Source organism: Eretmochelys imbricata, chromosome 1 (genome assembly GCF_965152235.1).
Source record: "Eretmochelys imbricata isolate rEreImb1 chromosome 1, rEreImb1.hap1, whole genome shotgun sequence".
In the NCBI taxonomy this organism is placed as follows: Eukaryota; Metazoa; Chordata; order Testudines; family Cheloniidae; genus Eretmochelys; species Eretmochelys imbricata.
Genome location: NC_135572.1, coordinates 225378182 through 225449552, shown reverse-complemented (window position 1 = coordinate 225449552; position 71371 = coordinate 225378182). Strand labels below are relative to the sequence as shown.

At 46.2% G+C, this 71371-nt stretch overlaps 2 protein-coding genes across 3 annotated transcripts; both read left to right on the top strand.

Annotated features, from left to right (window-relative positions):
• The first annotated feature begins 37098 nt into the window (after positions 1-37098).
• LOC144269147 (C->U-editing enzyme APOBEC-1-like) lies at positions 37099-44942 on the top strand. Its single transcript, XM_077824649.1, has 5 exons — positions 37099-37324; positions 39192-39219; positions 39515-39915; positions 40951-41072; positions 44077-44942. The coding sequence occupies exons 1-5, from the start codon at positions 37303-37305 to the stop codon at positions 44185-44187; spliced, it is 684 nt and encodes a 227-aa protein (XP_077680775.1). The 5' UTR covers positions 37099-37302; the 3' UTR covers positions 44188-44942.
• A 12097-nt stretch (positions 44943-57039) lies between these two features.
• Positions 57040-64433, top strand: LOC144269132 (C->U-editing enzyme APOBEC-1-like). 2 transcript variants are annotated; one of them, XM_077824639.1, is made up of 5 exons: positions 57040-57104; positions 59020-59047; positions 59349-59749; positions 60776-60897; positions 63798-64433. In XM_077824639.1, exons 1-5 carry the CDS (start codon positions 57083-57085, stop codon positions 63906-63908), a joined length of 684 nt encoding a protein of 227 aa, XP_077680765.1. In that variant the 5' UTR covers positions 57040-57082; the 3' UTR covers positions 63909-64433. The 2 variants fall into 2 exon arrangements, with proteins under 2 accessions (XP_077680765.1, XP_077680759.1); XM_077824633.1 differs by lacking the exon at positions 57040-57104 and having other exon boundaries at positions 59020-59112.
• The last annotated feature ends 6938 nt before the right edge of the window (positions 64434-71371 follow it).

Sequence of the window (71371 nt, the reverse complement as noted above, 5' to 3'; positions counted from 1 at the left end):
GGTGGTTTCTGGTACTGGGCTCACCAGGCTCGCCTCCTTTTACTGAGCTAGGTGGGTGAGCCCTTGTTTGCAAGGGAAGATGGATTTTACCTCAGGGACTCTTCATACTGCAGAGGTGGAGAGGCTGGTGCAGGGCGTCTGAGCTCGCCAGGCCCCTGTTCTCTATGGGGTATCTCCGGAGCGAGCGACTGGCTGGGGCAAGGGGACACGACGCAGAGGGGTTGGTCCTGGGAGTGAGGGGCTGGCCAGGAACAATAGGGCCCGGGCTGGCTAGGGTGCCGATACGTCCAATTTTAGCCAGGGCAGCCCCTTTTTTCAGTCCTGTCCCAGCCATCCCTACTTTTTTGCCAAAATTAGCCATTTGTCCTGGCTGCAAGGCAGAGCAGAGAGAGGCGGTTGCAGCCTGGGGGTCAGCTGAAGGCAGCAGGAAAGTGGAGAAATAGTGCTGGTTTCACAGCTGACCCCAGGGCAGGGCAGAGCTGGGGCGGGGATCAGCCTCAGCCGGGGTGGGGGGGAAGGCACAGAATTTGGGAGTGGCGGTCAGCCCCAGCCCTAGGCAGCATGGGGAAGGGGCTAGGGGTCAGCCTCAGCCTCGGGCCGCACAGGACTGGGAGACAGCACTGTGGGCAGTGCGGAGCTCGGAGTTGGGGGGCAGCCCCAGGAGCCAAGGGGAGGGCGGCTCTGGCGAGCCCTGCAAGCGAGGCTGTGGGGAGAGGGGGGGTCCAGTGATGCCCAGGGCATCCTGTTTTACTTTAAAAACACCAGGATGAGACCCAGGTTACTGTCTCTCTCCTCATCTCTTCCCGCCCTCTGGTGGCGGCGTGCGTTACTCTGCCTGATCGGACCGGTTCTCCGGAGCAGCTCACGTTTCCCTCCCGCCCCGAGGGTCTGCGATTAATGTGTGTTAAAAAACACTATTGCGTTCATTGTGCCGTGTATTAATCGCAGTTAATTGACAGCCCTCATACAATGGTGATATGAACAAAATGTCAGTTTCTTGTCTGGGTTTTTATAGACCTGTCGGCACCTCTAAATATAGTTATTAGAATGATAGAGCAAAAATGTCAAAACATAACACTATGTAAGTATGCCTGGTTATGTTGCAAAATGTTAAAGCTCGCAGAACAATTTCAACATGTAGCTTATAGGGCTGGCTTGCCTTCATTATTTTCATTTGTAGTGCAAGGAACCTAACGGCCTGTATCCTGAAAGACAGTGCTTTAAGCAAGCTAATATAAGTATAGTCAAGTAGAGTTGTAAGCTTGTGACCTTTGGCATAGATAAATGGCCTGGATTTCACCAAGTCAGTGCCAAATGATAGAATAAACCACCAGTTTGGGGTGTATCTGCCTCATATCATACATCATGCATCTGAAGAAGTGGGGTTTTTTACCCACAAAAGCTTATGCCCAAGTAAGTCTGTAGGTCTTTAAGGTGCCACCAGACTTCTTGTTGTTTTTGTGGATACAGACTAACACGGCTACCTCGCTGATACCCATACAGCCTGTCCTGATTCTGGCATTCTCAGCTGTGACCCACTTAGGCATGGTTACACCCTCCTCATCAGGTTCATCTGACAGCCTGCAAGGACACACACTGTGGAATATTCTTCAATCCATAATCCCAAAATGTCAAAATGGCTGGAAAACAGAAGACAGTTATTCCTCCCTGGAGAAGGAAGATCCTTGATGAATGCTGCTGGGTACCAGGAAATACCAATGGATACTGAGTGCTTGTAGAGCCTACATCTGGGGCAAGCCTACCTTATGGGCTCCAGCCGGGGCCAGCCCACAATATTTTGGCACCTGAGGCTGGGAGCTCAAATGATGCCCCCATGCCACCTCACTTGGGCCAAAACTTCGAAAGGTCTCAATTCTGCCTTCTTCCTATTCTACTCCTCTCATGGTACTGCTCTGCTACCTACCCCAATAAAGGAGAACTAACAACTTAAAATGCCTCGTTCAAAAATTTTAAGTAACACTTAACTCTAAAACGCCTGAACAGCAAATGTAACTTTTCTTGTCTGCATAGTAAACACTGGCGTTTTTATCTGTTTGAATAATCAAAGTGGCGCTTTCCGTGCCTTCTTGGTTGCAAAGATTTGAACTGCTTCCTGAAGGTCCACAGTCTGGGCCAGCTCATGCTCTATTGAGATGATTGCAAGGCCAACCAGCCTCTCCTGTGTCATTGTGGAGTGTAGATGTGTTTTTATTAACTTCAGCTTGGAGAAGCTGCGTTCCCCATTGGCAGCTGTTACTGGAAGTGTTAGAAGTATGCGCAGAGCAACAAAAGCTTTTGGAAAGAGGGTGCATCCAATGAAGTGAGCTGTAGCTCACGAAAGCTTATGCTCAGATAAATTGGTTAGTCTCTAAGGTGCCACAAGTACTCCTTTTCTTTTTGCAAAGAGGGTGGTCATCTTATTTGTGCACATATATTCCAGAACAGCCTTGCTGAAATGTATCTTGAAAGGGCTTTCAGTTCATCACCTAAATCACTATCACGCATGTCACCATGTGTCAACACTGTCTCAGGTGCCCTGCATTGCTGGTGTAGGTCTTCTTCAGGTATAGTGAGGAGTTTTGGAATATCATACAACATCCCAAATATACTGCTATGTTCCTTGAGCTGCGTGAAACGTTCTTCAGCTGACTGTATTGCACAATCTAGCACTTGGTTAAAGAATTCAACTTTGAATTGTTGTTTGGGGTCTCTTAGGGGATTATCCCGTGCCTCGTAATCAAAATGTCTTCTTCTTCGGTGACTCTTGTATTCTTGAATCGGTGGGAAAATACCTTCAGTGTGAAGTTCCTCTGCCAACATTCATGCACTCTTCAGAACGTTTTGAAATCCCTCATCTGACCAGTAAGGCTGTAGGTATGACTTTGCTTTGTCCAGTTGTTCCATCACTCCAGCTATATCAAGGTCAACACCTTGGAGTCTCTTGTTTACAACATTTATTTCAAACAGTACGTCATGCCACAACACTAAGCCACACAGAAATTTGAAGTTATGTATGTTTCTGGTGATTCCATTTCCCTCTGCCACTGTTCTCCCACGAACAGTTCCTGTCATAGCATTATCCTCCATAATGGCAACTATGGCATCATCTATCTTCCCAGTTTGGTGTTTGATAGGCTTTATTGCCTCACTCGACTGTCCCATCATGTGGCACTCAGTAGTTTCAGTGTCAGAGAGGATGTTCCCAGATGTTGCTTCAAAATTTGCCGTTGATGCAGAGAAAAATACATAGATGCTTTGAATTACATTAAAAAGTTCAGCAGCCTCACAAGAAGCTGATGCTGCATCACTGACAATCAAGTTCAATGAATGAGAACTGCATGGGACAAAAAAAGCTCGAAGGTTTAACTCTCGGATCCGTGTCTGTACTCCTCTGTTCTTTCCTCTCATGTTGGAACCATTATCGTAGACCTGACCTCTCATGTCAGCTATCGCAATTCCTGTATCTTCCAGCTTTTTAAGAAGCACATTTGTCATACCAGCTCCTGTAGTATCATCAATGTCAATAAATTCTAGAAAATGTTCTCTGACAGTCACCATTGCAGGGACATTTTCAGTAGGTTCTGTTGTTGTTACAAAACGCACCATTAAAGTAATTTGTTCCATATGGCTGATGTCAGGTGTGCAGTCCAGGATAACAGAGTCATATCTTGCTGACTTCAGATCTGCCACAATCTTCTGTTTGACTTTTGTTGCCAGTAACTGTATGATCTCATTTTGAATTGTTTTTCCAAGGTAGTGGTGTGTGTACATTTCTTGGGTGGTGACTCTTCTTCGATGCTCCTGGAGTACAGCATCAAACTCAGCCATCAGCTCCACAATTGTAAGGAAGTTTCCATTGTTTGGCACATACAGCTGATCTGAAGTGCCACGCAGTGCTAGGTTTTGGGTAGCAAATATTCTCACAATGGCAATGAGCCTTTTCAGAATATTTTGCCAGTAAAAAGACTCTGATGCAATCTTCTCTTGATGCTGATCATCTATGGTGGCCTTTAACCTTAGTCTCATCTCAAGCTCTTTCCACCTGTGGAATGCTCTCTGGTGATTTGCTGCCTTCTCATGGCATGCCAGATTTCTAGCCAGATTTTTCCAGTCCTTTATTCCTGTAGAACCCAATGTGGCTGGAACATTAGACTGGAAGAGTTTGTAACAAAAACAGTATGCAGCATTCTGGGTTTTTGAGTACATAAGCCATGGCCTCTCCACTTTGTCACTATTGAGGATTTCACACTTGTAATGTGTTGGATGGAAACTTCTATTTTCATTAGGGTGAATAGACAGCAAGTGTGAAAAATCAGGAAGGGCATGGGGATAATAGGAGCCTATAGAAGAAAAAGATTCAAAAATGAGGACTGTCCCTATAAAATCAGGACATCTGGTCACCCTAATAATCATTGTCTTTGGGGAACATGAAGTTTTTCACTTGCTGTGGCCCATGCAGTACAAGGAAGACTCTCAGGTTACTGCTCAAGTGGGTCCACAGTCCTGGATCATCTAGACTTAAGGAACTAAACTCAGCAGCAGCTGTTTCTTGCGCCTCCAACATACTCTTCTTTGACCTACACTTTTCTTCATGAATGTGCATGGTTACATCCATTTGAGATGGAGATATGGATGCTGCAGTAGCTGCCAGGTCATCTGCACTTGGGCTAACTGGAAGATCAGGCATTTCCTCACCACACACATCCTCACTGGGACCGGAAGGCTCACCATGAACATATCTGTCTATGTATCTCAGGAGAGTTCCTTCCTGCTTAGATAGAAAAGCTTCCTTTGCTTTCTTTCTTTTTCTGAATGCTGCCCCAGAGGGGCGTTTTCTTCTTTCACTCATGACTGCTGTTCTGTGCCAGCTTTCAACACTCAGTTGAAGGGGACAAATAAGCAGGCTGGTAGCAGGACCTGAGTGAGGGAAGATATCAGCGTCTTAAGGGCCTACCTGGCTCCTACTACTTCAGTTGGCTGCCTGTTCTCCTCAAGTGGGTTCAGGGAAGCAGCAGGAAACAGGAAGCTCCCTGAGAAGCTAGTGTTAATCAGTCCAGGCTCCTGGGGGTGCTAGAGAGGTACATAAGAGGCTCCTCCTCCTCTCTCTCCCTGCAGCTCCTGCTGCTTTCTGTTAGTCCCTCTCCCCTTTTCTCCTGCCTGCCTGTTATGTCTCTTGTGCCCTCCTTCCTCCAGCACAGCACTCCACCATCTCTGTGCATCTAGAGCAGAGAGAATACATACGGACCAGTAGCGGACACAATTTTCTACACTCTGGGTCCTAGTGGCGCCCCCCACAGTCTGGCACCTGAGGCGGCCGCCTCAGTTCACCTCATGGTAAGGCCAAAGTACAGACTAAGGCCATCCAGGGAATGTCTTCTAAACTGAAGTGTGAAGGCTGTGGAGTTGCATCCTCAAACCAGAGTTGCAGAGATAAATCGCCCTGAGCAGGTGGTCCCTCAGGTGAAGGTGACATTTGAAGAGAGTGGAAATGAGCTGCAGGTGACAAGGAGGGAGAAGGGAGAACAAGTTTCTCTTCTTGGGAAAGACATGATAGGAAATTGCGGTGCTCCAAGGGCTGATTCCTGCACAGGTGGCTAACTTAAGGACATTGCCAGAGAAGCATCAGGATGTCTTTTCTAAGGATGAGGTAACCAATTTGGATGACTGGGTCAAAGATCACCATGACAGGCTGAAGACAGCCTGTGAAGTTGGTCTCAGTACAACTAAAGACACAGTCCAAATTAGGAAAAGGACTTATGATTGCAAGTCCAACGGGGCTCTAATCAGACCTGGTTCATAACCAGTTCATAACCATAGACATCAAGGATGTCAAATCCCCACATTGTGGTCACTCACAACAATCTCGAACTGCTGGTTTACACTATCCAGTCTGAACGAGGAGGTCCTGAGAGAGTGGTACATAGGGACCAGATAAAACATTGGACTTTTAGTCTGATCAGGGCCCATAGGAGGCATAGACCAGCATGCCCTGAGGAGACTGAAACCAACTGGGGTATGGTTCCAGCCCCAGAAACTGAATACCAAGGGGCAAACCCAAACCCTGACAAAAATTGCCAGATCCCTCAAATTGACCTGGTGTTACTCGGGGACAGGGGAATGGAAAATATGAATTTATATATACATATGTGGCTGTCGATTAATTGCAGTTAACTCACGTGATTAACTCAAAAAAATTAATCGCAATTAAACGCAGTTTTAATTGCACTGTTAATAAAATACCAATTGAAATGTATTAAATATTTTGAATGTTTTTCTACATTTTAATATATATTGTATTCTGTGTTGTAATTAAAATTGAAATGAAAGTGTAAATTATTTTTATTACAAATATTTGCACTGTAAAAAGGATAAGCAAAGGAAATAGTATTTTTCAATTCAAATGCTGTAGTGCAATCTCTTTGTCCCTAAAGTGCAATTTACAAATGTAGATTTTTTGTTACATAACTGCACTCAAAAACAAAACAAAGTCCACTCAGTCCTACTTCTCATTTAGCCAATCGCTAAGACAAACAAGTTAGTAGTATAAGGGCCCTACCATGAATCAAACCCTAACCCCTTGACCCCTTAAACCCTAACCCCTTGACCCCTTAAGCCCTGTCCACCTGTCACCAGAAGTCCCGCCCCAGGGGGGTATTACTTCCGGGGTCAAGGTGACCACATGACTGGAAGCAAGGTGCATCATGTGACCCCTCTAAGAACTCCTCCCACCGCCCTTTACCACTCAGGTGGGGTTTCAGCCATTGGGTACCACCCCGAGAGGAGATTTGACCAATCGGGGGGAGTTCAGGGGGTGGGGTGACCTGTCCAGAAGTGGGTCATGTGACCCTTCTAAGAACTTCTTCCACTGCCCTCTACCAATCAGGAGGGGTTTCAGCTGCTGGGGACCTCCCCAAGAGCAGATTTGACCCAAATAGGGCAAGTTCTGGGACAGGGTGAACCGCCCAGAAGAGGGTCGTGTGACCCCTCTAAGAACTCCTCCCAGTGCCCTCTGCCAATCAGAGCACAGCACCATCACCCCATAAATCTCAGTGCCGGGCAGAAGAGGCCATCTTTTACCAAGAATTCGTGTTTTAGAAATCATGGAAACATGGACTCCTTCACCATCCCCGTGAGAACTTCGGACTTTGTTTTAGCCCCAAGCACCTTTAGGCTTGTGTAGAGAAAGTGCTACATCTGTGACAGTTCCAGCGGGGGCCCTTTGACTCAACCATTGATGGATAGGCAGGAACCCAACCCCAAAACCCAAACCCTCATGAGGAACCCTGATGAGTGTGATGGCCTTTCATTGTCCACCCCCTCCCCCAGAGGTGGAAGGCAATCATGGCTTGGAGAAGGCACTGGCGGACAAGGTGAACAGAAAAGATGTTGCTCAGGTAAATGAATGATTAAGAAGTGACAGTTGAGGATGGGGTGTAATGGGGTTAGAAAGTGACCCAGGATTGCGTAAATCTAAAAACATGCAGTGGAGGGGCTTACATTGATTCTTTTCTGAAAAATCTCTCAATAGCTCGACAATGCCTTTCTAGAGGCCTGTGAGAACTCACACATTGGTAGCTGTCATAAATATAAAGGGAAGGCTAACCACCTTTAAATCCCTCCTTGCCAGAGGAAAAACCCTTTCACCAGTAAAGGGTTAAGACGCTAGGATAACCTTGATGGCACCTGACCAAAACGACCAATGAGGAGAAAAGATACTTTCAAAGTGTGTGTGGGGGGGAACAAAGGGTCCTGTCTGTGTGTGTGATGCTTTTGCCGGGAACCAGAGCAGGAATGCAGGTTAGAACTCCTGTAAAGAGTTAATAAGCAATCTAGTTAGATATGTGTTAGATTCTGTTTTGTTTAAATGGCTGATAAAATAAGCTGTGCTAAATGGAATGTATATTCCTGTTTTTGTGTCTTTTTGTAACTTAAGGTTTTGCCTAGAAGGATTCTCTATGTTTTGAATCTGATTACCCTGTAAGGTATTCACCATCCTGATTATAGAGGTGATTCTTTTACTTTTTCTTTAATTAAAATTCTTTTTTTAAGAACCTGATTGCTTTTTCATTGTTCTTAAGATCCAAGGGTTTGGGTCTGTGTTTACCTATGCAAACTGGTGGGGATTTTTATCAAGCCTTCCCCAGGAAAGGGGGTGTAGGCCTTGGGGGGATATTTTGGGGGAAGATGTCTCCAAGTGGGCTCTTTCCCTGTTCCTTGTTTAACAAGCTTGGTGGTGGCAGCATAAGGTCCAAGAAAAAAAGGTAAAAGTTTGTACCTTGGGGAAGTTTTAACCTAAGCTGGTAAGAATAAGCTTAGGGGGTCTTTCATGCAGTTCCCCACATCTGTACCCTAGAGTTCAGAGTGGGGAAGGAACCTTGACATGGAGGCACAGCGGCGGGATTAATCTGAAATCATTTTGAGAATTTTTTTTTGAACCAGAAGCACAGAAGGATTTTAAAAGATTTTAAAAGGTTTTGTAAAAGGGGACAAAGCAACAAGCATAACAAAAGGGAGCTTGCTTTTGTGAGCTGGAGTTTCTCTACCTAAAGGCAGGGTAGTTAAACTCCTGCAGGGAAATTCACAAGTTCTTCACATACCTGAAGAGGTGTTTTTTTTTTTTTTAGCTAAAAGCAGCTAGAGGGTTTTTGGCCTGGAGACAGAGGTGTTCATTACAGGCTGAGAATAACTATCAGAGAATAGGTATCAGGTTACAGCACAACCTATTTTTTTGACAAGCCAAGTTTTTTGTTTGTTTGTTTTATTTCTAACTCTCGGGTGTAAAGTTAGTTAAAAACAGAGAGGCAAATATGACAGAGCCCGGGAAGAAAAAACCAAAGAGCTGCCCACAGGAGAGAACTGGAGGCAAAGGAAAAAGAAATGGAGGCAGCAAAAGAGGCAGAAAAAATCCAAGAGGCTGCCCACAGGAGAGCTATGGAGGCAGAAAAAAACCAAGAGGCTTCCCACAGGAGAGCTATGGAGGCAAGGGAAAAAGAAATGGAGGAGACGGAAAAAGAGAGGAAGTATGCTATGGAGAAAAAGGGAAAAGAGAGGAAGCATACACTGGAGATAGAGAAGGCAAGGGCTGAGCTGAATCTACTGGATAACCCTAACCATCCTTCCCCGACAATCCGCAAATGGGAGCAACGATGTCCACAGTATGATGAATCCAGTGATATTGCTGAATATTTTCTCACCTTTGAGAGACTGTGCACTCTCCATAAAATTCCTGAACCTCACAAGATGACCACATTGGTCGCAAAATTGACTAGAAGAGCTCTGGACATATTCAATAAGATGCCTATTGATGAGGCTTCTGACTATAATAAGTTCAAGGATTTGGTTTTAAAGCAATTTCAAATTACATCTGAAACGTACAGAGTAAAATTTCGAACCCTTAAGAGAGGGCCTGGACTAAGTAATGTGGCTTATCTAAACCAGATGAACAATCTGTTAGATAAATGGGTCCAAGAAAGGGGTGTTACTGGCTTTGATAGAATGAGTGATTTGATAGCTCAGGAGCAATTCCTGAATATGTCCAAAGAGGAAATAAAACAGTGTTTATGGGATAAGGAAATGGACTCAGCAGAAAGTCTTGCTTCTTATGCTGATAGATACGAGCAGTCCCAGACTGCCAGAGAGGCAGGGCAAGCCAGAACAAAATGCGTGGAGGGAGGAGAGAGGAACAATCCTGGTCACAGTTGGAGCGGATACCAGAAGGAACACCCTCAGACCACACCCTACTACCGGGGGCAGCCCAAGGCCCCAACTACATACCAAGGAATACTCCAGACACCTTATCGTCCTGCCACACCATTCTCCAGCAACCCACCTCGCCCCCATGACCTGTCAGCTGGACGATGTTTTAAATGTAATGAGCTGGGGTATGTAAAGGCCAACTGCCCCAAGAACCCCAACAGATTACAGTTCATTGCACCGGACTCACACCAGAGGTCCTCAGGCTTAGATACCTCCCAGACACCCTCGGAGCAGAGGGAAACTGTGAGTGTGGGTGGAAAGAAGGTCACTGATTGGAGGGACACCGGAGCACAAGTGTTGGCTATCCATGCTTCCTTAGTGGACCCCAATTTAATGGACCCAGAGATCCAAGTGACAATTCAACCCTTCAAGTCCAACTCTTTCAATTTGCCTACAGCCAAGTTGCCTGTCCAGTACAAGGGCTGGTCAGGAACATAGACTTTTGCAGTCTATGATGATTATCCCATCCCCATGCTGTTGGGGGAAGACTTGGCCAATCATGTGAAGCTAGCCAAGAGGGTGGGAATGGTCACCCACAGCCAGGCTAAGCAAGCCATCATGCCTAGCTCTGTTCAGGAAACTTCTACCAGGACCCGGTCAGAGGTGATGGAACCAGACCCCATGCCAATGTCTGCAACAGCAGAAATGGATCCAGTCCCAGAGACCCAGGCAGAGCCAGTCCCAAAACCAGAACCGGCGGAACAACCAGCATCAGACCCATTGCCAGCACTGAATCCAGTACTTGCAATCCCAACACCAGAGGGCCCCACCTAACCTGAACTGGCAGCAGCCGATAAACCTACACAAGAGGCTTAGCCGGAGTCTGAACCCCAACATAGTGCCCCAGCGGAGAGTGGTTCACAGGCAACAGAAACAGCCCCATTCCCTACATCACTTCCAGAGGGACCAAGCCTAGGTCCACAATCCAATGAGGAACTGATGTCTCCAGCATCGAGGAAACAGTTCCAGAATGAACAGAAAGCAGATGAAAGCCTCCAGAGAGCTTGGACGGCGGCCCAGAGCAACCCACCGCCTCTCAGCTCTTCTAATCGATCCAGGTTTGTTATAGAAAGAGGACTTTTATACAAGGAAACTCTTTCTGGTGGACACCAGGAAGACTGGCATCCTCAGAGACAGTGGGTAGTTCCAAATAAGTACTGGGTCAAGCTCTTGAGTTTAGCCCACGATCATCCTAGTGGCCATACTGGGGAGAACAGGACCAAGACCATTTGGGGAGGTCATTCCACTGGGAGGGAATGGGCAAGGATATGTCTACCTATGTCTGGTCTTGTGCGGTATGCCAAAGAGTGGGAAAACCCCAAGACCAGGTCAAAGCCCCTCTCCAGCCACTCCCCATCATTGAGGTTCCATTTCAATGAGTAGCTGTGGATATTCTGGGTCCTTTTCCGAAAAAGACACCCAGAGGAAAGCAGTACATACTGACTTCCATAGATTTTGCCACCCGATGGCCGGAAGCAGTAGTTCTAAGCAACACCAGGGCTAAAAGTGTGTGCCAGGCACTAACAGACATTTTTGCCAGGGTAGGTTGGCCCTCTGACATCCTCACAGATGCAGGAACTAATTTCCTGGGAGGAACTATGGAAAGCCTTTGGGAAGCTCATGGGGTGAATCACTTGGTTGCCACCCCTTGCCATCATCAAACAAATGGCCTGATGGAGAAGTTTAATGGAACTTTGGGGGCCATGATACATAAATTCGTAAATGAGCACTCCAACGATTGGGACCTAGTGTTGCAGCAGTTCCTCTTTGCCTACAGAGCTGTACCACATCCCAGTTTAGGGTTTTCACCATTTGAACCTGTATATGGCCGCGAGGTTAAGGGGCCATTACAGTTGGTGAAGCAGCAATGGGAGGGGTTTACACCTTCTCCAGGAACTAACATTCTGGACTTTGTAACCAACCTACAAAACACCCTCCGAACCTCTTTGGCCCTTGCTAAAGAAAACCTAAAGGATGCTCAAAAAGAGCAAAAAGCCTGGTATGATAAACATGCCAGAGAGCGTTCCTTCAAAGTAGGGGACCAGGTCATGGTCTTAAAGGCGCTCTAGGCCCATAAAATGGAAGCATCGTGGGAAGGGCCATTCACGGTCCAAGAGCACTTGGGAGCTGTTAATTATCTCATAGCATTCCCCACCTCCAACTGAAAGCCTAAGGTGTACCATATTAATTCTCTAACGCCCTTTTATTCCAGAGATTTAAAGGTTTGTCAGTTTACAGCCCAGGGAGGAGATGACGCTGAGTGGCCTGAAGGTGTCTACTACGAAAGGAAAAGCGATGGTGGCGTGGAAGAGGTGAACCTCTCCATGACTCTTGGACGTATGCAGTGACAGCAGATCAAGGAGCTGTGCACTAGCTACGCGCCGATGTTCTCAGCCACCCCAGAACTGACTGAACGGGCATACCACTCCATTGACACAGGTAATGCTCACCCAATTAAAGTCCAACCTTACCAGATGTCTCCTCAAGCTAAAACTGCTATAGAACGGGAGATCCAGGATATGCTACAAATGGCTGTAATCCACCCCTCCCGCAGTGCATGGGCATCTCTAGTGGTTCTAGTTCCCAAACCAGATGGGGAGATACGTTTTTGCATGGACTACCGTAAGCTAAATGCTGTAAATCACCCAGACAACTATCCAATGCCATGCAGAGATGAACTATTGGAGAAACTGGGGTGGGCCCACTTCATCTCTACCTTGGACTTAACCAAAGGGTACTGGCAGGTACCACTAGATGAATCCATCAAGGAAAGGTCAGCCTTCACCACACATGTTGGCCTGTATGAATTTAACGTACTCCCTCTTAGGCTGCGGAATGCACCCGCCACTTTCCAAAGACTTGTAGATGGTCTCCTAGCGGGATTAGGAGAATATGCAGTGGCCTACCTTGACGATGTGGCCATATTTTCGGATTCCTGGGCAGAACACCTGGAACATCTACAAAAAGTCTTTGAGCGCATAAGGGAGGCAGGACTAACTCTTAAGGCTAAGGAGTGTCAAATAGGCCTCAATAGAGTGACTTACCTTAGACACCAGGTAGGTTAAGGAGCTGTCAACCCCCTACAGGCCAAAGTGGATACTATCCAAAAGTGGCCTGTCCCAAAGTCAAAGAAACAGGTACAGTCCTTCTTAGGCTTGGCTGGATATTACATGCAATTTGTACCGCAATACAGCCAAATCACCGCCCCACTGACAGACCTAACCAAAAAGAAACAGCCAAATGCCATTCAATGGACCGAAGAGTGTCAGAAGGCCTTTAACCAGCTTAAAGCGACACTCATGTCTGACCCTGTGCTAAGGGCCCCAGACTTCGACAAACTGTTCCTAGTAACCACAGATGCGTCCGAGAGTGGTCTGGGAGCAGTTTTAATGCAGGAAGGATCGGATCAAGAATTCCATCCTGTAGTGTTTCTTAGCAAGAAGCTGTCTGAGAGGGAAAGCAACTGGTCAGTCAGTGAAAAAGGAATGTTACGCCATCGTCTACGCTCTGGAAAAGCTACGCCCATACATTTGGGGATGGCGTTTCCACCTGCAAACCGACCATGCTGCGCTACAGTGGCTTCATACCGCCACGGGAAATAACAAAAAACTTATTCGGTGGAGTTTAGCTCTCCCAGATTTTGATTTTGACATACAACACATCTCAGGAGCTTCTAACAAAGTGGCTGATGCACTCTCCCGTGCAAGTTTCCCAAAATCCACTGGTTAAAATCATCCTTGAGGTGTGGAAAATATTGTAGATCTTTATACACTTGGTAGTATATTGAGAGGTGCATGTGTCTTATTAACTCTGTTTTCTCCTAGAGCTCCAGGAAGAAATCACAGCCAGCATTTCACCCTATCTGTGATTTGCGGGCGTCTCATAAATATGAAGGGAAGGCTAACCACCTTTAAATCCCTCCTGGCCAGAGGAAAAACCCTTTCACCTGTAAAGGGTTAAGACGCTAGGATAACCTTGATGGCACCTAACCAAAATGACCAATGAGGAGAAAAGATACTTTCAAAGCTGGAGGGGGGGTGGAAAAACAAAGGGTCCTGTTTGTGTGTGTGATGCTTCTGCCAGGACCAGAGCAGGAATGCAGGTCAGAACTCCTGTAAAGGGTTAATAAGCAATCTAGTTAGATATGCATTAGATTCTGTTTTGTTTAAATGGCTGATAAAATAAGCTGTGCTGGATGGAATATATATTCCTGTTTTTGTGTCTTTTTGTAACTTAAGGTTTTGCCTAGAGGGAATCTCTATGTTTTGAATCTGATTACCCTGTAAGGTATTCACCATCCTGATTATAGAAGTGATTCTTTTACTTTTTCTTTAATTAAAATTCTTTTTTTAAGAACCTGATTGCTTTTTCATTGTTGTTAAGATCCAAGGGTTTGGGTCTGTGTTTACCTATGCAAATTGTTGGGGATTTTTATCAAGCCTTCCCCAGGAAAGGGGGTTTAGGGCTTGGGGGGATATTTGGGGGGGAAGATGTCTCCAAGTGGGCTCTTTCCCTGTTCTTTGTTTAACACTCTTGGTGGTGGCAGCATAAGGTCCAAGGACAAAAGGTAAAAGTTTGTACCTTGGGGAAGTTTTAACCTAAGCTGGTAAGAATAAGCTTAGGGGGTCTTTCATGCAGTTCCCCACATCTGTACTCTAGAGTTCAGAGTGGGGAAGGAACCTTGACAGTAGCCCTGTGGGAGTAAATATATCATGCATCAGCTCTTTTTGCTCATGTCTGAGACACAGATCACAAGAGGAAATTCCAGAAAAGGACAAAATGGAAGAATGAACCAGCTCAGACTCCCTTATGATAGGGGTCGTGGTGTCCATTTTTACAGGCGGCTGTAAAAGGTTGTGTTAAACCAGGTGATTAATAAAACTTATTTAAATGTGTCCATATGAATGTGTCCCCCTTTGTACTCATGTTAGTAAAAGATGGTATCAGTAACAGTCATTTCTACACAGGCGGCTCTGTTAAAGAAAATATATTACACCCCTGGGAAGTTGGGAGCTTTGGCGGGGTGAACCCTCTTTTTCAAGTGGCCAAAAAGCATAGTAAAACTTTAAATAGAAGACAGCTTGGCTTTCATACCAGGATGCTTACACTTTACACAAACTGGCTCAAATACATTTTAAAAGAAACAAGACCATTGTTTCATATGTGGATGCACAATGGCAGGCAGATTTGGTGGATATGCACCGGTTCTCCAGACACAGCAGCGTTTTTAAGTATATCTTAACAATGATAGACATTCTATCCAAATATGCCTGGGCCTTAGGCCTAAAAGACAAGACGAGTGGTGAGGTATCCAAGGCCTTTAAAGCTATTTTCAGCGAAGGTCGCATGCCTCAAAAATTACAAACCAATTGGGGGAAAGAATTTTTTAAAAAACCTTTAAGCAGATTGATAAAGCAATGGACTTCGCCATTTTGTTACTAGTAATGAAGTCAAAGCAGGGGTTGTGGAGCGATTTAACAGAACTTTAAAAACTAGGATGTGGAGATATTTTACAATCCATAACACCTTTCGCTACATCGATGTGTTACCTGACTTTATAAAGAGTTACAACCAGAGCTTTCACAGAATTATACGTACCAGAGCCGCTGATGTTAACCCTTCAAATTCTCTGAAGGTATGGAAAACAGTTGATGGAGACGGATTTAAAATAAAACCAGTTGTTGCCCCTTTTAGAAAAGGTGAGCACGTGAGACTGTCTAAAACCAAAGGAGCTTTTGAAAAAGGTTATGAACAGACATTTACTGATGAGATATTCATAGTGGATGAAGCCTTAACCAGGGGCCAGAGACCTGTATACCGATTAAAAGATTACAAGGGTGAGACAGTTACTGGATGTTTTTACCCTGAAGAATTACAAAAAGTAAACCCCAAATGAGACAGGATTTACAGAATTGAAAAAGTTCTAGCAGAGAAAGGAAAAGGGAGAAAAAAGCAGCTACTGGTGAAATGGTAGGGGTGGCCCAATAAGTTTAACAGCTGGGTGGAAGCTTCTCAACTCTGTGACATTTAGATACGAACAAACAAACAAACAAAAAAAGAGATTCCTCCTGCAAAGACAGAGAGAGAAAAATGAGCGACGGCGGGTTTTACATTACTTTGCCCAGCAATGCCAGCTTTGCAGTTTTTCTCCAAAACAACAGATCAAACTTTACAATACAGCTAATTAAGCCCTTGGATCTCCTGGGTGCCTGGGAGGTGGGGTTAGTGGAAATACAATACCCGCACAGCTGGAACACTATCTACGAAGACACCCCTTTCGAAATCACCTTTGGAGATATGGCATGGAGTTTCATCCTATGACGAGGTTATTACTCGTCCATACCCGAATTACTGGATCATATGAACAGCACCATGGCTTGTCATCACAGACCGCCTGAGGTAGTCATAAATTACAACCCTGGGGATAGAAAAGTTAGACTTAAATCCACCAATTTTACTTATATGTTTTCTACCGGCGGGGAGCTAGCTAACATTCTGGGTTTGGGCCCCAACCACAACATCCAAAAATTCCCCTTCTCAGCAGACATCACAGGGGGTTTCAGTTCCTTGTATCTGTACACAGATATCGTAGAACACCAGTTTGTGGGGGACTTTTCTGTTCCCGTTATGCTGTGTCGCCGTCCAAGGAAGGAACAACGAGTTTGTCACCATCACCTACAATAAACCTCATTATGTCCCCGTCAGTAAACACCACATCGACACCATCACCACTGAATTAAAGACAGATCAGAACAGACGCGTCTCATTTCGCTTTGGCAAAGTAATCATCAAGCTGCACCTGCATCCCCGGGGAGAGTGAGGTTTCTAAAAAGCAAAACACTATTATGGCGATCCTAAAAAATTATGGTGACCCCACCATCTACAGGAACTATTACAAAGCCCAGACGGGATATGCCCTTCCTGGATATCATGGGTCCCCCATGATGTACGGGGCTGGCGTGGGCAGAATATTCCATAGCCTCTTTGGAAAAGCCTTACCACTTTTGAGGAGGGGGCTAGAGATTATTAAACCCCACGTAAAAACTGCCGCTCAAAACATTGCTAAAGACTTGGTAGGCTATGTGTCCCACGCTGTTCTGGAGAAGGTGGGGAATCCAGCTTCACAGGAAGGATCGGGGCTGATGTACATTAAAAGGAGGAAGAAAAAGAGAAATGCCTCATACCCGTGATGCACAGGTCCCCTGAAGCCCTTTAAAAGAAGGGCTTTGACGCGCAGGGCCGGCCATAAGCGAAAGTCCAAGAGGAAGCCTGGGCGAAAGAGGAGATGCTCTCCTCTTGGTAAAAGAGATATATTTTAATCAACAGGGCTTTTGTTCACTGCGGATCTGAAGAGTGCACCAAATCCGAACTAGACTTGTTTCAAATATTCCCCACCGCAGACCAGCATTGAGAAAAGCATCTACATCGAGGTGCCACCTCTGTCGGCCGTTATGGAGTCTGCCCCATTGACTTTTTTATAGCAGGGATTGGCATCGATTATATGGATTTAAACAACATGCTGCTGTACCTGTGTTGCAAGATTGTAAAAGGAGACAGAACTGAACTTATCGCAGATGCCGAGGTGGGCCTGGTGAATTACCTTGTGGCCTCTATTTTCAGTCAGCTGGATGTAACGCTGGGAGACCGGGAGACCGCCTCATAAGCCAAAGCAACACCCTTACAGGGCCTTTATAAAATTGGTGCTCAAGTACAGCGACGACACCTTCGCCCCGCAATTTTCCGCCAGCCTGTTTTACAAAGACACTGCCAGACAACACAAAGAAAGGGAGTTGGATGGCAGGAATCTAGGGTTTGTGAGGCGTGCAAAGCTGACAGCCCAGAGCAGGATGGTAGAGCTGCTGGGTCATCTACACAGTGACCTGTTTTTTCAAGAAAAACTTTTGTTGAACGGAGTGGACATGAAAATTAGACTGATGCGCAGTAAAGTCGCCTTCTGTTTAATGGGCAGTGCAGCCAAAGGCTTTAAACTGCACATTGTATCAGCATCCCTTTTTGTGAAGAAAGTACAGGTGGCCCCGAGCATTCGTCTGGGGCACACGGAGGTCCTGCTTACTGCTAATGCTAAATACCCCACGGTCCGTGTGGGAATTAAAGTGTTTAGCATCCTCACAGGCAGCAGGGTCAGTAACCAGGAGAATCTGTTTTGGCACAGTTACCCAAAATGCTTGTTCTAGGGTTTGTGGATAATGATGCCTTTAGAGGAAGTTATGTTAAAAATCCCTTTCATTTTAAACATTATGATATTAATTTTGTGGACTTGTATGTGGATGGTGAACAGATACGAGCCAAGCCTCTGCAACCAGACTTTGAGGCCAGAGGCTGCGTGAGAGAATACATGAATCTGGTACAGACAGCTGGTAAAGCACATGAAAGATCGTTCTCTGTTAATCGACCATGAGGAGTTTGCACAGGGTGACACTTTGTTTGCCTTTGACCTGTCTCCAGACCAGGAATGTGCCGATCACTATTTCCTGATTAAAACCGGGAACATGAGAGCAGAAATACGTTTTGGGAAGGCTTTAATTGTCACCGTCAATATGATCGTGTATGGGGTTTTTGACATGTCAGAGAGATAAATCAGAGGTGAAACGTTCTGTTTGACTATATGTGAACATGGACACCATGCAGCTCTCACATGTCTTATCAATGGACCCTTACACAAAAAAGAATTTCGCAGATGTGTTCCCTTGCGATTGGCTCCCTGGTGGCAAGCTGTCTCAGAGACCCCGAGGTTTGGTGGTCAACACGCATCCACATAACCAACCAGGTGAACACTGGCTCGCCTTGTATCTGGCAGAGCGTAACCGTGGAGAGTTTTTTGACTCATACGGGCACCCCCCGAACAGTCTGTTGTTTCCTAGAAGCATTATGAAGTTTTTAACAAAAATGCCACAGACATTGTGTTTCACACTAGACAATTACAAGACCCTGCTCCGTCGCCTGCGGCTATCACTGGGTGTTTTTCTTACATCATCGAAGCAAGGGTTTATTTTTTGACAGGATTTTAGAACTGTATTCTGACGACTTAGTGCAAAACGACCGGATGGTGATGAATTTTGTAAAAAATAAATGTAAATTCTCAGGCATGTCTAGCCTTGCTCAAAACATGTTTCAACAAGCCCAGACGTGTGTATCTTGCAATGATTTTCATAGCCATGTTACCCAATAAAGTACCCCAGGTGAGGCGTTTAAAGAGAATGGATGTGTGGTGGTTTTTAAAAAAAACAACAAAACAACAACAACAAAAAACAACAATGACCAATTCAGAAAAAGTACACAGATATTTTTTTTAAAAGTATAGAAATGTTTTGTTTAAAGCAAAACATTACCAATTTTAAACATTTTAGAACGTGAAAACCATCACACACTGACCCATTCAGATCTTTTAGCCAATTTTCATTTTTTAGACGGCAAAAAAGGGGTCACGGTTTCTCAATCCACCCCGGTGTCGGCGGTCGAGGCCTTGAGGCATTCCAAAAGATCTCTGTTGGCTGCTTTGCCCATGACAGAAGATGGCATGTTCAGTTCCGCCATGGCATTCATAAACACATCCCATCCTTTAGGTACACGTCTGCTAGGAACAGAGCATGTCTGGGTGATGGCCCTGACTAAGTTGAGCAAGTTAGAACCATTAACCACAGAGCCTTTGTACACAAAAGCCCCTTTATCGTTCCACGAAGGGATATTTTTATCCTGGCCCAGCTTATTTAGCAATAGTGATGCATTTTTCTGATAATGCTTATTCATGTTATCCAGCACCTCCTGAGCAACAGAGTCTGAGGTCGTTGGTGTTTCTGGGGGTTTGGCAGTTACACTCTGTTCCTGTTCCCGTAGAAACAGACTTATTTTCCGTTCTTCCACATCGCTCTGCTTCACGTATGTTAGGTACCTTTGAAGCACGGCATTGTAAAGTTCAGCCTTTTCGTATTCGGCTAAGTCAGTTCTTTGAAGAACAGACTTAATTTCAGCATCCTGTAAGTGAGTTGTGGTCGTTCTGATATTTTCCTCTGCCAGAGGGGGAGCCTTAATTGCTCCAGCTGGCGGCTGGGCACCAGGTACATTTTTTCTGCATACTCCATTATCGATTAGTCAAATGCTCTGTTATCAGAGAGGTAGCAAAACGTAACAGAGGCCCAATAAACCCCCCAGACTGCTTCACCAGATGCTGCTTTCTTTTAAGTGATACCCTTTTATTACACAAAGTTTTTATAAGCATGCTTCTCTTTTTCAGCACACACACTTGATTTTGGGTCAAAGATATGTTTCCTTTTAAGGTATTGAGTGCTATTTCTGACATGGCCGCTACTAAATCGTCAGAGGCCGAACACAGTATAGCCCTCCTTTGCTGCGGGGACAATTTGCTAATTTTGAAAGGACCAGGTTTTTCTTCATGCAGCTAGACATGTTTTCGGTCAGCAACCCCAGCTGTTAAAAAAGGGGACTGCCAATAATTCATCTCTTTTTATACCCGGCTGTTGTTCTTTTCAAAGTATAAACTGCTGGCCATGGTGGAGGGAAAAGACTGGTTCTTAGTCTCTACGCTTCTGGTGTGGAAGCATTTAAATCCACCACCAGGTAGCCATAAGGTCTTTTGGTAGCATCCTCAAAAGCATCTAGAATGAATTGAGCTTTGCCAGGGTACATTTGCCAAGCGAGCGTAGCGATTTGTAGTTTATCTCTGGAGTTTTTGAACAGAACCATGTACTTTGTGTTTAGGTTAATTGTGCGACTCTTTTTTCCCCTGACAGAATAAGTTTTGAACTATATACATAATGCTCAGGTTTCTGTGATGCACGTACTTGGTAAAGGCTTTCTCGATTTCATCGCTTTGACAGAGTTCATCAGATCGTCTACTATAATCATATTTACTTTATTGGTAGGAAACAAACAGTCATCGTCAAAAGCATCAGGCAGCCCCTCCACAATATTGATAAAGGGATATTTACAGAGCAGTTCTTTATATAGAGAACTGGATAAACTGTATAAACAACTGTAACACCACACAGTATTCTCAGGCATAACAGACAGTGTTTGTTCGGCATTATACAACACATTTTTTATAAAGTAACTTTTCCCGCAGTTGCTAGGCCCAGCGAGAATTGCAGAAAAGGGGTGTTTCCACCTCATATCCATTTTCAGAAGCCGTAGGGCAGGGTTTTAAACCCTTCTCCTAGGACCCTCTTGTTGTAAATGACTTTCTACGTTTTCTTAAGGGTTTTTGTCTCTATTTGCCACTGATTTTTTTTCCTTACAATAGAGGGCTGCTGCACCTCTATCTTTTTGGAGGGGTTTTCTCGCAGGCCAGTGCAATGGTCCAGGACTAGATCTTTCAAACTGTCAAAGTTGATCTTTTCACAGTTTGCTACATTCAGGGTAATCCCTTTGACTTTCATACAGGCCTTTCCTCCCGACAGCTTATACCTGTATGTTTTCGGGCTTGCCGACACAAACTCGGTGATGTGTTGATCTGGCGGGATCTTGCTCATGAGGTCCCCTAAATAATCCCCCAGAGGGGGATTCCAGTCACCCTCCCTTTTCACAGATATCACCGAGTCAGTGTCATGGTACAGGCACCGCTCCTGCAGCCTGTCTAAGAGGTTGTATAGTTCTAAGCGGTGTGACAAAGTTCCTGCTCCACCTTGGTGGGTCTTGCACTTATTGGCGGATTTGCTCACCTTGGAGCTTCACGGCAGCCCTCAGCTTGGCTGTTTTTCTGAATTCACAGTCCAGGTCTACTCCTCCTGTGTCTGACCGGGAGTTGGGAGGATTTGGGGGGAACCTGGGCCCGCCCTCTAGTCCGGCTTCCAGCCCAGGGCCCTGCGGAATGCAGCTGTCTAGAGTGCCTCCTGGAACAGCTATGCGACAGCTACAACTCCCTGGGCTACTTCCCCATGGCCTCCTCCCAACTCCTTCTTTATCCTCACCATAGGACCTTCTTCCTGGTGTCTGATAATGCTTGTACTCTTCAGTCCTCCAACAGTCCGCGTTCTCACTCTCAGCTCCTAGTGCCTCTTGCTCCCCGCTCCTCACACGCACACCACAAACTGAAGTGAGCTCCTTTTTAAAACCCAGGTGCCCTGATTAGCCTGCCTTAATTGATTCTAGCAGCTTCTTGATTGGCTGCAGGTGTTCTAATCAGCCTGTCTTAATTGTCTCCAGAAGGTTCCTGATTTTTCTGGAACCTTCCCTGTTACCTTACCCAGGGAAAAGGGACCTTCTTAGCCTCGGGCTAATATATCTGCCTTCTATTACTCTCCAATAGCCATCTGGCCCAACGCTGTCACAGCGGGCATAAGCGGTGGTGAAATAGGCTATGAAGATGTTGGTATTGCCAGAGACAGAGTACCGGTCTTTTGCATGCTTCCAAGATACACACATGGTTTCATTGTTGATAAACTCACAGGATGAAACCTCGTAATTGGGGGAAAACAGGTACTGAAAGAGTTCGTCAGGGTCTCTCACGACGCTGGTGTTGGGTAGGTTTGTTCTTTGGCCGAATTTACCCCACAGAGAATTTAAAAACAGTTTAGCAATTTGGCGTTTAGAGGGGTTTGACCTGATCTCGTGTTGGTGTAAACGCACGCCTTCTTTCTGGTAGAAATCGTTAATGTACTTATTTTGTTTTTCTTCATCTGTGCACCACCTGGGATACCCTGAAGCCTCCTGTTTCTGGCAGTGGTGTAATTTTATGTACTCTGAAAAGAGTTCATCAGATTTTTCATTAAAATGCCAGATTTCATAGATTTTAGCCACCGCGTACCCCTTTACTATGGCTGCATTCAATTCCACCGTGCACCAAGTGCCCAGGATGGCCCTCTCCTCATCAGTGTGGGTGCATGTCTCCCACTGCTCGGTTTCTGCACAGGTTCGGCATAGTGGGAATATAAGCTTGCCACCCACTCTGACAGGTAACAATGGGAAAAAGAGGCCTCGCGGGGGTACACTTTAACTTTTGCAATTCCAAAATAATTTGCAAGGGGTCCAAATTTGTCATAAACTATATTGGGGTGTCCGATAGGGTATTCTTTGATTTTGTTTACGAAAGGGTACAGGCTGGTAAAATCATAATAGTGGATTTCTTCCCCAGGGTTAGGTTTGTAATACAGGCGGATAGCATTTGTCCTCTCCCCAAAAAGAGCATCCCTAGGCATGAGAGGCTGGGGCACCTGGACTCGGTTTAAAAACCTGCAAGCTCCTTGTCTGTTTCTTTCATCTCCTCACTACAAAAACAAGTATTTTCAGATAGTTGGTCTTGAGCTGCGTCTTGTAATAAAGAAACCCAAAAGTTGTCCCTGTCATAGGATTTTGTGCATTTTCACAACAGGTGACACAGCCTCTGAAAAAACACCCGTTAAACTCAAAGGCCGTGTGTACCCCATCAACATTGTCATAACCATCTAAAAAGTAGGGGCCTACCTGTAGTTTCCCACCCTGTTAAGCATGCCGTATCTGTATATTTTCTTTGTGAGAGGTATACAACAGCCACTGAATAGATGGGGTTGAATATCTCTTTTTCTGCCTGTGATAGTTGTCTGGAGGGAGAAGAGCTACCATGTTAGGCTCCAAAAACATAAACCTCTACATAGCCATGCAGACGGATGCCAGCGTTATGTACCGGACTGGATCTATACACAGTTTCATCTCGGTGAATTTACCAAGTTCTTTCTCTACTGTATCTCCCATCTCTGTCATTTTCATAATCTCTTTTCTGTATAGGATACAAGCCTGTCTCAAAATTTTGACATCCTGCTGACAGTAATACGCAAGCTCTTTCTGCAAGTCAAACATCTCATATCTGTGGTCCCGACAGCAGTCAAGAAACTCTGCTTTCTCCCTTGGCGTTATGCTTTCCACACCATAGTGCTCCACACCGGGCATAGGCCGCATGTAATTTTGATTTTCTAAAAAGTGTTTAAAAATGTGGAAAATACCCTTTGCACCCTTCAAACCCCATCCCCTGCGGGAACTTGCTAAGCTTCATGGGCAAGAAGTTTAAAGAGTCTATAAAGCGAATGTCCAGGGCCTTAACTTCCACACACATTAGTTTACTACCCTGAGTGAACAGTTTTATGCACATCTTTTCCTTCAGTAACTGCCTAATGATGAAATACATATCATAACCTTTGGAACTGTGCGCTAGAAACATGTAGTCCCGGAACTCTTTGCCAATAAAGGTCTAAACATAGAAAGACACTCACAGCCCTTAAATTCCCAGGATTTTTCCAGCTTTAGGGACATAGCAAAAATGTAATTGGGCACGTGCAACCCCATCTCCTGCGTGCATTCAAAATCATAAAATAAACAATAATAATTAAATAAATAAATAAATAAATAAATACATTTATCTGATGATTCGGGCTTTCTAATGCTGTCCATAAAACAGAGGTGGCTGTGTACATCACCAGTGATCAAACCCTGACACGGCTTACAGCGCCTCCCTTTACACCTGTGCCGCTTGTCCACGTAAGACTGACACTTATCACACAAAGTTTTAGGCAGCCATTTGACTTGTTTTTTCGATGCACAGTCGACGTGTCTGTCTAAACTCCTTGGACAGACAATACAGTCGACACCTAGGACACTTCAGCGGCATGCCCACGCTGTCTGAGCATGTTACGCTCAAGCAGAGGCGGCAACGATACCTGCAAGAGAGGTCGTGACTGTACACCGTGTGGCAAAACTCACAAAATTTTTTGCTCCAAACAACTTTTTCACATCCAGAACCCCATAGTAATGCTCATCGTACAGCAGGATAAAATAAGTCTTAAGGTACATTGGGCTCCCCCATTTTAAAAAAGTCCCAGCTGCCTTTCACCGCATACAGCACCACCTGTATGTTGACTCCTAAATGCTGTTCAAACCTTGCTACGTCACTGAGCAGAACCTTTTTTTGATCTGACCGCCCCAGTTTCTCATGCAACTTTCTTGCCTCCACTAACAATTCCGCATCCGTAGATTTACGCTCAGACATGATGGCCAAGAGCCCACCCGCAAAACACAGATTTGTTCTGGTGTAAATCAGGTCTACTAAACATTGTCTCTTTTTATGAATAATTTGACTACTGAGGATAGAATTTAAAACTCTACGACCGCCCCCACCCCCGTTTTTTACAACTATCACAACGAGGTGCAATGTCCCATCGACATGCAACTCTTTATTGCTCTGTAGCAGCTTTGAGGTCTGGTTTAAGAAATCCTCAGCAGACCGCTCATCCCTAGTTCTTCTGACCAAAAACAAAGGGTTAGTTAAATTTCGGCTCTCTAAACGTAACTGAACATAATCACCAGGGCCTACCATACCATTAACGTCATCAAGAACTAACTGTATCCCTCCGTGTATGGCTTCAACAATCTGTTGAGCTGAATTTATTTGCTCAAGATTGACAGAACAAAATTCCTCACAATACACTGATCCCCCATATCTAGGTAATTCACCTTGCCAACTTCTTACTCTCTCCATATACACCTCTGCATTTTCAGGGTTACTTGGGGGTTTCCTCTACGGAACCATCAGCAGCATCGTCTACATCATTACCTCTTTAGCCCTTTTAAAAATTTTTACAGCGACCCTGGCCTGGAACTTTTTGGCAGCCATCTGTTTATCCCCCAAGCACTGTCCCCTCTTTTGTTTACACCTGAGCTGATGTGCACCCTTGAGGGTGCCCCTTTTACCCAGGTCCCTTTCCACGACTTGTCACGCCTGCTCAGAGCCACCCTTTGGAAAAATTGAAGTATTTTTCAAAAAGTCACCAGCCAAAGCTTTTGCATTTTTGATGTGGTTTCCAGCCCTCCTTTCTTTTAGACCCCCTGAGGATACAGAGTTCACCAATATTCTGAACAAAGCATCATATTTCTCCCAAATCTTCTTAGAATGCTGTTCTTTTATAACCCCCAAGGATACAGCATCCATCAGTTTTCTGAATGAAGCATCAAACTTTTCCCAAATACTAGAATATGGGGGGGCTGTGATGAGCTTATGGTGTTGGGAGAATGGTTTGTCAGTGCTTGTTTTTTTACTCACAACCCCTAAAGCGCATGCTCCGGGTTTGTGAATGTGTGTGGTTTTGCTCACGTTCAGAACTTCTGGAGAGTGTGCTCCGGGTTTGTGAATGTGGGCGTTTTCGCTCACAGTTTTCTCAGGGCTTGGTGTGGCAGTGGCCGCTGAAGAACTGGAGTTGTGTTTTCATGTTGTTTTTTTTACCAGAGTCTTTTGTTTTGTTCTTGGGTTTGATGTATATGAGGTTTGGACTGTCCTGATGCTTCATCTGCACTCTTGTGCTGTTTTGCGTTGTTGTTATAAAAAAGTGCTTATATGCTATTTTATATGAATGTTCAATAAGTTTGTTCTTATAACTTAGCATAAGTTACTAACTTAGCATAAGTGATTAAAGTAGTTGAAGCCTTAGGCTGAGGTCAAGCTGACCGGAGAGGAATGCTGAAGAACCAGCTACAAAACCAGTTGAGACTACCTGTTATCACTGAAGATAAAAAAGAATGCAAGGAGTAGGACTGACTGTCTCCCAGAGCAAATCCAGCACCCGGCAACGGACTGTCCACTCAGCAACAGAACTGTCCAATGGAAAAGAGCAGAGACCCCTACTCAAATTAGGGATTGGACTTTGGACATGGGCAAGGGCGGTGTTACCAACTGTAAAGGGTATAATTGCTTGCAATTTCTGAGGGGCGGGGTCCCTCTCCTGAGGCACCCAGTTCGAGCTGTATTTCTGTTAACTAATAAAAGATGAATGTATAGATTAGACTCAGGATTTAGAAGTTCGTGGGATCCTAGAGTCAAATCAAGCACCTAAATTGGTGAGAGCAAGGGCTAATTGTTTTTTCTCCTAACAGTTTGGCAACCGCGGCAGGACTCTAGGCGACCATCGTCGGGGCCTCTCGCCTCCAAACATCCACTTGGCGCCAATGGGTGAGTTCACCTGGGATCTTTGGCAGCGAGGGGCACCGAAGGGTGAGTCTTACTTTCCCACATTCTAAATTCCAAATTTAGGTTTCTGGTTAAAGTGCACTTGGAATGGGTGTGTGGCCTGATCAGCATAAAGTGCAGCCCAGGACTGGTTAGAGTGCACTTCGAAAGGGTGCGTGGCCTGATCAGCATAAAGCGCAGCCCAAGAAAATATAGGTAGAGTGCACTTGGAAAGGGTGCGTGACCTGATCAGCATAAAGCGCAGCCCAAGGAGAATATAAAATGGTCAATTCTTTGGGAGTGGAAAAGGGGACGCCCTTGTCCGAAGTGCTGGGAAATTGGAGGAGGATTGATGGTACCAAGGGGCTAGGGAAAAAGAATCTGGTACAGCTGTGTCAGAAAGACTGGCCGTTTTTAACCAACGGTGGTAATCCTGCGGAGCAATGGCCAGGCTTAGGGACTTTTAATTTACAAGAATTAACCTTTTTACGCCAACAATTGAAAAATAGGTTTCCTAAACAGATGGATTATTGGTATGTATGGGACAACTGGGCTTATGCGCGTGCGAAAGGACGTCCTCTTTCCTCCTGCTTTTCTTATTCATCTCAGGGGTCTCCAGCCCCGCTCTGTGCTATGCCTGCTTCTGCCCCTCCTCCGGCTTACCCTCGGCTTTCTGACTTATGCCCGTCACTTCCTTGCTTGTCAATTGGCCGTGCGTTCTGTCCAGGTAACACGCCTCACAGGGGAGGACTCGGGTAGCCCTGTTAGTGAGAATATTTAAGAGAAGAGACTAGGAGAGCTGGGGGGCTAGTTAAAAAGCCCACCCTCCTTGTTAAATTAGTAGTGGGATAAAGCTGTTGCTCATGGAAGGGACAGTTCAGAGAGAAAAACAGGATCAGGCCCAAGCGGGCAGGCAACAGATAGAAAGATTGGAAAACAGGTTGGAAACTTGGAGGGCATAGTGGAAAAGGAGGAGTAAATAATTACAGGAATGGGAAACGTAAATCCCTGAATAATACTTGGAATGGTAAAATCTAAGTTGACTGGATGTCGTTTTGGAAGATAAAGAAGTGATTTAAGAAAGGAAAGTGAGAAGTTAACTCTGTAGTTGCTAGAAAGAATTAAGCAGTTGAACTTTGTGAAATACTAGAAAAAAAAAGAACTCTTGGTTTCTTTGCAGCCATTTTTAAGGAAAATGGGCCCTTTTCCAAAGGAATGCAATTATACAGTGCTACTTAATTAATATCTTATCAGGCTCCAAGGGGCTACAATAGGCGGTGTCTTCCTTTTCAGGTCGCTGTGTGTTTGACAGCAGGAGATAAAAATAAAAGGCAATCAAAAGTCTGGTAAAGTTTATTGTGCCCTTTTTAAAGTAAGAATCTTTAAGCTGTGGATCTAGAAGCAAGCCGGAAAGCATTTGTTTTAATGTAAATTACCTAAATAATAAGGTAGAAGCCACTGAAACCTGGGCTGCCTATGAAACAAATACAAAAAAATATGTGTAATTCCTCTGTTGTGCCTGCAATTAACAAGAGTATTTGTATAAAAAGGAGATATTTTAAGCAATGACTGACTGCCCAAAAGGGGTAGATCTATGTTCTTTTGTCTTTCAGAAAATCAGAGAAAACTGATGCCAGCTGAAAAGCAATTCAACATCCTTTGAATTTACTGGCACAATAGAAATTATGTTCTGTGTTCTATGTGTCCTGTCTTGTGGTGTTTGTCTTGTAGCCAGAATTGCTGTGTTTAATTTTTCATAGGACAGTTTAGTTTAAAACTAAATAGAAGGGTTAAATCAAAATGCAGATACTTGTTTTATTCAACTTAGAATACAAGGTGTTTGGATAATATCAGGAAAATGTGATATACTAAAGTTTAATACATTTGCTTAAGTAAAAAAAAAGAAATTTCATTGTCCAGATCTTTTAATTAAAAAAAAAATTGTTGTTAAAATTTGCGCACCAACAGTCATGGAAGCAAGGACATGAAAGGTTAACCCACTCCCTATATTATACATGGGATCCTTCTGGCTACCTCAAATTTCTAGCCAGAGGACTGGGGAGGGAGGAAAGCTATTGGACACCAGAGGTTGTACCAAGTGGACTCCTCAAAAGTGGGTGTGCTTGTCCTGGCTTGTTGCTCCAAAGCTCCGCAATAAAGTCATTTTCCTAGAAGGGTGTATGTGGCATACATTAAACAATAAGACTAAAGTGCTGTATAATGGGCAATGTATATGTGTTCATTTTTAAACAAAGGTGTGTGAGTGGAAAGTGAAAGTTTCCTTTGCAGGTTAATAGAAGCCAAGAAGGGGAGAAGAAAAAGAACGGAGGATGAGGTAATTCAACCCTGTAGCTGGCAGGCTTGGTCCAAAGATAAGATGCTGGCCTGCCCAAGGACACTACTCACAGCTAGAATTTGGCTGACAGCCAAGAAAGAGGGAGGCTTGAATGTGCCCAAGCAGCTGTGAGATCTGCAAAACACTTCCAGACATTAAAGAAATGTGTTAGATCTCTGTATTTACAGGTGAAGGAAGTCCTGCTCCAAAGATCCTGAGCAAACCTGCCATTTGTTAAAACCAGGTGACTGGGTCTACATAAAGGTCCATCAATGAAAGACTACTCTGGCCCCATGCTGGAAAGGCCCTTATTAAGTCCTGCTAACTACCAACACCGCTGTAAAGTGCCAAGGACTGACTGCCTGGACCCATGCTTCTTACTGCAAAAAGACCCCTCCACCTTGAAATGACTTCACTTTGACTACTGATCAGCCTGTCCCTCCTTCTGGGTTTTTTCTTTCCTCCTTTTGGACAGCAGGGGAAAGGACAAAGTAAAGTGCAAGTAACCTCTCCCTTGTCCACTGACAGAGCTAACCTGCATTCAGTATTTGCTAAAGAAATCAAAGCACTACAGGGTGACGTGCTAGTAACCTCTCCCCTGTATAATGCAAAACCATGACTGCTCTAAGAGAGAAGAAGGAACGCCTGCTCTGCTGAAACCACCAAGATCCAAGGATTCCTGACTGCAAAAGACATTGAAAATTGGCCTTGGTGGGAAAGACGGAGCATTGTACATTGGCAGGGAGGGAGTTGCGAGATGTATTCTTGGGAATGTGGAGTGAAGTGGTGAGGTGGGTTTATTCCAGGGGCTGGAATCTGTGCTTGTGGGCAAGTACCATCAGAATGCACTGTCCTCCCTAATTGTTTTCCGGATGATGAATACCAAAGATGCCTTACAGCCACAAACATTACTTCCATCATCTGCCACCATTCCTTTGCACGTAAAGGTTCCTGGATCCATCATAGTTACATTAAGTTGGCGCTGGGACCTCCACCTAACCCTGACAAGCCATCGGACGAGCCACTTCACAAATAAACGCCACTACCGACCGATGGACTGAGCTTTCCAGTTATTGGAACCTTTACAGCCCACCAGGACTTCCTGTGTTGCTGTTTATTGGACTTACATTGGTGTTGTTGTTTTTTTGTATGGTATAGAGGAGGATGCCGACATTGGTATGGTTTGCCTAGGGTGTTCCATTCTGGGGATAGTACCACTACTAACAGGGCCAGCCATGACATGCATAGGCCGTTACACTGTGAGACTTCAAATGGTACTTAAAAAGGTTGCCTTGGAGTTAGAAGACTTGATTAGTGGTTTGGGATAAGCGGTAAAAACATTAAATAAGGAAGTGCAACAACTCAGAACGTATTCCCTCCAAAACAGGTTGGCCTTAGACTACCTGTTAGCATCCCAGGGAGGGGTCTGCGCTCTCATTGGATCCTGTTGTTATGTGTATGTAAATGATAGTAGCTATGAAGTCTATGAGGAAGTGGTACGGGCAGAGGCCCATGCACGAGTCGGAGCACAACGAGTCGGAGTACCTACACCGCCCCAATGAAAGCGATTGGTTGCAAACTCTGTTTTTGGGGTGGGGTTTATCATCATGGCTTAGTGGTTTGTTCAGTTTATTACTTAAGATTTTCCTTCCTGTATTGATTGTACTAATGACATTATGTTGTGCAGTGTCGTGTATTAGGAAACTTTTGCAAAATATGTTAATTCATTCTTTTCAAGGCTATCGCAAAGTGCTCATGCAAAGTAAATTGTAGAATAAGTAGGCAGGGATGCCTACAAAATCAAAGGGGGACTGTTATAAAAAGGTGCTTATATGCTGTTTTATATGAATGTTCAATAAGTTTGTTCTTATAACTTAGCATAAGTTACTAATTTAGCATAAGTGATTAAAGTAGTTGAAGCCTTAGGCTGAGGTCAAGCTGACCGGAGAGGAATGCTGAAGAACCAGCTACAAAACCAGTTGAGACTGCCCGTTATCACTGAAGATAAAAAAGAATGCAAGGAGTAGGACTGACTGTCTCCAGGAACAAATCCAGCACCCGGCAACGGACTGTCCACTCAGCAACAGAACTGTCCAATGGAAAAGAGCAGAAACCCCTACTCAAATTAGGGGATTGGACTTTAGACATGAGCAAGGGCGGTGTTACCAACTGTAAAGGGTATAATTGCTTGCAATTTCTGAGGGGCAGGGTCCCTCTCCTGAGGCACCCAGCTCGAGCTGTATTTCTGTTAACTAATAAAAGACGCATGTATAGATTAGACTCAGAATTTAGAAGTTCGTGGGATCCTAGAGTCAAATCAAGCACCTAAATTGGTGAGAGCAAGGGCTAATTGTTTTTTCCCCTAACAGTTGTTAAAGGTCTCAAAGCAGATTCCTGGTTCTTTGGTGGTTCTAGTGGAGGTGTCCTTGTAACTCCCACTATGGCATTGTCAGAAGGGCTGCACATGCCTGATTGGGGGCGGTGAAAAAACATATTACAAAACTTAGCTTTACCATTTTTCTCACCAACACCTATGTATTTACTTAAAATGCAAGACCTCATAAAATAACCAAACCAATAAGCAAAATATATTTACTGGGCTTCATCCATCCATCAGTCACTGATACTGGGGAATTTTTCTTTTCAGTTGTCTCTTTCCTTTTAAGCTTGTTTACCCTCTGGTCTAAGGATGTCATGTTTTGACCGTACTGTGAAGCAGGCATTATTATTATAAAACACATGAAACTGTCTAGTAAACTTAAAAATAGAATATTCATTAGGATGTTTTTCTATTTAAAAAGTCATAGCTTTAAAACAAAATAATTCATTTCAGGCTGTACAACAAACACAGGTTTTGAGTTTATTTCTACCACTTTAAAATACATCTCATTTTGCAGAATAAAAACCAAACTGCTTTTAAAAATCCACTTTTAAAATCCAGTTTAAAACACATTTTGCACAGTAAAAGGCCACCACGCACATCAGGCTGTCTCACAAGCAGTTGGGTTTAGGGTTCAGGTTCCGGCGTATCCATCAACGGCTGGGCCAAAGGGCTCCCCTCGGCCGCTCCCTCCTCCTCCTCAGAACTGTCACTGAAGTAGCGCTTTCTCTGCAGATGTTCGAAGATCCTCTGGGTAAAACAAAGTCCAAAGTTCTCACGGGGGTGGTGAAGGAGTCCATGTTTCCACGATTTCTAAAACACATGTTCTTGGTAAAAGATGGCCTCTTCTGCCTGGCGCTGGGACTTATGGGATGATAGTGCTGAGCTCTGACTGGCAGAGGGCGCTGGGAGGAGTTCTTAGAGAGGTCACACAACCGTCTTCTGGGCGGTTCACCCTGTCCCAGAACCAGCCCTATTTTGGTCAAATCTGCTCTAGGGGTGGTCCTATGTGGCTGAAACCCACTGCGATTGGTAGAGGGCGATAGGAGGAGTTCTTAGAGAGGTCACACAAACCACTTCCAGATGGGTCACCCCGCCCCCCCGAACTCCCCCCCAATTGGTCAAGTCTCTTCTCAGGGTGGTCCCTAGTGGCTGAAACCCCTCCTGATTGGTAGAGGGTGATGGGAGGAGTTCTTAGAGGAGTCACACAACCCAATTCCAGACAGGTCACCCTGCCCCATAACTCACCCTGATTGGTAAAATCTCCTCTCGGGGTGGTCCTATCAGGACATATCCCATCCTGATTGGTAGAGGGAAGTGGAAGGAGTTCTTAGAGGGGTCACATGATACACCTTGCTTCCGGTCATGTGGTCGCCTTGACCCTGGAAGTAATACCCCCTGGGGCGGGGCTTCTGGTGACAGGTGAGCAGGGCTTAAGGGGTAAAGGGGCAGGGTTTAAGGGGTCAAGGGGCAGGGTTAGGGTTTGATTGACTGTAGGTCACTTCTACAACTCAAGTTTGTTTACATTTACAGGAGATAATGCTGCCTTCTTCTTCCTTTACAATGTCACCAGAAAGTGAGAACAGGCATTTGCATGGCACTTTTGTAGCTAGCATTTCAAGGTATTTAAGTGCCAGATATGCGAAACATTTGTATGCCCCTTCATGCTTCGGCCACCATTCCGGAGGACATGCTTTCATGCTGGTGACGCTCGTTAAAAAAATAATGTGTGAATTAAATTTGTGACTGAATTACTTGGGGGAAAATTGTATGTCCCCTGCTCTGTTTTACCAGTTTTTTGCCATATATTTTGCCATATATTTCAGTCTCGGATTATGACCCAGCACATGTTGTTGATTTTAAGAACACTTTCACTGCAGATCTGACAAAACACAAAGAAGGTACCAATGAGAGATTTCTAAAGATTGCTGTAGCACTCGACCCAAGGTTTAAGAATCTGAAGTGCCCTCCAAAATCTGAGAGGAATGAGGTGTGGAGCATGCTTTCAGAAGTCTTAAAAGAGCAACACTCCAATGCAGAAACTACAGAACCAGAACCACCAAAAAGGAAAATCAGCTGTTTGCTGGAGGTATCTGACTCAGATAATGAAAATGAACATGCGTCGGTCCTCACTGCTTTGGATCGTTATCGAGCAGAGCCCGTCATCAGAATGGACACATGTCCTCTAGATGGTGGTTGAAGCATGAAGGGACATACGAATCTTTAGCGCATCTGGCACATAAATATTTTGCAACACCATCTACAACAGTGCCATGTGAACACCTTCTTCTCACTTTCAGGTGACGTAAATAAGACACGGGCAGCATTATCTCCTGCACATGTAAACAAACTTGTTTGTCTGAGCGATTGGCTGAACAAGAAGTAGAACTGAGCGGACTTGCAGGCTCTAAAATTGTACATTGTTTTATTTTTGAATGCAGGTTTTTTGTACTTCTCCATTTGTAATAATTCTCCATTTGTAAGTTCAACTTTCATGATAAAGAGATTGCACTACAGTACTTGTCTTAGGTGAATTGAAAAATACTATTTCTTTTGTTGTTGTTTTTTACAGTGAAAATTCGTGTAATAAAAATAAATATCAAGTGAGAACTGTACACTTTGTATTCTGTGTTGTAATTGAAATCAATATCTTTGAAAATGTAGAAACCATCCAAAATATTTAAATAAATGGTATTCTGTTATTAACTGTGCGAATAATTGCAACTAATTTTTTTAATCGCTGGACAGCCCTAATATGGGACTTGGATGTGCTGGTGTGAACATTCCGGCTCTGGCAGAATTTTAGCAAGTGGGAATGTAAGGGGACTGTTGGCCTCTTACTGAAACTTCGTGGGGTTTTTTGATTGGCCCTCTCCTGGTACCAAAACAAAGGGGAAGGGCCAATGAGAAATCAAGTTCCTGAGGCTGACAGTCCCCAGGGCCAATGGAGAGAGGCCAGTGCTTCAGAGCAGCCTGATTGACAGGGCAGGTAGGTCAAGGAGAGCATCAGGAGCCCAGGGCCCCATCCCCCCTGTGAGCTGGGAGCAGCAGCCAGAACCAGGGGGGCGGGAGAAGTAGGAGCCCCGAAGGCAGAGCTGGGCTGGAACCTGAGCAGCATCAGCCAGAACCAGCTGGGGAGCAGGTGCTGGAGCAGCTCAGCCCAGCCACGCGGACCTGAGACAGAGCTGAGTTACAGCCGGGAGCTGCAGGCCCGGAGCTGGGGAGCAGATGCCTGCTGTGCCCCGAGTCACCGGAGCCGGGTGCGCTGAGCGGTGGGGGAGAGCGAGGAGAGATCCCAGAGCAGAGAGCCCAGCGCAGGGAGCCATCGCCAGACAGGAGGGAGATCGTGACCCTGACGGCGGGGGCTGACACTGAGGAGAAGGGTCCTGTTCCCGACAGCTTGAGGGCGTGTGGCCACCACCAGAGCAGGTGCCTGACCCGTGGTATCAGCACAGGGCAGCCAGGGTCTGGGAAGGAAGTCTGGGAGGCGTGAGGAACAGACTGTGAACTTTCCTTATCTCCCAGAGATGCTGGTTGTGGTGTCCCCATGCCACAGAGCGGGGTGACGTGTTTTCCTTTAACCTTTCCCGTTTTCCCCTTATTATTTGACAATAGCTGTTTCATAAATTGTATTTGCTTTGAGCCATGGGCGGCGCCTTCCCTGCCGCTGCCGTTGACCCGCCACTGGACACCTGGGCCGCGCTGGCCCTGGCCCTTCCCCGAGATCCCCACCGCCTCCCCGCTGCTCGCCGCATCCCTCCTCCTTGGGACGGGGGAGTGAGGAGGGACATGGAGAGAAAGTGGCTGGTGGACTGAGGAGGCTCGGCTGGGCACTGGGACTGGAGGCTTGGCGGGGGGGGGGCCTTCAGGGGAGGGAAGAGCTGGCGCTCAAGGGGCCGGCAGCTCGGCTCGGCCCCACTGTGTGTGTGGGGGAGGGGGGGCTGCGGGGCTGGCGGCTCGGCCCAGCACGAGGGCCGGGCTGGCACTCGGGAAGGCTGGAGGCTTGGCCTGGTGCTCAGGGAGGCCAGTGGGTTGGGCGGGGGGCGGCGGCAGCGACAGCTCAGCCCAATGAGCTGGGGTGGGCAGGTTGGGGTGGGCAGGTTGGGGCTCCTCCCATCCTGGGGGCCCCTCAGGGCTTCTCCTTTTATGGTGTGTGTGTTTTTTCGGGGTTCTGGTGTGCGGGAGGCGGGGGAGGCCTTGGGCAGAAGGGGTGGGGCCTCCCCAAAGCCCATGCTTTGAACTATATGTAATGATCGGTGGGTCAGGGAAGTGTCTGATGTGAAGAGATTACTCTGGAGTGAGGACACCCTCGACCCTGTCCTAAGTGACCATGACAAGACAGGGGGTCAAGCCTCCCAGGAATCCCAGGCCCAGCCTCGTTAGGGTTACGAGGACTCTGCCACACAGGAGAGTGGAAGGAGAGTCCTTGAAGTCAGGCAGGCCTCTGGGTAAAGGGAGTTGGAGCAAGGACTCAGATGCTTTTGCTAGCCCCTTTAACCGGGGTAGTGTATAAGCCAGGAAAGTTTTTCACAGCCAGAGCATTCCCCCGCTTACACATGTACATCAGTTTCTCTCTCTCTGTGAGGCCTCTGAATTTAATTGGAAGTGTTCCATTTGCGAAGATCTTGAGCACTGCAATCCAGCCTAGGAAACTACACCTCCCATGATGCCTTGGGGAGAGAGAGAAAGAGAGAGAGAGAAAGAGAGAGAGCATTTGCCTTCCACTTTCAGGAAATGCAAAGAGAGCATGGGATGGGCTCCATTTTGGAGAGAAGCTGAGGTTGCTTGATGGAGCTCTGTTCACACCAGAAGCTGCCATTAGAAAGCCAGAAGCTGCTGCTGAAAGCCTGTTGGGGCTTCGATGAATTGTGCCACTTGGAAAGATGCCAGATTAGAATGATTCTGCCTCTTGTTGCCTTGGCTGGTCAGATTTAGGGGAGCAACAGAGTGCTGTCCTCAGCTTCAGGACCTTCAAGTGCACCCACGCCAGCATTTACAACTCTGAAATCCAGAGGTCTGGGGTGGGGTAAAGGGTGGCAGTGTAAACGCAAGTTGGATATGTTTCATTTACTGCTGTAAACTGTATTTGTTAATTGATTTATCGAACTCCCCCCTGCTGATTTACATTAGTTGGGACATTTAATTGAAGTCTGTTACAACATGTTTCCTTAAATCGTTAAGTAAAGCTGTGTTAACTCTAATCTAAGTGTAGATTGCGTGTATACTGTTTATAATTGGTATTTCTGAGTTAGACCCAATGCACAGATTAGCTCAGGTTTACTCCTGGAGGCTCCCAAGGCACGTCGTCGTGTATACAGGACCCAGCCAGGTGGAGGCACGGCCAACTTTAGTTTCCTTTTCAAATAAAAGGACTGCAGCGGAGGGGTAGATAGAGGATTCCCTCCTGTCCAACATCATCTTTGGGATACTTCTTTACTGTCAACGGCATCCAGTGCCCAGTCATACAGGCAAGTGTTGCCAGCTCCCGAATAACCCAGGGAGGAAAGTGAGGGGAAGAGGGGAAAGGAGGTTCACACAAGTAATGCAGTTTACATCTGCTCTACTTTTGCTTCTGCTTCTGCCAATGGGAGTGCAGGTGGGGTGGGGTCGCCTGGGCCCAGTGGCCAATGGCAGGACAGGGAGTAGATTTGAAGTGTTGCAGGGTGGGGTGGAGGCACAGGCAGGGAGCCCAGGCAGTGCTGGGTGAAGGCAGTACAGAGCAGGGGAGGAATAGCGCTGGGGCAGGATGCTCTCTGAAATTAACGAGAAAGTGTGGGTCAGCATGCTGGGTTCTCTAATCCAGTGTTTCTGTTCTCAGGAATAGAAACTGAAAGGGAGAAACACACCCCAGTAAAACAGGACACAGCCTGGGAGGCTGTACTGAAAGCCATGGCCACTGGCTGGAACAGAGGTAAAGATGCTGTGTGTGTGTGTAAATATATATATATATATATATATATATATATATGTGTGCTTGTGTGTCTATATCCATAAAGTATAAGTGACAGGTTTCAGAGTAGCAGCTGTGTTAGTCTGTATTCGCAAAAAGAAAAGCAGGACTTGTGGCACCTTAGAGACTAACCAATTTATTTGAGCATAAGCTTTCGTGAGCTACAGCTCACTTCATCCGATGAAGTACTCCTTTTCTTTTTAAAGTATAAGTGTGCATTTATATGTGTTAAAGCCTATATGACTTTCTGGGCATATATATGTATGTGCATCTGTACGGCTGTTGTGAATCTATGTATATAATATATAATAGATACCTCCAGTCTGTTTCTCTGTGTGAGTTTATTTATAACCAAACTATATTTTTAGTTACTAACTTTTTAATAAAGATAAAATAACTGACAATAAAATGATTTTCTTGCTTAAATACCAAAGAAGTGCTTCTTACAAAAACACAAGGTGAGAGAATACAGCAGAGCTGATGCAGTCTAGGTTGCAGATTACAAGAGGTACATGTACAAAGTTATAGAAATTTTTTTTTTGAAAAAAAAAAATAGTATATCCCATTGGATCCATCTTCCCTCAAAGAGCTCAGATTTTTGTGTGTGTCTCTATCTTTCTGTCTGTCTGTCTGGGCTTATCTATATTAGAAAACTTGCACCAGTGTAACTAAATAATGACAAGTTTCAGAGTAGCAGCCGTGTTAGTCTGTATCCGCAAAAAAACCAGGAGTACTTGTGGCACGTCAGAGACCTACACATTTATTTGAGCATAAGCTTTCGTAGCCCACGAAAGCTTATGCTTAAATAAATTTGTTATTCTAAGGTGCCACGAGTACTCCTGTTCTTTTTGTAACTAAATAGTTACACTAGTGCAATTTCTTTATAGGTATGTGCATGTGTTCTTTCTGGGCCTGATCCAAAGTCCATTGAAGTCAAGGGGAGTCTTTTAACCGATTTCAATGGGCTTTGAATCAGACCCTAGCTGAGTATGTGTCTGTGCATGTCTGGACATGTTTTGACGATGACTGCATACCCGAGTGTGGGCTCTCAGATTGAGTTGAAAATGGCAGACAAGAAAGTGCCGATGATGCAATTTTAAAGATACAGACTCTTTGTTACTACTAACTCCTGCTGCTGAGGAGGAAATGAGAAGTTTAGAAGTGTCCTGTGCAGTTTGCTCTCTGTGTTCCCATAGCATGTCAATCCTGTTTTGTCTCCTGAGATTCTCAATACAAATAACCAGAGATGGTTATTCTGTTCCAAAACAGAACCAACCTGAGCAAATTGACTGAGAAATCTCCATTTTAAAAACACTATTATTAATTTTAGTTTCAAACATATTACTGGCAGCATCCACATTTTAAAATAAAAGAAAAGTTTAAAAAAAGAAGAAAGGAAAGAACAGTTATTTGGGCATCGGTGGGATCTTACAGTTATAAGTCACAATTTGAGGGCCTGAGTCCCATTGATTTCAATGAACTTTGGACCATGTCCTAGATATTATTAATGTTGTTATTTTATTATTAATAATAATGATTTTTCATTGTTCCATAGCAAGTAATGGGCATTCTCCTTCCCTCCCTCATGGTTAAATTAATGGACATATTGGGGGCTAGAATGACCCCTTATCCACCTCCACTATCCTCAGGATACTTCACATTAGCAGGGAGTTGCTTTTCTCAGGAGTACTGATTAGGAATTGTCCATTGAGAAGGAACAATTGTAGGCCACATGGTCCCAGGGAGGATGCATTCGGAGGCCTCCCTTTTTCTCTCTTCCCCTATGTTTCTCTCTGTGCACCAGGTGACTCTATTCTCTTTCCCACAGATCCTGTATGCAGAGGCATCACACAGGGGTGAGAATGAAAGCACCATACCCACATCCTCCACAAGATTTACAGGCAAAGTGGGAGCTGGGAAGATTCAGATCTCACTCCCGTCTCATCAGTGTGACATCAGATTTAACTCTCCTTCTTCCCTACCTCTCTCTCTTTTCTTCCATCACTATCTCTAAGTCTCCCTCTATCCTTCTGTGAGTTCCCTTTCCATTTATCTGTGCCTCCTTCCCATCCCTCTCATTTTTAACTTGCTGTGACTGGCAAGCTCTTAGTGATACAGATGCAGACAGTGACTCCTTGGGATGTCTTTCAGGTGGAAGATACGGCAGAAGGCATTTGTGAAGAATTATGACCCAAGTGTCCTTTCAAGTGTGACTTACCTTCTCTATGAAATCAAGTGGAACTATTGCAGAAGGCGCTGGCAAAGATGGATCCGTTGTGCCGGCGGTGAGCATGCTGAAAAGTACTTCCTGAAAGATGTCTGTAAAAAGCTAAGATATGATCGTTTTGTCCACTGCTCCATCACCTGTTACATGTCCTGGAGTCCCTGTGGGGACTGCTGCAAGAAGATCATAGGTTTTCTGGAGAAAATGCCTAATTTGAGTCTAGCCATTTATGTAGCACGGCTCTACTGGCACAAAGAGGAAAACAATCGTCAGGGTCTGTGGAGCCTGATGAACATCGGCGTGTCCATCCAAGTCATGGATCTCTCAGGTAATGACTAAACCTCCCAGGTAATGACTCATGGGGTTACAGGATCTGGATGGTTCAGAGGGGATTAGGGATGGGACTGGGGGCATTTTGCCTCTAGGTCACTGGTTCCAATTCATCCTTGGTCAGTGACCAGCTGAAGTTGTATATGAGTTATGGAACCCCTCACTTCTGGGTCAACAATTCCAGTCTGTCCCCAAGTCTTGGGGGGATTGTGCAATGGGATGCAGAGCTTTGCCTCTTTAGGTCTGTAACGGAAAAACACTATCCGATAGCCATTTTGTGGCTTATGTGAAATGAGCTGGTGGTTGCAGGCAAATTCCTAGCAGGGCAGGTGACGATCACTAAAATCTCCATCCCTGCTGGCACTTATTGATCCCCTTGTCTCAGCACAGAGGTTGAGGCATGAATGAACCGTAAAGAGTGAAAGCCCCTTTTACTGCTAGAGATGGGAACTCAGAACTGAGGCAGTGCAAATTGGTGAGCCCGTGTGCATGGGTGAAGCTGGTTTGGCTGCCACTGTCTCTGATGTTCCATTCAGAGTATAAACAAAGAACACCAGCCTCCTTCAGGGTGCAGTCAGTCTGGCACATTTCCACATTGTCAGTTTCCCCTTAGAACATACCATTATATTTAAATGCAGGGGTATGTCTTTGAAGCCACCTTTAATCCAGCCCCAGTGTAAAATCGACTCACGCATAGATGCTGTGCTGTTGCTACTAATTATGAAGAATTAGATGTTATTTTACTTTTACTTTACATAAATGACCTGTCCCAGGTGAATAAGTCAGGGAAATATTGCAGGGCAGGTTCAATGAGGCCTCCCCTGGACAGAAAGATGGAAAAAGCCAGGAGAACATGAGTTCCAAATGCTAGTGTATCCTTGGCTTCCCTCAGCTGGTTCTTCCTAAGGGTGATGTGTCTCCATGGCAGAAGCCCAATGCATGGCCTTGCTCCCTTGAGCCTGACTGATCTCTGAGTGGGCTGAGTCCACTGATGTCTCCTTCAGCTCATAAGTGAATAGGTCCATTTTCCCAGATTATGATGACTGTTGGAGAACATTTGTCGATGATGAGGACAAGTATGAAGATGATTATTGGCCCAGGCACTTCGCTCCATGGATAATGCTATATTCTCTCGAACTCCAGTCCATCCTTCAGGTCAGTGGAACTTTAGGGAGGGGGAAAGTGCATCCAGAAATGATCCACAGTCGCATGCAGAACCCATTTTCTGACCTGGATATTTCCTTGACCTCCTTCGAAATCTCCTTGGTTCTGTGAGAGTTTTTCCTGCAGCTGAGCTATAACATACAGTGATTCCCAAATGAGGTCATGGGGATGCTAAAAGGACAGGAAAAGGTTCTTCACATCTTTTGTCGCATTTAAAAAACACCTCTGTGGTTTGCTTTATTGCAAAGCTGTATAAATGTAAAAAGTGTCCAGTCCTTTTAAGAGACAAACACCAGCAGGGTTTTCCTCAGCCAAAGTATAAAGCAAAGGTCTAGAGCAGGGTTTGGCAACCTTTCAGAAGTGGTGTGCCGAGTCTTCATTTATTCACTTTAATTTAAGGTTTCACGTGCCAGTAATACATTTTAACGTTTATTAGAAGGTCTCTCTCTATGTCTTTATATTATATAACTAAACTATTGTCGTATGTAAAGTAAACTAGGTTTTCAAAATGTTTAAGAAGCTTCATTTAAAATTAAATTAAAATGCTGATCTTACGCCACCGGCCCGCTCAGCCCGCTGCCAGCCTGGGGTTCCGTTCACCTAGGCCGGCAGCAGGCTGAGCAGGGCCTGCGGCCAGGACCCTGGCTGGCAAGGGGCCAGCAGTGGGCTGAGCGGAGCCAGCAGCCGGGACCCCAGACCGGCAGTGGGCTGAGCGTCTCAGCCCGCTGCCACTCAGCCCACTGCCGGTCTGGGGTTCCGTCCGCCGGCTCCTGACAGCCAGGGCCCCACTCAGCCCACTGCCGGTCTGGGATCCTGGCCCTGCCCACATAGAGTGGGTACCTACCTTCTTCCTGGTTCTAGCCCATTCTCTTCCTGTCTCTCTCTCTCTGCACTGAGCTGAGGGTGGGAGTGCACTGAGCACAGGGCTGGGGGTGAAGAAACAGGCTGGGGGTTGGGGTGTAGGGTCTGGCCAGGAGCTAGAATGAGGGAGGGGGCTCAGGGTTGGGGCAGGAGGTTTGGGTGTGGAGTGCTTACCTGGGCAGCTCCCATTTGGTGCGAGGGGTGCAGGTGGGAATGTGGGGTGGGGGTAAGGGGGTGCAGGAGCTCCTATTTGGTGCTCAGGGTGGGAGTGGGAATGTGGGGGGTGCAAGAGTCAAGACATCGGGTGTGAGGGGGCTGGGTATGTGAGGGGGGTGCAGGAGTCAGGGCATTGGGCGTGGGGGAGCTTGGTATGTGTGGGGGTACTGGAGTCAGGGCTGGGGTCATGGGGGGTGCAGGGGTCAGGGCAGGAGGCTGGGGTGTGTGGGAGGTGCAGGGGTCAGGGCAGAGGGCTGGGTGTGTGTGAGGGGGGTGCAGGGATCAGGACAGAGAGCTAAGGTGTGGGGGGGTGCAGGGATCAGGGCAGAGGGCTGGGTGTGTGTGAGGGGGGTGCAGGGCAGGGGCTGGGGGTTGTGTGTGGGGTGTAAGGGTCAGGACAGAGGGCTGGGGGTGTGGGCTGGGGTCGTCGGGGTGCTCCCAGCCCCCTGCCCAGAGTGGTTCAGGGCAGGGGGCTGGAGGGGATATGCCCTGATTCCACCCCCCTTCCCCAAGGCCCCGTCCCCACCTCTTCTCCGCCTCCTCCCCAGAGCAGCGAGCGCGCTGCAGCGCTGCTTCTCCCCCTTCCTCGCAAGGGCCATCAGCTGATTGGCGGCAGGGAGGGAGAGGAGGAGGGGCAGGAACGGAGCACACTGGGCGAAGAGGTGGGGGAGGGGGGAGCTTGCCTGCTTTGCAGCAGCAGCCGGCGGGGGGAGACGGGGGCGGAGAAGAGCGGGCCGGGGCGGGCAGGACTTTTAATGGCAAGCTGCTGCCTGCTGGGGTCCCGGCCTGGGTTCGGCAGCGGGCTGAGCGGGGCCGGTGGCTGGGACTCGGCAGACAGCAGCGTGCCATTAAAAATCGGCTTGTGTGCCGTCTTTGGCACGCGTGATTGCCAACCCCTGGTCTAGAGCATGGCTAGGCAAGTTCCAGAGAGGGAAACCCCCCAGTTCTTCTCTCAGATCCCGTCCTCAACCTAGAGACCTTTCTTCCTGACCCTCCCTTGCATACTCGACTTCCAGCTCTACACTGCACATCCTTCTCTCAGGGCCCATCGACACTAGCAAAACTGTTGTCAGGCCTCCCATCCCCCAACCAGAGCTGGTTAACCCCTTTCCTTGCCAATGTCTGGATGGGGTTTATATATTCCCTCCCAGTAACGGGGCCATTGAATGTTTCATTGAACTCCCCTAAAGTCTCCTCCATTTCCAAATCACCAGTGTCAGCAGTTGATATGTAATCCATAATCAGTGCATGATGGGTAGAGCTGGTCAAAGAATGGAATTTCTGTTCTGTGGGAAATAACAAGATTTCCTTTCATTCTACTTTGGAACAATCCTGAGGCCTTTTGAAATTTTTTTATAACCACTCCCAGGAGGTGAAAGCAAGCAAGCACACCCTCTGCAAAAAGACAACGGCCTGGTGACTAGAGCACACCTGTGGAAGACCTAGGTTCAAGTCCCCACTCAGCATTAGACAGAGTAGGGACTTGGACCTCAGTCCGCTATATCCCAGGTGAATGCCCAAACCACCAGACTATTGGCTATTCTGGGAAGGGCATCCTCTCTCTGTCTTTCCCTCTTTAAATGACATTCTGGCCTTGAGAAAACCTTCCTGGCAAAAGCTTCATCATAATTGATATATTTCTCCAACACATTTTGGTTTCGATGAATCTGCATGTTCTGATGAAAAATGTTTAGTTGGAAAACTCCCAACCAGTACTAATGACTCGCTGTGACCATTAAGCGTGCCATGGAACTCCTTTCAACTCACCCTGGTTCTGAATGAGATTTGAAGCATGGTGATTGCATTTACAGTGAGTTCCTGCCATGTCCATTAAATCCCAGAGTGAGTCTAGAGTGCAAATGTTAAACTGCCAACCTCCCGAAAAGAAATTAACTTCGGCTCCCATTTTTCTCACCAGGACATTCCCTCTTGCTTAACAATTTCATCAGGTAGGAACCAGCCTCCAGTTTTCAGCCTACATGTAAATAAGAAACAGAAAAGAGCACTCGCATCAGCCAATCCCTATTAGCCGCCAGTATCCTGGCCTGGGCAGCCAGCCAGTCTCTGGAAGCCGTGAGTGTCTTGAACCAGCCATCAGCTGCTAAGCAACAGAAACCAGTTGACAGGAAACATCACCCACATTAAACTCCAGAACTGGGGGAGGGGAAGAGGATGCAGCGAGGATGGGTGCAAGAGAGTGACTGTTTTGCGATCACAGCATGTTTTCTCAGTTGGTGGGTTGCTCTTGCATGAGCTGAAAGCCCATTAGAATGTTTAATCATTTCAATTTGATTTAGTTACTCGTAGCCATTTCGTTGCCATTGCTTCAGCTTGTAGCCTTTTGAAAAGTGAATCCTGTTTAAATGTGTAATACTGTACAGGTTTCAGAGCGATAGCCGTGTTAGTCTGTATCCGCAAAAAGAACGAGGAGTAAATTTGTTAGTCTCTAAAGTGCCACCAGTACTCCTCGTTCCTAATTCTGCACAGTGACTGGGTCGTGTTAGCACCTTTGTACGTGTTTATTCCATCACAGCTAACACAAGAGTATCTTGCTTATTCTGCAGCCGATGCTGTTTCACCAAGGGAACATAAAACTATAAGATTTGCTTTGTGTAAGCAGTTTATAAGGAACTAACTCGTTATGCAATAACATATAGAGAGAGCTTAGAGAGGATTTATTTTCTGCGGTTATTTCTTTGAATTATGTTTCTCTTGTAGATTTCTAGATATTACTTTGTGTCATTTGTCAACATAACATTTGAATAAAATATCTATAAGGAAGCACTGCCTTTGTTTGTTTGTTTTTTTACATTTTCAGAATGTAAATTATATGGTACTCCTTAACAATCTCTGGTCAGTGCTAACATAAGAATGGTCCAATGTATGGCATCACAGATTGTTCTAAGAGTTGATTAAGTGGTGAGGGCAGTTCTTTAAATTAATTGACATTCCAGAAATTGGCTTTACCAGTGTTTAAATTTTCCTCTAGGCTTTCCCGTGGTCCTCACACTCCATATATTGTGTTCCTTTGTGAGATCATGGAAGGCATCCTACAAATAAGAACTTCATATATATGCAGACATTAACATGTATTTACATAAAGAAGATATGGCAGTGTACAAGGACAGCAAATTGTTGCAGAGAATCTCCGCAGCTATTGTAATTGTAGCATCTCCCAGCAGACTGATGCTGGGGTTAGGGAGCTCCCAGTTATTCCATTCTTGGCCTCTCCCAGCGGAAGGTGATGTGGAGAAAAGAGCAGGAGACTCAGAGCAACTCTATTTCCTGCTCTTGCAGCTGCAGGTACTGTAGGGCCCAGTGTTTTGAAGTGGATTTGCCATGGAAGCTATGGCTGAAAAAACAAGCTACAAGTTTCAAGTGAAATTTTCCCCCTCTATATGTCTGTCTGTGTCTCTCTCCCCTCTCTGTCTCCTTTATCGTCCTCCCTCTCTTTTCAATCCCTACAATATCTCTGTCTCTCACTCAGTTACACAACCATGAGAATTTTGGGAGATTCCCACATCCCTAACGAGAGATCATCAAAACTCTACAGTGTCCTCTGTGTGCCTAAGTTACCTCCGCAGGAGTCCCTATATAGAACTCTGATATATTTCTCATTTCACCTCCCTTACATTCCAGATGACACACTGGGCAGATATGAGGCAGTTCCCTTTGATCCCTGAAGTTTTAGTGACCAGGAATAGAAACAGAAAGAATAACATTTAATAAAATCATCCCACAGTTCCAAAGCCTGGCAAGATAGTGAGAGGAACTCATGACAACGGTGTCTCTGTGTGTGTGTGAGAGAGAGAGAGAGAGAATCACTCCCTTGGGAGTCAGCTAAATTGAAAAGCATTTGTAGTGGCTTTTACTGACCAAGTGATGTTTAATTTTTAAGAGTTAATTTTCTAGTGCTAAATTTATCAGTGAACATGAATTAATATTCAGTGTGCCCATAACTGAGAATTTCCATACTGTTTCACATTTCAATATAATGCTATTTTATAGCTGTTTCTGTAAGTGGGGAATAACATGTATTAAATAGTAATGATATCTGAATTTTTTTCTGGTCATAACTAGGGCTGTCGATTAATCGCAGTTCACTCAAACAATTAACTCAAAAAATTAATTGCAATTAAAAAAATCAATCACGATTAATCGCAGTTTTAATTGCACTGTTAACCATAGAATACCTATTGAAACGTACTAAATATTTTGGCTGTTTTTCTACATTTTTATATACATTGTATTCTGTGTTGTAATTGAAATCAAAGTGTATATTATTTTTGATTACAAATATTTGCACTGTAAAAATGATAAACAGAAGAAATAGTATTTTTCAATTCACCTCATAAAAGTACTGTAGTGCAATCTCTTTGTCATGAAAGTGCAGAACGGGCATTTGCACGGCACTTTTGTAGCTGGCATTGCAAGGTATTTACGTGCCAGATATGCTAAACAATTGTATGGCCCTTCATGCTTTGGCCACCATTCCAGAGGACATGCCTCCGTGCTGATGACACTCGTTAAAAAAATAATGCCTTAATTAAATTTGTGACTGAACTCCTTGGCGGAGAATTGTATGTCCCCCTACTCCGTTTTACCCACATTTTGCCATATATTTCATGTTATAGCAGTCTCAGATGATGACCCAGCACATGTTCAGTTTAAGAGCACTTTCAGTGTAGATTTCACAAAATGCAATGTGGGATTTTTAACCAACCCAAGGTTTAAGAATCTGAAGTACCTTCCAAAATCTGAGAAGTCTTAAAAGAGCAACAACTCCAATGCGGAAACTACAGAACCCAAAACCACCACAAAGAAAATCAACCTTCTGCTGGTGGCATCTGACTTAGATGATGGAAATGAACATACATTGGTCTGCACTGCTTTGGATTGTTATCGAGCAGAACCCATCATCAGCATGGATGCATGTCCACTGGAATGGTGGTTGAAGCATGAAGGGACATATGAATCTTTAGTGCATCTAGCACGTAAATATCTTGTGATGCCGGCTACACCAGGGCCATGCGAACACCTGTTCTCACTTTCAAATGACATTGTAAACAAGAAGCGGGCAGCATTATCTCCTGCAAATGTAAATTGTTTGTCTTAGCGATTGGCTGAATAAGAAGTACCACTGAGTAGACTGGCAAGCTCTAAAATTTTATATTGTTTTATTTTTGAATGCAGTTTTTTTGTACATAATTCTACATTTGTAAGTTCAACTTTCATGATAAAAAAATTGCACTACAGTACTTGTATAAGGTGAATTGAAAAATACATAAATACAAAGTGAGCACTGTACACTTTTTATTCTGTGTTGTAATTGAAATCAGTATATTTGAAAACATCCAAAAATATTTAAATAAATGATATTCTATTTTTGCTGAACAGTGCGATTAATCATACGATTAATTGTGATTTTTTTAATTGCTTGACAGCGCTAGTCATAACCAGCGGAGCAGAGTTAAGTGTAGAGAGGTAACCTGTAAAATGTAAAAATAACATATATAAATTCAGTGTCAGCACAACGTAGGTACTATAAACCACATGCTACTGACATAAATGGGCCTTACATTTGGTATCTTCAAGAAACAGAATCATATGATAAGTGCATGTATTATTCACTGTAATAAATGTACAGTGTAATTAGGGCAACGGATTTTATGGTAGGTGTATGTATTGTGATACAGCATGGCCAGAGGGCAAAAGGAGAATGTTATTCCCTGTAGAGGGAAGAAAGTTTGCTATAGATTAATTAAAGCACCTGAAGCCAACTGGAGCACCTGAAGCCAGTCACATGATAAACCCCCCGGCTTCAACTGGACAGGAGGAGGAGTTGAAGCAGAGTGGATTGGTGTTGGAGCAGAGAGGAGTTTGGAGGGAAGCAGAGGAGAGTTTGGAGAAGTGCTGTGGTGGGCTAAGAAGACCAAGACCCTAAGTAAAGGGACACCTGGTTTGTGCAGAAGGAGGGCAGGAAGCCCCACAAGCTGAAGGACAGGAGAGGGAAGTAGCCCATGGGAAGGAACTGCTAGTTTAAGCTGTTTACCGCTATCCCTAGGGCCCCTGGGCTGCGACCTGGAGTAGAGAGCGGGCCCCGGTCCCTCCCTCTCCACTCCCCTCCTCTAGGACACTCGTGGGGCAGTTAATACCCCAGTGCCCTGAACCCCCCCAAGAAGAGAAAGCGCGAGACTAATCAAAGTAGTGCCGGCAATTTGCCACACGTGGTGTTAGCAGTGGGATCTACGCGCTTGGGACTTAAACTAGGATTAGCCAAAACCCTCCTGTCCCTAAAATGGACGACGTGGTCAAGGCCCTAATACAAGCCACCACAGCCCAGCAGGAGGCTACCTGGGTCCAAGCAACCGCCCAACAGGAGGCGACTCGGATGCAGCAGGAGACTAATCATCTGTTGATGAGTCAGGCTGCCCAGGACCGAGCCCTGCTGCAAGAGCTGGTGAACCAGATGAAGACCTTTATGGAGCTGAACCACAACTGCGACGGGACCCAGACTATACGAGCCAGCCACTGCCTACAGAAAATGACATGGGAGGATGATGTGGAGGCATACCTCCTGGCTTTTGAAAGAGCAGCCCTTCAGGAGGCCTGGTCTCGAGATCAGTGGCCTGGTATCCTCACCCATTCCTGTGTGGGGAGGCCCAGAAGGTTTATTACGATGTGGCCGCGGAGACTGCAGCAGATTACCCGCAGCTGGAGTCAGAGATCCTGGCCAGAGCTGGAGTAACGACGGCGTTGCGAGCCAAGAGGTTCCATGAGTGGCAGTATACAGAGGACAAGACACCCCGATCACAATTGTTTGACCTGGTTCACCTGACCCGGAAATGGCTACGCCCTGAGACCCTAAGCTCTGAGAACATGATGGAGCTCCTGGTACTGGGCCGGTACATGAGGGGGCTACCACCAGGCCTCCGGGTTTGGGTTGGCCAGAATGATCCCTCCACCTATGATGACAGCCCACAAATTGTTCCAGACCCCACGGGGTGAGACACGGCAAATCAGGAAGCCAGTCCCAAACCCAAGGCCTTGGACTATCGAGAACTCCAGGAGAACCATAACTTGGAGGAAAGACACCGAGGAATGGCCCGAGGCCGAGAAGGGACCTGGGGGTTTGGGAAGAGAGGGCTGGGGGGGCCAGCCAAATAGCCCCAGGCAGAGGGCAGCAACCAGAATAAGGGGGCGGTGTTACGAGGGTGGGGAATTGGGGCGTATAGCAGCCCAATACCCCAACAGGGAAGAGCCTATGCAATGTAATCTGGGGGATCATGGGGAGCAATGTGGCCTAATCAGCCTGGTAGGGGTCACAATGACCTCGCATGGGTATACAAGATCAGTAAAAATGAATGGAATCGAAACCGTAGCATTAGTAGATTCTGGGAGTGCTGTCACGCTGGTCTCGGGGAAGTTGGTGGGGCAAGAACAACTAACCCAGACCAAAAACACAGGGGTAACATGCGTTCATGGCACCGTAAATTTCTACCCCACAATCCCGGTACGGATTGAGATCCAGGGGAATACTACCGCGGTGACTGCAGGGGTGGTCCCCAGGCTCCCCTACCCTGTCTTAATTGGTAGGGACTTCTACGAGTTTGAGAGCTTACTCCCCCCAATAGAGCCAGGGGAAGGTAGCAACCCCTGGGCTGAGACGGAGGCACCTACAGATAGCCTCACCCCAATGTTTGCCAAATTTGCCCCACAGTTATTCTCACCCCCCGGAAAACCCTGAAAGTCTAGGCTAGAAAGGAGGGCAGATAAAAGATTAGGGACCAAGATTCTAGCAGAGAACTAGAAAACCTCCCTTGTTGGTAAGTGAACCCGTTCAGGAGGCCAGGAGATAATTCAGACCAGTGAGGACTCGGAGGTGGTTCCTAGCCCCAGTAGGGGCAACCCAGGGGGCGGAGTAGAAACAGACCCCCTGGAATTAGGTCAGATGGGTACCGCATGTGAGAATTTTGGGCAGGACCAAGCCAATGACCCGCTATATGCGAATGTGAGGGAGGACGTAGTGAAAGTAAATGGTGTACCCGTGGAAGGAAAGACCAAAGGCCCAAGGCTATATTATATGCTCAAACGTGATCTGTTGTACAGGATAGCACAAATACGAGGGGAAGAAGGAGAGCAACTCTTAGTCCCACGGCAACACACAAGGGCAGTACTCGCTTTAGCTCACAGTTATCTATTTGGGGGACATCTAGGAGTAGACAAGACACTGGATAGAGTCCTAAGAAGGTTTTATTGGCCAGGAATACATGCAGAGGTCCAACGCTATTGTGCCTTCTGCCCTGAATGCCAGTTGCATAGCCCCTGACCTCACTTGCGGGCCCCATTAGTACCTTTGCCTATTATTGAGGTCCCTTTCGAGAGGATAGCCATGGACATAATGGGCCCACTGGAAAGATCGGCACGGGGCCACCAAAACGTACTAGTCATCCTTGATTATGCCACACGGTATCCAGAAGCCATTCCTTTAAGAAACCCCACATCCAAGGCAACAGCAAAAGAACTACTCCAGGTTTTTGCCAGAGTGGGTATCCCTAAGGAGATCCTGACAGGCCAAGGAACACCTTTTATGTCAAAATTAATGAAAGACTTATGTACCCTACTCCACATCCAGGCCATATGGATCTCAGTCTACCATCCACAAACAGATGGACTGGTCGAGCGGTTTAACCATACCCTTAAAAGTATGATCCAGAAGGTGGTAGCACAGGATGGAAAAGACTGGGATACCCTTCTACCGTATCTAATGTTTGCTATACGGGAAGACCCCCAGGCATCCACTGGTTTCTCTCCCTTTGAACTACTATACGGATGCCACCCACGTGGAATATTAGGTATTGCCAAGGAAGATTGGGAAGAACAACCCAACCCAGGAAAGAATGTCATTGAGCACGTGACACAGATGAGAGAGCGAATAACTCAAGTAACCCCTATAGTACAAGAACATTTGGAAAAAGCACAAGAGGCCCAGCGGACATATTACAATCATCCGGCGAAAGTACGGAGATTTCAGTCAGGGGTGATGGTGCTAGTGCCGACAGCAGAAAGCAAACTCCTGGCCAGCTGGCATGGACCAGATGAGATAGTGGAAGCCATTGGGGAGGTGGACTATAAGGTCAGACAACCAGACCACCGAAGGCCAGAGCAAATCTACTACATCAACTTACTGAAGCCCTGGCATGACTGAGAGACGTGCCTGGTCATTCGGGGAGCTCCACCCAAGACAGATGACTCACAGGGGCAGGTGAAGATATCTCCTGAGTTAACTCCAGAACAACAAACAGAGGTCATTGATATGATCCAATGTAACCAGGATGTGTTCTGTACACAGCCGAGCCGTACGACACTGGTCCAACATCATATTGTCACCAGTCCTGGAGTATGGGTGACGATAAGACTGTACCAAATACCGGAAGCTAAAAGGGAAGAAATTAGGACAGAAGTGAAGAAGATGCTGGAACTCAGGGTTATTGAAGAATCTGACAGCCAGTGGTCCAGCCCTATCGTCCTAGCCCCAAGCCTGATGGCACCCTAAGATTTTGCAACGACTTCCAGAAGTTGAATGAACTATCCCAATTTGATGCCTATCCAATACCACACATTGACAAGCTAGTTGATCAGTTAGGCAAGGCCCAATACCTAACCACTCTGGACCTGGGGTCGGGAAGGAATTTTCCTCCAGGGCAGATTGGAAGAGGCCCTGGAGGTTTTTCACCTTCCTCTGTAGCATGGGGCATGGGTCACTTGCTGGAGGATTCTCTGCTCCTTGAAGTCTTTAAACCATGATTTGAGGACTTCAATAGCTCAGACATAGGTGAGAGGTTTATTGCAGGAGTGGCTGGGTGAGATTCTGTGGCCTGCATTGTGCAGGAGGTCAGACTAGATGATCATAATGGTCCCTTCTGACCTTAATATCTATGAATCTATGATATTGGCAAATTCCCCTGGCTGAGAATGCCAAGAAAAAGACTGCCTTCTCTACACCCGATGGCCTGTTCCAATACACTGTCCTCCCTTTCGGACTCCATGGGCCCCCTGCAACATTCCTACGACTTATGGACAAATTGCTGCGACCCCATGCCAGGTATGTCGCCGCCTATCTAGACAACATAGTCATCCATAGCCCTGACTGGGAAACGCACCTAGGAAAAGTAGAAGCGGTACTAGGCGCCCTGCAGAAGGCCGGCCTCACTGCCAACCCACTCAAGTGCGTGATAGCATTAGCTGAGGCCAGATACCTCAGGTATGTAGTAGGGAGAGGTTTGGTGAAACCCCAATGGAACAAAGTGGAGGCAATACAAGGTTGGCCTTGACCAGTCCGCAAAAAGCAGGTCAGAGCTTTTCTAGGGATAGTAGGATACTATCAGAGATTCATTCCTCATTTCGCCACAAGAGCAGGGCCATTGACGGATTTGGTAAAGGCTCGGGGCCCCGAGATAGTAAAGTGGACTGATGCGACAGAAGGAGCATTTGCAGATTTAAGGACGGCCCATTGCTGCCATCCAGTACTCATAGCCCCAGACTTCGAGAAGGAATTCATCCTACAAACAGATGCCTTGGAGGTAGGACTAGGAGTCGTCCTTTCGCAGATGGTAGGAGAAAAGGAACACCTGATCTTGTACCTCAGCCGGAAACTACTCCCCAGGGAACAAAAGTACACCGTCGTTGAAAAGGAATGTCTGGCGGTAAAATGGCTATGGCAACTCTCCGCTACTACCTACTGGGGCGGCGGTTTACCCTTGTGACTGACCACGCCCCACTCCAGTGGATGCACAGAAACAAGGAGAAGAACGCAAGAGTGACTAGGTGGTTCCTATTCCTGCAGCCCTTCCATTTCCGGGTACAGCATAGGGCTGGAAGCCAACAAGGCAACGCTGATGGCCTATCACGACAGCACTGCCTCTAGTCCCAAGTAGCCCAACCCCATGGTGTTGAGCAGTGGGGGGATATGTGATACAGCATGGCCAGAGGGCAGCAGGAGAGTGTTAGAAGGGAGCCTTATTCCCTGTAGAGGCAAGAAAGTTTGCTATAGATTAAGTGAAGCACCTGAAGCCAATTAGAACACCTGAAGCCAGTCACATGATAACCCCCCTCCCTCCCCCCAGCTTCAATCAGACAGGAGGAGGAGCTGAAGCAGAGTAGATTGGTGTTGGAGCAGAGAGCAGTTTGGAGGAGTTAAAGCAGAGTGGATTGGCATTGGTATAGACACACACACAAACACATATGATAAAAAAAAAATCCAAACAGGACACTCGTCTGGACACTCCATTTTCTGCTCAGGAGAGGATGAGAGAACAAACACATGACCGATGTTAGCTAAATTGCTTAATCATCCAAGGAGACCAGAGCTGTCTCTGTGCCAAGAGCCAGCCTGAAAGTGGTTCAGAAAAACAGAGGATTCCCGATAATCCTACAGTTATTTTCCCACATATTAAAGTGAAGAACTGGAAGTCAGTAGATATGAGTTGTATCCCTGGCTTTGCTACAGACTCACTGTGTGGCCTTGGGCAAGTCATTAAAGCTCTTAATGCCTTGTTTTCCATATCTGTAAAACAGGGATAATACTCCCCTACATTCTCTTTTATACAGTTTCTCCTACCGTGCTCATCACTGCAATATCTAAGTGTCTCCCAGTAGTGCATTAAGCAATTTAACTAACATCGGTCATGTGTTTGTTCTCTCATCCTCTCTCCAGCAGAAAATGGAGTGTCCAGAGGAGTGTCTTATTTGGAATTTTTTTTATGATATGTGTGTGTGTGTGTCTATATATATATATATATATGTGTGTGTGTGTGTGTGTGTTCAACCATATTGTTATTTCTCTCTCTCTCTCATATACACACACACACTCACATACACACATTGCTATATGTTTATCTTAAGGCCAAAGAATTGCACCTTCCACTTAAAGTGGAAGGTGATGAGGTGTGAGACGGTCCGTAGTTCCTGGGATCCTTCATTCCACAGTCACAGACCAGCCCCTGAGAAAGTTCTGTCTCCTGCAGCTCCTCCAGGGGTTTCTGAGGATAGCTATATTCTTGTAAGGGAGGCACTCAGGTACTACGGTGATGGGGGGGGGCATAGAAATGCCTATGAATACAGCACCCAGCACAATCAGGTTGTGGTCCATAACTGGAGCGCCTAGGCACTATGATATTATAAATAAGAAAGAACGATCAAAATAAATTCTCATTAATCTCCCAAAAATGGGCTGTTAGAAAGAGGGTGATAACTGAGGTGCAGATCAGCTACACAACCAAGGACCAAGAACTGGTTTTTTAAGAGACACACAAAACTATAAAAGGAGTACTTGTGGCACCTTAGAGACTAACCAATTTATTTGAGCATAAGCTTTCATGAGCTACAGCTCACTTCATCGAATGCATACTATGGAAAGTGTAGAAGATCTTTTTATATACACACAAAGCATGAAAAAATACCTCCTCCCACTCCACTCTCCTGCTGGTAATAGCTTATCTAAAGTGATCATTCTTCTTACAATGTGTGTGATAATCAAGTTGGGCCATTTCCAGCACAAATCCAGGTTTTCTCACCCCCCACCCACAACTTGATTATCATACACATTGTAAGAAGAATGATCACTTTAGATAAGCTATTACCAGCAGGAGAGTGGAGTGGAAGGAGGTATTTTTTCATATTTTGTGTGTATATAAAAAGATCTTCTACACTTTCCATAGTATGCATTCGATGAAGTAAGCTGTAGCTCACGAAAGCTTATGCTCAAATAAATTGGTTAGTCTCTAAGGTGCCACAAGTACTCCTTTTCTTTTTACGAATACAAACTAACACGGCTGTTACTCTGAAACCACACAAAACTATGGTGCTGAGGGTCAGACTGAAAGCTGGTGGCTTCCTGCCCTCCCTTATAGTGGTACTGACAGTTTTAACCACTAATCAAGCATGCTCCTGTTAAATTTTCAGAACTATACGAAAACTGCAGGTAACAATTATAATATAATCCAGTAAGTGTTATTTACACATTTTTACCAGTTATCCCTGCTATTCAAGTATACCAATGGACACTGCCAGTTTGCTATAGCTCAGCCATGGAACAGACTCACTCAGAATGAGGGGAGAATTGAGGGGAGACCATGAGAAGTTAAATGGCATCATGAAGCCACCAGACCCAGAATGCATTACAGATCAGCTACGGAACCGTGGGGGTGGAGGGGTGGCTGTTGGAAAATGTATGTCTCTGAGGTTGGCTCTGAAATATTCTCTCTGGCTGCCAAGGGTGGAATCAGTGACGAGTGACCGTGCTGCTGTCAGGGACAAGGAACTGGGGTCTGCTCCTGGCTATTCCTCCCATACCCATTGTCATCCTCCATGATCCACAGAGAAGAGTGTCAAAGGAAACAAGGCTGTGCCTGAAAAAACAAACCACAGGTTTCAAGTAAATTCTTTCACTTCTCCCACCCATGAGTATCCTTCTGTTACACAAAGAAACCTCCCTAGAGGCTGCTGGAGGATCCCTGTCCCAATTATAGATGACGGAGTCTCTACCCAGTTGCCTAGGTCAGCTGACAAGTGCCCTCTGCAGGGTGCTCTCTATACAAGTACCCTCCATGGTGCCTCCTCTCTGTGTGTTCTGGGGGTGGGGGGAAATTTCAAGGGCAGTTCTGGGCCTACACTGCCTTACCACGCAGGGAGCAATGCCCAGTATTGTGGCAAAGGATATATTTCTTCCCTTGCACTAAATATTACTAATCTCCCTTCCATTCCTGCCACACCTCTGCGTGCCTATGATAAGTCCAATTTGTCACAGTGGGGTAAAAGGGCTGTTTCAAGCTGGTGAGCCATAAGTACATTTATTCCCAAAATAACTAAATTGCACAATCTAAAGAAACAAGAAATGGAGGGGTCACATCTTAATAACTGTCTCTCTTAATAACTGTCTCTCCCCCATTCAGGGACATGACTCCCACTTTTTAAATCATGGGTTTCCCTTAAAGTTACATGAAGACTTCAGAGAGTTTAACCACGGAATCAATTTTTGATAGGAATACTGCTGGAATTCTTTGTGTGAGCTTAGAACCGACATTTTGCTCTAGAAAGAGAGAAGGGTTAAAAGAAGAGGCTCCTGGCTCAGCTTTTGCGGTCAGATGCTTTGTACACCACTTCTCTTTGAGAGCCTAGAAAAAGAATATCTTCACATTCCTTAACAAGGGGTAGACGTTCCCTTCCAGCTTTTCATGCCTGTGTCTTACCGACAGAAAGCACAAATTTCCTAGGTTTCTTTCATTAGCCAGAATATTTCATTTAATAAAACAAGCAACTAAAACATCAATACAGAAGCTATTATTCTCCAAGCCCCATGTATATCTAATAAGTAAAAAGAAAAGGAGTACTTGTGGCACCTTAGCGACTAACCAATTTATTTGAGCATAAGCTTTCATGAGATGCATCCGATGAAGTGAGCTGTAGCCCACGAAAGCTTATGCTCAAATAAATTGGTTAGTCTCTAAGGTGCCACAAGTACTCCTGTTCTTTTTGCGAATACAGACTAACACGGCTGCTACTCTGAAACCTGTCATTACTTATAAGTAGTTCTTTAAATTGAATAAACATGCAGGCAAATCTGTAATGACCAAATATAAGAATACATTATAATAATTTTATTTATAAAATTTATTTATTTATTTATTTATTTATTTTGCATCAGTATTGAGGTCTAGCCTCTACGAAATACTGTGAGCCTAACTTCACAGAGCTGAGCCTAACCTCACTGGCTATGTACAGCTCGCTTCCGCACAATCCATGTCTCTCAGCTTGTCAGGGAGTCTCAAAATGTTCTTAGGTTTCTGTTCTGAGGAATAGAAACTGAAAGGGAGAAAATGCACCAGTAAAACAAACAGTCTCAGAGGCTGTAGTGAGCGAAAGCCATGGCTGCCGGTTGGAACAGAGGTAAAGGTGCAGGATTAGTGTATATGTGTGTGTATGTGTTTGCAAGTATACGTGTGTGTGTGTATACAGTATTTTAGTGCATTTACGTGTGCAAATGTCTATATCAATTTATGGGTGAATATATGTATATGCAGCTCTATGGGCGTATATATGTATGCCTATCTGTGTGGCTATTATGGCTCTATGTATATGAGATATACATAGATGGTAAACAAGTTGGAGCTGTCTATCTCTGTGTTTTACATCTAAAATGTGTTTTTAGTTTCTAACTTAGCAAAGATAAACAAAATCACTGACAGTAAAATGATTTTTTTACATAAGTACTAAAAGAATACTTCTTACAAAGACAAATGGTGAGCTAAAGCTGTGGTAGATTGTACTGTGTTGTAGTGGAAACATATCCTGGTTTTATCAAAGTTATAACAAAGATTTGGTTTTTATTAGTACATCCCATTGGCCCCCTCTTTCTATAAACAGTTCAGATTTTTCTGTGTGTCTATGCATATGTGTTTGTGTGTGTCTGTATAGGCTTGTCTGTATTTGAAAACTTACCTCAGTGTAACTACGTAGTATACGTATGTGTATAATATATGCATATGTGTTCTTTATGGGACTGAACCAGTGCCTAATTTGTACTGGGGCTTGGCCCTGGCACCGCTAGACATGGCAGTTCATAGCCCTGGCACCTCTGGACTCCTGGCCATCAACCGCTGCTCTCTGGCCACCCAGCCAGTGCTTAATTTGTGCTGGGGCTTGCCGGTGTAATGATAGGGAGGAAATTGTGGATGTTTTCGACCACAAAACCCCATCCCTCCTAATTCGCAACCCCTGGACCAGGCGGTAGCAAGTCCTGAGAAGTAGCCAAGAAGGTCACGTTTGCCTGGTGGAAACTGCAACTAGCAGCAAAACAGGAGGGTTTCTTTGTGTGACGCTACACCTGGCTGAGCCCCAGCATCTCATTCATTACAAATTAAACACTGGATTGAACCACATTCCATGGAAGTCAAGGGGAGTCTTTTCACTGATTTCAATAGACTTTGGTCCAGGCTGTAGCTGAGTGTGTGTTTGTGCATGTCTTGAACTTCCCTGTGTGCCACTATCTTAGCTTTCAGGTTTGAGCTGAAAATGATTGTGGCATGAAAATGGTGGCAGAAAAAAGCGCTGATCTAGGAATTTCAAAGACATGGGGATTTGTTATTAAGTCCTGGCACATAGGTTGTAATGAAAATTTTAAATGTGTCCTACATTTTAAAAAGTTTGTTCTCAATGGTCTTGAGCCATATTTCTCTAGTTTTGTTTTCCAAGGTTCTTAAAGAAAATAACAAGGGACTGTTATTTTTTTCCAAAACAGAAATAACATAACTATATCTCCTGGGAAATATCAAATTAAAAATTTAAATTAATAATGATTATTAAGTTTATTTTAAAATATTAATCAGAAAGTCCACATTTAAAGTAAAATAAAATAAAAATAAATGAAAGAACAGTTCTTTGGACATTGGTAGGCTCTTACAGTTATACATAGAATTGAGAGCCTGAGTCTGATTGATTTTAATGAGCTTTGGATAATGTCCTAGATATTTATTATTACTTATTAATATGATTATTTTTATTTTATTTATTTATTTCACTGTTACTTAACAAGTAATGGGCATTCTCCCTCATGTGCACATAGTAAAATTAATGGCCATATTTGGGACCAGGATGATCACTTATCACCTTCACTATCCTCAGGATACTGCACATTAGCAAGGAACTTCTTCAGTATTCAGCAGTACTGATAGGAATTGTCCATTGAGAAGGAACAATTGTAGGCCACATGGTCCCAGGGAGGATGCATTGAGAGGCCTCCCTTTCTCTGTCTTCCCCTATGTTTCTCTCAGTGCACCAGGTGACTCTATTCTCTTTCCCACAGATCATGTATGCAGAGGCATCACAGATGGGTGAGAATGAAAACTCCATACCCACATCCTCCACAAGATTTACAGAGAACGTGGGAGCTGGGAAGGTTCAGATCTCATTCCCCTCTCTTCAGTGTGATACTAGATTTAACTCTCCATCTTCCCCACTCTCTTTCTTTTCTCCCATCACTATCTCTAAGTCTCCCTCTATCCTTCTGGGAGTTCCCTTTCCATTTATCTGTGCCTCCTTCCCATCCCTCTCATTTTTAACTTTCGGTGACTGGCAAGCTCTTAGCGATAAAGCTGCAGTCAATTACTCTTTGGAATCTCTCTCATGTTTCAGGGGGAAGATACTCCAGGAGACATTTATAGACAGTTATGACCCAAGTGTCCTTCGAAGGGTGCAATACATGCTCTACGAAATCAAGTGGAGCACTAGCAAAAGGCTCTGGCAGAGGTGTTGCCATAGCACTCGCACGGAGCATGCTGAAATCCACTTTATAGAAGATGTCTTTCAGGAGCAAAGATCTGATCCTTCTGTCCACTGCTCCATCACCTGGTATATGTCCTGGAGTCCCTGTGGGGATTGCTGCAAGCAAATCAGGGATTTTCTGAAGGAACAGCCTAATGTGAATCTAGTTATTTATGTAGCACGGATCTATTGGCACAAAGAGGAAAACAATCGTCAGGGTCTACGGAGCCTGATGAACATTGGAGTATCCATCCAAGTCATGGACCTCCCAGGTAATGACTCATAGAGTTATGTGGACTAGATGGGATAGAAATGGGACATGGGGCATTTTTCTTCTAGGTCTCTGGTTCCAGTTCAGCCCTGGTCAGTGGCCATGGATGACTCCATGGAAGTTGTAGAATGGATTATGGAATCTTTTCCCTTCTAGGTCTGTGGTTCCAGCCTGGCCCCAAGTCTTGGGGGATAGTGCAGTGGGTTACAGAGCTTTTGTCCTTTAGGTCTCTGGTTTCAAACCTTCCCCTGAGTGTCAGTGACCGAAATGCAGTAGCTGACAGCCATTTTTTGACCTATGTGAAATATGCTGGTGTTTGCAGTCCAGTTCCTAGCAGTACAGATAAAAATCACTAAAATCTCCATCCCTGCTGGCACTTGCTGATCCCCTTGTCCCAGCAGAGAGGCTGAGGCATAAATGAGCCATGAAGAGTCAAGGCCCCTTTTCCTGCTAGGGGCGGGAACTCAGAGCTGAGGCACACTGGTGAGCCGTGTGTGTGGGTGAAGCTGGTATGACATTGCCACTGTTTCTAGGGTTCTAGTCAGGGAATAAACAGATAAATAAACACCAGCCTCCTTCCCGGCGCAGTCCATCTCCCATCTTTGACTTTCATTTGAGAACACAGTATTGTATTTAAATGTAAAGGGGATGTCTTTGCAGCTTTTTTCTAATCTACCCCCAGAGTAAAATCAGCTCACCCACGGAGAGTGTCCTCCTGCTGCTACTAATCATGAAGAAATAGATGATATTTTACTCTCCCCTCAATACATAAATGATTTGTCCCAGGTGAATAAGTGAATGAAATGTTGCAAGACTGGTTTAATGCGACCTTCCCTGGACAGAAAGATGGACAAGGCCAGGAGAACATGAGGCCCAAATGCTGTAGTCTCCTCAGCTGGTCCTGTCTAGCAGAAGCATTCTGCATGGCTCAGATTAGTCTTGCTCCCTTGAGATTGACTGACCTTTGTGTATACTGAGTCCACTGATACCTCCTTCAGCACATGACTGATTTGCTCCATTTTCCCAGTTTATAGCTACTGTTGGAGAACATTTGTCAATGATGAGGACAAGGATGAATATGATTATTGGCCCAGGCACTTCGCTCCATGGATAATGCTATATTCTCTCGAACTCCAGTCCATCCTTCAGGTCAGTAGAACTTTAGGGATTAGGAAATTGCATGCAGAAATGATCCATAGTCACATGCAGAACCAGAGGAGGATTAAGATTTATTGGGGCCCTCCCCGACACCATAGGGCCCCATGCCCTGCTCCTCCCCTTCCCTCAAGGCCCTGCCCCGTGGCCTGGCCAGAAGTTGGGCCCTGGTAAGAGCTGCCATGGGAACCTGGACTGCTGTGGGGAGCCCCAGACCCTCCACTTGCCCTGGGTGGTGTACCTTGAGGAGCGCAGGGACATGGGCTGGGGGCTGCTCTCAGGCACACCCCCACCTGCCCAGGACAGGTGGCAGGCCCAGGACTCCACACAGCTGCCCAGGCTCCCTGGGAGGCTCTTACCACAGCTTAAGGCAGTGGTCCCGTAAGGGGGACACACAGGAACACTTGGGGAGATGAGGTGGGGCCTAGGGTCAGCCCCAAAGGGGGTGGGCAGGGAGCACCACCCAGCCCTGCTGTGCCCCAGGTCCACTCTAGCCCTCCGCAGCCCTGCCTCCGGCCCCAGCTATTGCTCTGCTCCCAGCCATGGCTCTGCTCCTAGCTGTGGCCCCAGCTGTGCCTTCAGCCCCGATCCCAACTGCAGCCCCTGGTTCTACCTCGACCCAGGCTCCTGCACGCTTCTCTGGCTCTGTTCCTGGCCCCAGCTCCCAGGGGGACACAGACTGGGTAAAGGGGGGGTGACTGAAAAAGTTTGGGGACCCCTGGCCTAGGGTGACGATACATCCCCTTTTGGCCCTGGACATCATGACTTTTTTGGCAAAACTGGGCATTTGTCCCATTTGCTCTTGTCAATTGATCATCAGCTGGCAAGAGCAAACAGGACAAATGCCCAGTTTTGCCAAAGGAGGGGGCGGGGTGTGTGGCAGGGCTCAGGCCAGCCATGCACAGGGGAGGAGGGGGCTCAGATGAGTGGCTTGGGCCAGCTCCGTACGGGGTGAGGGAGAGGTTTGAGCCAGCTCCATGAGGGGCAGAGGACAGGGGCTTCAGCCAGCTCTGTGCAGGGACGCAGCAGGGGGAAGGGAGAGGGGCTCTGGTGAGCAGCTTGCCTACCTCCGCATGGGGGACTCCCTACCTCATGCTCCGTCTTCTGGCCTGGCCAAGGGCAGGGGCTCAGGGAGAAGAAAAGCAGGGAGGGAAGGAGCATCAGGGCGTGGATCCAGAGTTCCAGTGTGCCTGTGGGGGCCCCCAAATTGGCCGGGGCTTCTGGGCACAGGCCCCATTGGCTTGTGCGGTAATCCGCCACTGTGCAGAACCCAGTGTCTGAGCGGGACAGTTCCTTTACCTCCTTGAAAAGCTCAGTGATTCCAAGAGCTGAGCTGTAACACACGGTGACTACCACATGAGCTCATGGGGACACTAAAAATGTGTTGGAAAACTCTCAGCACCTGAGGAGATCAAAGAGCTGGTTGGTTGGAGGAGAAAAAAGGGTCTTCACACCTTGGTGGAGTTTAAACACCTCTGTGGTTTGCTTTACTGCAAAACAGCGTACATGTAAACAGTGTCCTGTCCCTTTCAGGGACAAAAACAACAGGGTTTTTCCTCAGCCCAAGTACAAAGCGAGTTCTAGAGCATGGCTAGACAAGTTCCAGACAGAGAACCCCCCCAGTTCTTCTCTCCCCTTTCATCCCATCCTCGATCTAGAGACCCTTCTTCCTGACCCTCCCTTGCAGACACAGCTTCCAACTCTACACCGCACATCCTTCTCTCAGAGCCCATTGACACTTACAAAACTGTTGTCAGGCCTTCCATCCCCCCAACCAGAGCTGGTTAACCCCTTTCCTTGCCAACATCTGGATGGGGTTTATATATTCCCTCCCAGTAATGGGGCCACTGAATGTTTCATTGAACTCCCCTGAAGTCTCTCCCCTTTCCAAATCACCCGTGTCGCAGGGTGATCTGTAACACGCAGTCAGGGTGTGAAGGGAAGAGCTGGCCAATAAATGATATTTCCATCCCATGGGAAATTCCAAGATGTGTTTTCAGTCTGCATTGGAACAAACCTGAGACCTTTTCAGTTTTTGTGTGAAAACCACAAGGAGGTGGAAGAGAGTGAGTGAGAGCACCCTCCCGAGAGTAGCCACCAGCCCGGCGTGTAGGGCACTCACACACTCCTCTGGGACACCCAGGCTATGTCTACACTACAAGCGATGCAGCGGCGGTACTGCAAATACGTCGCTGTAGCTCTGTAGCATAGACAGTACGGGGACGGAAGGGCAGTTTCTGTTCCTGTGGTAAATCCACTCCCTCAAGAGGCAGTAGCTATGGCAACAAGAGAGTTGGTTAACCCACTGCGCTGCATCTACAGTGGGGGATAGGTTGACCTAAGTACATCACGCATGTTATGAAATTTTTCACAGTTTTCGATGTAGTCTAGGCCCCAGGTTCAAATCCCTGGTCCTGATTGAGACATAGCAGGAACTTGAACCTGAGTCTCACATATCCCAGGTGAATGGCTATTTTGAGGTGGGGTCGCTCTCTCTCTCTCTTTCCCTCTCCTTTTCTCCCCTCCCCTCCCCCTCCACCTCCGCCATAGTGGACCTGAGAGATGTTCCCAGCAAAAGTTTCTTCACAACCGATATATTTCCACAAGACATTTTGGATCTGACGAATCAGCATTTTCTGATGAATAACCGTTTAGTTGGAATACTCCCAACCAGATCTAATAATGAGTCCATGTGACCATTAAGCATGCTTGGGAACCCGTTTGTAATTTGTCCTGGTTCTGAATGAGATTTGAAGCAATGAATATTATAGGTGATTGCAGTTACAGGGAGTTCCTCCTCTGTCCATTAAATCCCAGAGTGAGTCTAGAGTGCAAATGTTAAGCTGCCAACCTCCCGAAAAGAAATTAACTTCAGCTGTTGCTTTTCTCACCAGAACATTCCCTCTTGCTTAGAGATTTCAACAGATGAGAACCAGACTCCAGTTTTCAGCCTATGTGTAGAAGATGAGGAACAGAAAAGAGCACTCACATCAGCCAATCCCTGATAGCCACCAGTATCCTGGCCTGGGCAGCCAACCAGTCTCTGGAAGCCATGAGTTTATTGAACCAGGCCATCATGGGGGAGGGATGTTGATAGGACACTAGAATGTTTAATCATTTCCATTTGATTTAGTTACTCTTAGCCGTTTCCTTCCCATTGGTTCAGCTTGTAGCCTTTTGAAAAGTGAATCATGTTTACATGTTTAATGCTGTACAGGGACTGGGTCATGTTAACACCTGTGACTCAGTGTACAGGTTTATTCCATCACAGTTAACACAAGAATATCTTGCTTATTCTGCAGCCAATGCTGTTTCACCAAATGAACATAACGCTATACAGTTTGCTTTGTGTAAGCAGTTTATAAGGAATGAATTCATTATTCAATAACATATATAAAGACCTTAGAGAGGATTTATTCTCCAGGATTATTTTTCTGAATGATTTTTTTCTTAATAGATTTCTAGGTTTTACTTTCTCTGTCTTTTGTCAACATAGCATTTGAATAAAATATATATAATCTAAGGAAGCACTGCTTTTGTTTGTTTGTCTGTTCATTTTCAAAATGTAATTCATGTGGCACTGCTTAATAAACCCTTGTCGGTGCTAATATAAGAATGGTCCAGTGTATGACATCACAAACTGTTCTAAGAGTTCATTAAGTGGGAGGAGGAAGAGTCTGGTGATCACTCTTAAAATGAACTGACATTCCAAACTTTAGCTTTTCAAGCCCATAATTTTCCTCTAGGCCCTCACCTGGTCCTCATACTCCCTATATTGCCTTTCTTCGTAAGATCATAGAAGGCTGGTCTCATCCCACACACATCACATAAATGCAGACTTTAACATGCATTTATACAGAGAAGACACAGCACTGGGCAAGGACAGCAAATCTTTGCAGAGAATTTTCCCTGCTATTGTAAACCTAGGCTGTGGCGGTTCAATACAAGACAGGACACGGCTTTAGGCAAGCAAGCAGGCTGGTCTGCTGACGGGATTGCCCCTGTCAGCTTTTCCACCTCTCTTTTATTTCTCTCCTCCCTGCGCATTACATACTCTGACCACAAAAGGCATCAACAAAGGAAATAATATGACTTTGATTAATATTCTTATTTACCAGCCTCTATCTACTATAATCTTTGTTCTCAGGCCTTGAGCCCAGGCCAAGGAAGCTTCCCACGGTTGATGTCCTTTAATTGACTTCCCAATGGTCCATGTTCCCAAGGTCCATGTCCTTGGACAGAGCAATGTGTGCATCGCTCCTACACAACAGTCAGGGTGTGCCCTGACTGTTCCTAGGTGCATGAACGCTACATGAACCCTTCATCCCCCCTTTTTTTGTTATTTGTGCTCGGTCATCTCATGGTAGCCATCAATTTGCTTTTGCAAGCTATTTAACTCCCGGACAGACAAGGACATAACTCGGGGAGCCTGCCAGGGCGGGTCTCTACAAAGCCTTAGCAAAGAGGGAATACATTGTATACAGCAGCAGCAAAATATAAGCCCAACAATTACAAACACAGCATAACCAAAAAATTGTCGCAGTCATCCTAGAGAGGGCAGCCAACCTGTAAGCCAATTCCAAAAGCCCTCAAATCCCAAATCTTGGCGTATGTGTGCCGTAAGATTGGCCAAATTCAGCCAGTCTAGTTTCTATGGAGCGACTATTATCAGTTAAATTAAAACAACACATATGCCGAAACGTGGAACAGCCTAGATGGTGTTTCAAGAGTAGAAAATCAATGGCTGCTCTGTTATCTAAAATTGCATCCCTTAATTCGTGTTGCTCTGTGTTAAGTAGGGCAATCGCCTGGGATGTTGTATTAATTGCCTTTGCCGCAAAACACGCCAGGGTATTCAAAGTTCTGGCTGTATAAGTGGCAAGCCCGGGGACTCCAATAATAGAGGCCGTTAAGGCGGTATACTCAGCGCGGCTGAAAAGATCGACATCTGCAACACAGTCTTCTGAAAGGGGTACACCTCTTACTGCGCTTTTGGCCGGCAAAAGGTAGAATGAGTGTCATTCTACTGAGGCAGCAAAGGGTGCCATCGCTTAAATTTGCGGGAATATAACTAAAGGTGCGTGAGCCGCAGGTAAAAAACCACCCTGATGGTAGGATGATATGGCCATAATTGTACGAAACATTCACGGCGTGGGAACAATTTAAAAAGGGTTGAGAAATTTGCCGACAGCCCAAGGGCACCTTTGTACTAGTGCAGTTAACCACACGTGCACAGGTGACATTGTTGGCCCCGGCCGGATACAGTGTGTGGAGGGATATGGCCGTGTGAGGCAAAGTATAGTTGGCCGGGCCCCAATTAGCCATGCCAGAGTACTGGGAAGAGAGATTCGCGTAAGCAGCGAGCATCGTCTCATTCCCTATTTCCTCAGGGTGATGACATACTGGAATAAGGCATGTACCTGACAATTCTCCGGCTGCTACAGAATCAGATAAACAAAAGTGGGTAACATTTGCTATTGAAGCCAATCTTTCCCATAGGTTATACATCATTCGGGCCCGTAACGGAGAAAGCGCTTCCGAGCCAACCCCTACAGGAAACAGCAGGCACAAAAGTCATACAATCAATACAGAATTAGCAGTAATTTGGGCGAGAATTGCCACAAACAAAGTCTCAGGAGTCTCTGGCTGTTGGTTTGCTGCCAGTTGTCGTTGAGCCGCGGTGACCAATGCTTTTACTGCTCCCCATGTCACGGGCTGGCTTGGGACGCTACGCCTCTTCCGTTTCCGTCCCGTTGTTGTCAACCCAGGAGGCACCGCTCTCTCCTCCAGGGTCAGCTGAAACTCCGGTATGGGGTTCGATAGTCCCTGGAGCCATGCCATGCTGCTTCAGTGCCGGTCGCACACACCGGGCCGGAACCCACAACGGTCCTGCAGGGAGAGACACAGCAGCATATCCCCGACCCCAAGTGATTAGAGGTACTGGGCCCAGCCATTGCGGATCGGGCAGCTGACGGTAATAGACAAGCGGTCTTTCCAGTACCTCGGATTTATGAAAATGCCGATCCATGGGGGTCTGCTGATCTGCGTTCAGTGTTAAATTATTTAAAGTGAACAAAAGGATATGCAATTGTTGCTGAATGTCTCCTAAGGTTCAGAGACGCAGCTCCCCTTGTTTTAATTGTTTGTCAAGTAAGGTTTTTAGCGTGCGATTTGCACGTTCAACAATGGCTTGGCCCGTGGAATTATAAGGGATCCCGTGTGTGAGATGGACGTCCCATTGGGCACAAAAGGTGGAAAGGGCTGTGGAGCAATAGGCTGGGGCATTATCTGTTTTTATCTGGCTCGGGCGACCCATAACAGCAAAACAGGCTAGCAAATGGTGAATAACTTTGGGAGTGGCTTCCCCACGCTGTGGAATTAGAGGAATCCTGAATAGGTATCAATGGAAACATGTAAAAACTAATAGGGGCGGAATTGTGGCACGTGGGTGACATCCATTGGCCACAGCTGATTCGCTGCGGTACCTCTGGGGTTAACGGCATAAGAAAAGGTAGGGGCAGCAGCGGCACAGTGGGGGCAGGAAGGAACAATAGAACGTGCATGATCAGCAGGAATGTGAAACTGCCGGGGCAAAACAGAGGCAGACTGATGAAAAAAGGCATGGCTTTCAATGGGGTCAGAAAAAAGGGAATTTACCTCACCACGTAACGTGCGATCGGCGCGCGCATTGCCCTCAGTGAGTAGCCCAGACAGAGGGATATGACTGCGAATATGAGCAACAAAATAAGGGAAATTACGAGTGGTGATGAGATACTGTAAAGACAAAAACAGGCGAAGGAGGTCTGCATCGACCTGAGGGGTAATGAGGGCTAGGGGTAAATGATCAATTACCTGATAAACATAATGGGTGTCCACAATCAAATTAAAGGGACAATCAGCAAAAAGTTGAAAGGCCAAAACAACAGCAGCTAGTTCTGAGCGCTGCGTGGAACGCTGAGGCAGCGTAAAACGAGAATGCCAACGAGGGGGGTCACCTAATTGATAGGTGACCACACCTCGACGTGGAGAGCCATCAGTAAAAAGAGTGACAGCTGAAACAATGGGTTGAGAGCGGCTAAGACGATGTACGATTAGGGGCACCTGTTGGGTAATTACCAATCGGGGATCTTTTGAGGGATTATGAGAGATCTCTCCCACATAATCACAAAGTGCAACCTGCCAGGCCAAGGAGGCGTGGCACAAGAAATCAAATTCACTACGGGACAAGGGGAACACAGTGGCAACTAAATCAGTGCCCGTGAGTTGTACTGCACGGTGGCGGGCTTTACGAACAAGATCGGATAAGGCATCTAAATAAGGATAAATGTTCCGAGGAGGAGTGGATGACAAATATATCCACTCTATGATAGAGACGGCTGTGTCCGTACGAGGTACAAACAGAGCCGCAGTGGGCGTATGAGGGGTGGCGAGGAGAACCAACCCCAGGGGACGGACCTAGGTGAGTCTATCCACAAACTGCTGACTCAACACTGCATTGAGCTGTCGAATGCAGGCAATGTGCTCCTCAGTGATGGCAATAACTGCGCCTGGTGCCTGAGCTCCACGTAGGAGCTCGAACAACGGCTGCAGCATTGATGTGGGGAGACGGAAGTAGGGTCGAATCCAATTTAAATGACCCCAAATCTGTTGTAATTTAACAAGGGTTAGGGGTTGAGGTAGAACCAATTCTGGGCGAACAGGGGCGGCATAGGTTTGTAAAACCTTATGTCCGAGGTAGTGGTAGGGATAAGAGCATTGGATTTTTTCTGGTGCCACTAATAGGCCATTTTGGCTGAGAATCTGGGACAAGGATTCAAACTGTTCTGCCGTGACCTGGGGACCATTAAGCAAAATGTCATCCATATAATGGTAGACCTTTAGTGTGGGGTATCGGGCATGAAAAGGGGCGAGGGCCCGATCCACAAAGAGCTGACACAAGGTCGGACTATTTTGCATTCCCTGGGGCAAGACCTTCCACTGATACCTATGAGAGGGTTGCTCATTATTATATTGTGGCACCGTAAACGCAAATTTTTCACGAACTTGTGGGCAAAGGGGGATGGTGAAAAAACAATCCTTTAAATCTAACACACAGAGCTGATTGGTTTAAGGAATTAAATTTGGGTTCGGTAAGCCAAATTGTAAGGGGCCCATGGGTTGTATGCATTTATTTCCCTTAAATCATGTAACAGCCGCCATGCACCAGATTTTTTCTTAATAACGAACACCAGGGTGTTCCAGGGACTAGTGGAGCGTTCCAAGCACTGTGCACGCAAATGTTGCTGCACAAGCGAATGAAGCGCTTTCAGCTTCTTTAGAGAGAGAGGCCACTGGTCAATCCATATGGGCTCTAAGGATTGTCATACCAATGGTAAGGCGGAGGGCAAGGTGGGTGCGGGAGAGATTTGGGCCATTATATATTAATATCGAGGGTGGTATCCAGCTTTGTAAGTAAGTCACGGCCCCAAATATTGAGGTGGACAGGGAGCACAAAAGGGCGGATTGTAGCAAGGGCACGGCCTCCTGGCTTGGAGACCGTGACCCAAGACAAAACTTTGGCACCCGGGTTTACTACCCCCGATCCCCCACAACTCTTTAGAAGGAACCGTTGGCCAACTGACCGGCCACTCCGGATAGCGAATCACCATAACGTCAGCTCCAGTATCCACCAGCCCTGTAAAAGGAACATTATTTAAGAGAAGTGTTAACTGAGGTTTCGAGGGGTGGACCGACATTGTTAGAGCAACAAGTGGAGAGGACGTGTTGTGAGATGGCGACTGAGCCAGCGTCGATCCAAAGCCGCCTCTGCCCCGGGCTCGAGCCTCTGCAGCTGGTACCTGATAGGGGACTAAAATCAATTGCGCAATTGACTGTCCACGCGGGAGCGACTGTGGAAGATGGGTCCATACCTGAACCTTAATAAGTAGTCGGCGTCAATGACCCCTGGGATGACAAAAAAAACCTGTTTCCCAGCGTGTGAGCGAGGGAGAACCAGACCCACAAATCTGGCAGGGAGAGGTCCCGTCACCTGGGTAGGTATGGCGCAAAGCTCCCCCGGCAAAAGAAAGTCAGCATCCTCCTGCATAATCAAATCAAGCCCTGCACTTCCGGCAGGCGCCGCCTTCATGGAGTCTATGGGTTTTAAAGCAGAGGAACAGTTGTCTGAGTGGGAAACACCCCTGTTTGGCCCTGGGTTCAGGGGGGACCCATCGTGCAGTTTCCCGACCCGCTACGACACTGATTAGCCCAGTGATAGCCCTTCCGACACTTGGGGCACTTCTTTGAGGGGCGAGCGGGCGCCGCCGAGGAGCGGCACTCCCGCTGAAAGTGACCCTCCTTACCACAGCGGTAACAACACTTCCCCTCCTTCCCGCTTCTCCGCAGGGCGGCAGCCAGAACTCCAGCCTTATGGGCTTGGGTGCCGATGTTTTGGCACGCCGGCAGCACGTCCGACAGCTCTAGAATTCCAGAGGCTTGTGCCGCCTGGAGGGCACGGCGGTAATCCTCGTTCGCATTTTCAACTGCCATTTTTAACAGGATCTCCTGAGCTGCTGCAGGGCTATCCACCTGTCTCAGGATAGCCTCCTGCAGTCTGTTGGTAAAATCCATAAAGGACTCTGATGCACCCTGACGGATACTGGCAAAGCTTTTGGTAGGCTTGCCTGAATCCGGGACCTTCCGGAAAGCATGCTGGGCGCAGGCGGAAATAATGGGGAAGACGGCCTGAGGGAGTTGAGACTGCAGCTGGACAGTAGCAAACTGGCCCTCCCCTGCCAAGTGCTCATAAATGACACCTTGCTCTCTATACACCTGGGCTTGGCGTTCCGCCATCTGCTGAAATTCACTAAGCCAAATAACATACTGACTAGGTGTCCAGCATCATGCGCAACAGCGCCTTCCAGTCTTCAGGGACCAGGGAGTACCCAGAACCTAGCCCTTCAATGAGACCACGCACATACGTGCTAGTCAGACCGAACTCGCGAATCGCTTTCTTTACCTCTCTGATCACCGAGTACGGCAAACTGACCCAGTTTGCAACCTGGTTGCCCTGGCCATCATCCTGCCAGGTCACCGGACAGACTGAGACCAGCTCAGCCAGCTCCTCTGCTGTAAGATCTGAGCGAGTCTTCGCTGTGTGAACCATTTGTTGCACCAGCGAAAGCCCCTGAGCAGACGCGGACGACCCCCCCGGGGGGCCCCGGAGCATGGGGCCCCACGAGAGGACGGTAATCACACACCGGCTCCGGTGGGGAAGGCCAGGGAGGTGGTGGTAATAGAGGCACTGGGGGCGAAGCCGGGGGAGGGATGGTTGCAGGAGCGGACGGGGGTGGCGAGATCGGCAGCCCCTCTGTTGGTGCGGGAGAGGGCCTTTCCGAGGTGACACACTGTGTCGCATCGCTAGGAGGGGGGACGGCTGCAGGAGCGGACGGGAGTGGCGAGAGCATCAGCTCCACGAGGGAGGGCCTGT

Excerpts from the sequence above, each read along its gene's own strand:
- LOC144269147 (XM_077824649.1), top strand. The coding sequence starts at position 37,303 with ATGGCCACTGGCTGGAACAGAG. Across the intron at positions 37,325-39,191 it reads GGCCACTGGCTGGAACAGAG|ATCCTGTATGCAGAGGCATC; the intron begins GTAAAGATGCTG and ends TCTTTCCCACAG. Across the intron at positions 41,073-44,076 it reads AACTCCAGTCCATCCTTCAG|GACATTCCCTCTTGCTTAAC; the intron begins GTCAGTGGAACT and ends TTTTCTCACCAG.
- LOC144269132 (XM_077824633.1), top strand. The coding sequence starts at position 59,027 with ATGCAGAGGCATCACAGATGGGTGAGAATGAAAACTCCATACCCACAT. Across the intron at positions 59,113-59,348 it reads AGAACGTGGGAGCTGGGAAG|GGGGAAGATACTCCAGGAGA; the intron begins GTTCAGATCTCA and ends CTCATGTTTCAG. Across the intron at positions 60,898-63,797 it reads AACTCCAGTCCATCCTTCAG|AACATTCCCTCTTGCTTAGA; the intron begins GTCAGTAGAACT and ends TTTTCTCACCAG.